Raw genomic sequence first — 72,089 nt, forward strand, 5'->3', positions numbered from 1 at the left:
CGTTCTGACCGGCCCCTTTGTTAGTGGGATATTTTTTCTCCTGAAGGTGCCGATACAGAGCCGCTAGAGCCGCAGTCGGTCAAACCGAGCTGATGGCGGTCTAACCAAGACTGAGACGGTCTGACCGGCCTCTCAACTACGGTCTGACCGGCCAGGTTGACAAGGGTCAGTTATTGGACTGTAATGGCTAGTTTTCTAGCCGTTACACAGTAACACGGTCTGATCGGCCACAACCCTACGGTCAGACCGATAGAGCACTGAGTTGGGGGATTTCACCCCAACGGCTAGTTTTGGTGTGTAGAGGTATAAATACCCCTCCACCAGCAGCAAGGGATCTCTCTTGGCCCTCATTTCATTTGCACACATCCCTTGCATTTCTCTCACACTCATTTGAGCTCTGTGTTCATCCATTTAGTGTGTTAGAGGGTGTTCTAGCCAAGAGGTTTGGCATTCCATTGCATTATCTTGAGCTCTTGCAAGAACTCACACCCTTGTGCAGTTAGTTTATCTAGTGAGGTGTTGGAGAGTGAGTTAAGCCAATCAAAGTGCATTTGATTCATTATTAGGGTTAGTGTGGCATTTGATCATCCTCAACAAGCATCCTAGTCTTGTTACTCTTGGAGGTTGTCACCTCCTAAACGACTTGGAGGAGTTTATCTGGTGACCACTCCAAAGAAGATTGTGGAGGAGGCCCGGTGTTGATTGTGAGTGGCTTGGTGTTCGCCATCTCCGGAGTGGAGGAAGAACAACCCTAGTGATCAAGACTTGGGTAGTCCTCTCCTTGGGCCGGCTCCCGCCTTGCCCACCCCTTGACGAAGGGGGCGTGCGATAGCTTCGTGGTTGAGCGGTGGAGTTGGACTCGCCTCAATGGGGATTAGAAAACCGGCAAGTTTTCGAACCTCGGTGAAAAATTCCTTGTCTCTTGACTCATTTACTTTATTGTATTTACTTTGAGCAAGTTTACATACTAGAGATTATTTGTGCCAATATCACCCTAGGCTTGCAAACCTCAACATAGGATAGCTTCTTGGTGCACTTAGTTGAGACTAGTTGTTTTTGAATTGTGCAAAACCGTTTTGATTTACGCTTCCGCATATAAATCTCATTTTAGCCAAAAGTTTTTAAAATCGCCTATTCACCCCCCTCTAGTTGGCCTCCTTGATCCTACAAACTCACATGTTTACTCAGGTCACAATGGGTAGACTCTCAAAGAACAGGGGCCACAATAGGATATGTCAACCTGATGATGGTCTGCTAGATGGCTCACATGGTGAGGATAAATATGGATGGTCCGGAACTCAAGGATAAGACGATGGACGAAAAAAGGGAATATGTCAACAAGTTGCATAAGAAAAAAAGGATTGACATGGTGACTTACTTAGGGCAAGCTATGCTCCTGCACACGGACAAACGAGGCTTGATGGTCCCATACCACCTAACGTAAGCAACGTTCTCTTTGTTTCGTTCATATATTATACCTGCACATGAGATATCATAATTCGTAGACCATGTTTGCCGCGATCACTATATACTATTCCTGGTATATCCGTCCGACCACATCGTCATAGTTCTTGATCCGGCCAACTACGACGAGAAGACATTTACGGAGTTTATTATCTTGCTTAATTTGTAAGTTGAGACAATCCGCCCTGCATACCACACACATTAGATGTTACTTTCAAGTTAGCTCAATCAAATATGTCATGTATTGTAGAGGACATGACTATTACAGAAGGCATGGCAGATTTGTAAAGGACCAAAAGAGGAAAAAACTTCTCGTAAAGGGACGTTTTCCAGTATGTAATCAACTATATGTTTGTTAAGTATGTGATACTAATAATACGCAGTGTCACAAGCAACCCAGTGGCACCAACCTATGTGAATATTACGTCTGCAAGATGCTCAGGGTCTCTGAGAGATACAGAACCGAGTTACAGATGTAAGTCACATAGCTCCTTACATATATCAAATAGTTCATTTAGTGGATTTTAACACATTATTTTTTCTTATTTTTTACAGCTCGCAAGTATCCCATATACCGCAAACCGGTTCGACCAGAAAACACTTCTTAACTTATGCCGAGACCTATGCCAGTTCATTCGTCGTGATATCTGCAACCATCTAGGGGAGTTCTATGACCCTTATAGTGAACTTGCTATGAACCCCAAATTCAAAAACTTAAGAGAGTGGGAGAGAGAACATGAACTGTAATACAAATTTCGTAGTACTGCAGAACTTGTAACATTATGAACAATTATGTACAAACAAAGTGTAAGAATATTTATCGATGTTTATAATATTCCTCGTATAGTTCATATGTAACTGTTATAGCATGTAATATTATGCTTACGATGATTCACAAGCACGAGCACGTATCTTTCCAAACAACTAGCACAAACAACATGCATAACGAGCGTGTATCATCCCGAACTGCTAGCATGTGCTAGGCTGAAGCACCGGATCGACTATTAGTTTAGGTTGGCCTAGCAGGTTTTCCTGTGCAGGCATCTTAACGACACCGCATGGGATATTCGATTATCCCATGCAGTTTTCTTAACAAAACCGCACAGGATAATTGATTATCCCGTGTGGTCCACATAATATGACTACACGGGATAATGGATTATCCCATGCGGTCAGCCAGCCCGCACAAGAAAATCCTTATTTTCCCATACCCCTTTATGCAGACGGGAAGGATCTCCACACGGCAAAATATATTTTGACCGCATGGAAAAATGAATATGCGGTAGTGGATGGCTTACTCAAATTTCCCTTTGTCCTTTTGGGGTTGAATTATTCACCATCCTACGCTATCACAGTAACTTCTTATGAGTTGGGGACCATAACAAAACCTAAACTTCACCATTTAGTTGTTTGGGTTTGTTATGTATCAAAATTGGTCTTTGTACTCGGGGTTTGATGATCCGGCTTTATGCATCACCTACAAGCTTAAATTGCTTAGGAATTGAAGAAACTGGCACAATGGAGTAAGACTCTCTCAAAACTTTCTGCTCTTGTTACAAGCAGTAATAGAGTTATTGATTTCTTGGATCTGATAGAGGAAATACGACTTCTCACGGTTCAGGAATGGAACTTTAGGGAAGTTATCAAAGCTCATCTGCTAAAGCTTTTGGAATACAGAAAACTCTACTGGAAGAAAAGATGCACAAAGAGATGGATGATGTTAGGAGAGGAGAATACTAATTTTTTTTAGTCGATTGCAACCGAGAGATTCAGAATTAATTCCATCTTTCACATTCAAGGTTGTTATGGCCAAGTTCTTTCCTTACATGAGTAGAAGACTAATCTTTTTTTTTTATCAAAGCTTCAAGAATAGAATGGGAATATCATCTTTTCCAACAATGGTTTTTGATTTGCATGAACTTTTCATAGCTTAGCACAATTTGGACAGTTTGATAGATCAGTTCTCCACCCAAGAGATTGACAGCCTGATTAAAATAATCCCAGCAGACAAGGCACCTGGGCCAGATGTATTTAATTGGTTCTTCTTGAAGAAATGTTGGCCAATCATTGCAGAAAACTACTAGAGGTTAGTAGCTCATTTCCATGCTGAATGCACTGAGTTGCAAAGCCTGAACAACTCTTTTATCACTCTGGTGTCAAAGAAGACATCTCCAGAAACTGTAAATGACTTCAGTCCTATCTCCCTGATGGGGTGCAACTTAAAGATTTTAACTAAGTTAATGGCTGATCGACCGCAAGGGGTAATTCTGAATTTAATCAGTGAAAATCAGTATGACTTTCTCAAGGGCAGAACAATACATGACTGTTTAGCTTGGTCCTTTGAGTATATCCACCCGTGTCAGTAGTCAAAGAGAGAAATCATCATATTGAAGCTTGACTTTGAGAAAGCTTTTAATACAATTGAACATTCTGCTATATTATTAGTAATGCAACACATAGGTTTCCCAAGAAAATGGCAAAATTGGGTTCAGGCAGTTTTTCCTTCAGCCGTTTTGTTAAATGATGTCCCAGGGAAATCATTCAGCTGCAAAAGGGGTGTTAGACAGGGAGACCCTTTTTCCCATTATTGTTTCTGCCAGGGGCTGAGCTGCTGCACAGAGTTGTCAATAAAGCTTCACAGTTAGGCCTCATATCTAAACCAATTAATGAGCAACACAGTGAGGGTTCCCAATTGTCCAATATGCTGATGACACTTTGGTTTTGAAAAATATTGCTATAGTATAAATTTATTGGGGCTTTGAAAAATGCATCCGGGTTTCCCATAAATATTCATGCTGGCAAAACTTTGTCCTATTGCTCAAGAAATAGTACTGAAGTTGTCGTCAAGCAATATCTAATATAAATCTATGGGTCATCACCTTTTGTTTAGTTTGACAAGAAGTTAGCCTAGGGTGTAAGTAATAGATGTTAGCTGCCAAATGGAATCTTTCGTTGATTTGATCTCTGGAAACATTCAACAATTCAAACTTATACTATAGCAATACTTTTCCAAGCTATATGTACAGACAAGCAAAATATATATCATATATCAAATTAATGCATAAGACGTGGCAACCACATTTTAATATAGTTGAAGTCAAATCGATCCATATCCTTCCGTCTATGTGATCTTTGTGTGAGAATTTTTTATAGCCACTACACAATGATCATGTCTTCCGTCTAAGCGGGTGACTTGGTCAACAAGGTTTAGATAAGTTTTAGGAGTTTTAGTTTTAGAATTTAAAAAATAATAAAAACTCATTGTGGGACCTGCAGGTAGAAATTTAACATTGTCAGCTTCTCCATCCGTTAACTACTATCGCTCCTCTCTAATCTTGTGATTTTTTTTTAATTTGCATGGTTAGCTCCAAAGAAAATGTTCGATTTAGTCGCCGAACAACGCCACCACTGCATACATGCATTGCCATTTCTAAGCGCCCACATAAACCTTCTCCAGCACATAGAGCGACCGTGTGAGCAAAAAATGGCGGAACTTTTGGTTAGCTCATCGACAGGCGCCATGGGTGCCGTTCTGATGAAGCTAGCCGCCATGTTGAGCGATGAATGCAAGGCGCTCAAGAATGTACGTGGAGACATCAAGGCCCTGAAACTAGAGCTCGAGGCTATGCATGGCTTCCTTGAGGTGATGGCCAATGTGGAGGAACTTGACCACCAAGCCAAGCTTAGGGTCAGGGATGTCCGGGAGCTGTCCTATGACATTGAGGACAACATAGACAAGTTCATGGTTCACATTCACCATGAATCCAGTCCCAAGGCTGAAGGTCTCAAGACTTATTGGGAAATGCAAGAGGCTAACAAATAGCATCAAGATTCGCCATCAGATAACTAAGGAGATCAAGAACATCAATTCCCAAGTTAAGGAAGCTAGCGAGCGATATGCAAGGTATAAGATTAACGAAGCCTCTTACATGACAAGAAAGCCAGTTGTCGACTCACGAGTGGTTGCCATCTTCAAAGATGTATCAGAGCTTGTTGGCATCGATGGCCCAAGAGATGAACTTATCAAGTGGCTAAAGGATGAGGAAGGTGAGTCACCTGGTCAGCTGAAAGTTGTCTCAATAGTTGGTTTTGGAGGGTTAGGAAAGACAACTCTAGCTAACCAGGTCTATAACTCGCTTGGAGCAAACTTTGATTGTCGAGCATTCGTGCCAATTTTACGAACTCCAGATATTACCAAGGTTTTGGGCTCGATATTATCTCAAACTACCAAGAAGGAGGATGCTATTGTAACAGCAATAACAGCAAGAGATCAACATGAAGTCATTAGCAAAATCCGAGATTTCCTCAAAGATAAGAGGTATGTAACTACAACTTAGTGTTTGCATATTGAACGTGCCATTCAGTTGTTGGTACCATCATGATTTTATTTCAAATGCGTGACTGTCCCCAAAGTAGTCCAGAGACACCACCACTATAGTGTTATCACGAGTATGAAGTTGATAATTGCATAGTAAAATCATGTCAACCTCGTTATTTCTAATCCAACAATCAAATGTATTTATAGTATCATGTCGACAACTGGTAATAGATTTTTTTTCTAAAACTCTAAATTAACTGTCGAGATTTTTCTACCGATAGTAATACTAGTAGAGAACAATATAGCAATGCTCATTATCCTAACTAAAGGAAGCATAACTTTTATCAGTAGGATAGTCCCACGAAAGAGTCAATGCGAAGTGACCATCCTTATGTTGGTATTATGAAATTTTTCTTCTCACCAACCATTTAATTAATGGTACGTAGTGAAACCATTGTAATTACGCTTTTGGAATCCTCCATGGATATTAAATATTGCATAATTTCACAAGGCAATGGGCATGTGTAAATTAATGAAATGGGTACGGTTACTACAAGTTTTGTATGTAGGGTGTTATAGAAGTCTAAATGAACATAGAAAAAGCATGAGCAGCATTTGGACCTGCAAAAGGCGTGCATATATGATTTATAATATTCCTAAATGTATATTGCAGGTATTTTATTGTAATTGATGATATATGGGATGCACAAACATGGGAGATTATAAAGTATGCATTTGTTACGAATAGTTCTGGGAGCAGAATAATCATCACAACACGTGTAACTGGGGTAGCTGAATCATGCAGCTCATCTCATGGTCTAGTCTATCAGATCAAACCACTTTCTGACATCGACTCAAAAAAGTTATTTTTCAAAAGAATTTTTTCATTTAAAGAGGAGTGTCCTGCAGACCTCATAGAAGCTTCTGATGAAATTCTGAAAAAATGTGGCGGTTTACCTCTGGCAATCATTTCTATATCCAGTTTATTGGCCACTAGAAGAACAGAAAAGGATCTCTGGGATCGGGTACGAAGATCTGTTGGTTTTGCCTTTGGAGAGAGTTCTGATCATTTATATACAATGAGAAGGATATTATCATTGAGCTATTTTGAGCTTCCATACCATCTAAGAAGTTGCCTATTGTACTTGGCTACATTTCCTGAAGATTATGAGATTGAAAGGACTCGTGTAGTGCACGGATGGATTATTGAGGGTTTCATTCACGGTGAAGATGGGCAAGATCTGATACAATTAGGAGACAAGTGTTTCCATGAACTTATCAACAGTAGCTTAGTACAGCCAGTAAGGATAGGATATGATGGTAAGGCAAAGGCTTGTCGAGTGCATGACACTATCCTGGATTTCCTCATTCACATGTCTACCGAAGATAACTTCTGTATGTTGTTAAGCTGTCATTCAAAGCTCCTACATTGCCAAGATATTAAAGTTCGTCGTCTCTCTGTTATGGCAGATGACAGTGATGGAGATGCGAACATATCTCCCAAACAGAATAATAATACATCTCATCTTCGATCACTCAGTGTTTTCATGTACCGCAAGCAACTGCTGTCGTGTGTGATGGAATTCAGTTCTCTGCGTCTGTTGGACTTGCAAGGTTGTCGCTTTCTTCAAAATCACCACCTCAAAAATATTGGGAGGCTTTCTCAGCTGAGATACTTGAATGTCTCCCGGACACCTATAACTGAACTTCCATCAGAAATTGGTGATTTGCAGTGCCTAGAGATCCTGAATGCAGAATACACTCGTATGGAAGTGCTTCCACAAGATGTTACACGCCTTAAACGGTTGGAGCGTCTGCATGTGAAAGACACGAAACTGCCAGATGGGATTGGAAACTTAAAGAACTTGCTAGACCTTAACCCTATTAATATCTTGACATACTCATTGAACTTTGTCGAAGAGCTTGGTGAACTAACAAATCTGAGGTGTCTGGGTATCGACTGGTTCACTTATCAAACAGAAGTCGATAAAGCATGCTACAATGAAAAGCTAATGTTGTCCCTTCGTAAACTGAGCAAGCTTCAGAAGCTGTCTATTACGATAACTTTTACAACACATGAGAGCATTCGAGTGCATGAATTTTTCCCAGTTCTAGATTGCATCCATAGGGTTGCAGTTTTCGTTCCAAAACTCTGCAAGGGTTTACGAGAATGGCTGAAGTCCCTCGTCAACCTGGAATCATTAAAAATCTGTCTTTACGAGCCGATGGAGCAGGAAGAATTCGAATTTATAGGAACCATACCTGGTCTGCTCGATTTGGAATTATCCATACAAGGAGGCCTCTCAAAGACCAGGCAAATCAGCATCGTCAGGCGAGGGTTTCAACAGTTGCAGAGATTTGGATTTAGATCTACTTATTATGGAGCGTTTGTGGTTCATGAAGGGGCTATGCCAATGCTGAAAGATCTTCAGCTCTACATCAACCAGTATGATTTCATTTCACCTTCAGGTGGTTTTGATTTCGGCATCCAGCACCTGTCCAGACTTGCTAGAATCGACGCCTATTTTATCAATAAATCTGATGATACGCATGGTGCTTTCAAGAGCATGGTCGAAGCACATCCCAACCGCCCCACGTTGACTATTAGATAATTAAGCATGAGATATTATTGCACATTGGCCATTGCTGACACGACAGATTAAGTAAGGAATGAAAGAGAGATCGGTATTTCAAGGTAAAATCTGCACCAAAGAATGCACGGGTTAGCATTAATTTCTTTGCAGGATCATGGCATTTGCTTTTCTTCTCTCAGACATTAGAAGTGCTGCAGCACCATTAGCGATGATACAAGCTCTGGGCTCTGCAACCCGAGTTATCAACAGATCTTCTCGATTGTAGTATTTATTGTTGAAGATCTGCTCATCCGGTCCAACAAAAAATATCTCGAGATACCAAATCGTTTTCTACCATTAAATTTTATTGAGTAGATTATGCATTGTTAGATCCAACGATCAGAAACGATTTGGTACCGTGAGGTATTGGTACCTCGAGATACTTTTTATTGGACTGAAGTAAATCTCAGCTCCTTAATTTTTCTCGTACTTTCAGAGTTCCACAAATTCAGCCAAATGAGAGAGACGGTTGCTGATTGAATTTGCTGACTATTGGTACGTTTCAGAGAGCTACGGCTTTGGTCACGGGTGTCGATGGGAGTCGTTACACGCCGCCGCCAAGGCGCGGTGGCAGTACGGGATTTGGATCGTCTGCCTTCGAGGGGTGAAAGCACAGCCATGCAGTCGACCAATCATCACCGTTCAGCAAAAATAGACGGCTCACGTGCATGATAGTATATATAGAGTATAGAGTGGCTGAATGAGCCAGTGTATCAGAACAAATGGAAGAAGGCTTGGGCTAGAAAATGGAGAAAATTCCTTGTGTGCACCTTTAAACTCAGCCAATCCCTTATATGTACCTCAAAAATGTCTAATCCCTTATGTGCCCTCAAAATTTTATTTTGAACCTTTGCATACCCCTCCCATCAGGTCTCCTTTAGTTTTGGTGTTAGTTTGCTTTGAAATGTCCACGAGGATATGAAAATAAGTGTAGAGTTGACAGATTTTTTGTTGTATGGAAACAAATCTATATTCATTAGTCAGTTCCTGCAACATAGCATGCAATGTCATGGCTTGCAAGAAAACTAGTATGAACTAGGCAAACTAGATGCAATATTTGATAGAAGGCATACAATTACAGACCTTTTTTAGTGCTGCTATAAAGGGATCGTTCTTCTAAAGAAATGGTGCAACCGTGGTGTGGGGAGAGGCCTCCTGGGCTGGGAACAGCCGCTGCCGCCGCCGCTGCCCGGGTTGGGAGAGGCAGCACTAGTGCTGGGGACTGTCGTCGCCGTCTCCCGTGCTGGGGACCACCGCCTGGGCTGGGGAGAGGACGCCAGCCGCTTGGGCTAGGGACCACTGCCGTCACCCGTGTTGGGGCCTTGGGGACTGCCGCCGCCGCCGCCGCCCATGCTAGGGACCGCTGTTGCCGCCGCTCGGGTTGGGGACAGGCTGCCCTAGCCGCCGCAAGTGCTGGGGACTGCCGCCACCGTCGCCCCGGCTGGGAGAGGCCGCCGCGGCCGCTGGGGAGAGAGCCGCCGCCGGCCTGATCTGTTGCCCCCACCTTTCAATGAAGACGAGATGAGAGACATGAGAGAGTTGAAGCTGGTTACTAGGGATGGAGAGGGCAATTCAGTCTTTTTTTTAATCGACAAGCTGACACCCACGTATTTGACGGAGACGTGACGGTAGGGGCATGCAGGGGTTTGAAATAAAATTTTAAGGGACTGGCATTCTTGAAGTACATATAAGAGATTGACTAAGTTTGAAGGTGCATACAAGGAATTTTTCCTAGAAAATGTCAGCTTATAAAGCATTTGCTCTGCTAAATCTGAAAGCCTCCAATTAATCAGTGTTAAACTGCTAATTCAACTGATTAAAAATGCATATAATCTCATCAAAATAAAATGCAAGACAACTCATGAGTTTTATATAACATGTTTCATTACAAAGTAGGGTGCCAAATCACATCATAGGGCAAAAGAAATTATGACTAGAGCATAGGATTGACAAGAGCAAAAGCATTGCCATAGCTAAAATATGTCTTCTTTGCCAAGTTCATTTGTATTTGGCCCCTGTAAAAGTGTAAAGTTGAATCAGAGTTAAAAAAAATATCTTGTTAACATTGCGGTCACTAAATATATACATTTAGCTTATTATTTTTTATTACCATCAACGGTTGAGTGAAGTATTTATGAACCCATATTGTCCAAAACACTGATGTTGGTAATAGAACTGCTCTCTTCTACGGGGAGGTCTAATGCGCGGCAGGCGCTCATGCGTCGCGCGCACGATCGGTTTGGCCTCCCCCCTCTCCCTCTCTCTCATACACACACATATATATATAGACATACATATATATACATGTATTTATACACATCAACTTTAATACACGTAAACTTTATACATGTAAACTTTATATACATAAACTTTGTACATGCAAACTTTATATGTATACACGCATACATGCATATAAAAATTATATATACACAAAAAATTATCGATATAAACTTACTGTATGAAAATCTTTATATATATCTATATCTATACTATTATAAAAAGCGGTAACGATTCTGGCTGGATTTTTGGTACGTCACCTGGGCCGACCCGCAGCGTGTGGGCCGAGCTGCTTCCACCGAGAGTGCGTCCACCTGCGTTGACCAGGCCACCGTCGTCCGCGTCCACCTGGGCCGACCAGCCGCGCGTGGCCTGCAGCTTCAGCAACTCAGCCATTTCTCCGTTCCGTGATATGGGCCACGCTTGTTTGAAAAAAAATATATCAAAAAGCCGTAGATGTGGGGTATCAAACCCTCGCATGCTAAGCAGGCGCTAAACCATCTAAGCTACGGTACAAGACGTACGACGTCTCCAACTTGATGATAAGGCTACATCCCAACTTGAATTCTTTCGGATTACGTTATACTCCTGCTACCTCCGTCTCATATTAAATTTATTTTTTAGTTGTTAGATATAATGTTTTGACTCTTCGTCTTATTTGAAATATTTTTACGATTAATATTTTTAAAACATGAATAATAGTTTATGCGTGACTATTTTTTAAAGTTTTTTTATAAATTCTTCAAATAAGACGAATGGTCAAAATATTAGACACATAAATCAAAAAATAAAATTATTATAGGACGAAGGTAATACATGATATCAGATAGATACACTAAACTGAAATTAATATATGATTGACTGAACAAAGACATACAGGTGCAGATAATCATCTAACAAATCCATTTTGAAGTAATCTCCCTTCAAATATGCAGCATCTTGCAAAAAAGAAAAAACCAGTGCAAATTGTTAATAGTGTTTTAGTTCCTGACATTTAAGTCGTTGTCTTCTCCTTTGTTTCTGCTTTCAAAATTTATTTATTTTTAATCTTAGATTTATAGTTGATTTTAGGATTTGTTTATCATTGTTTATTTAAGAGAAATTTACAAACGTGTTATTATAATTTTACAAAGTTAGAAATATGTCATTGGTATCTCAATGACATATGGGCCCGCATGAGTCAACGACATGTGGGTCATGATAGCATATCTCTCATTTTAAAAAATTATACTGACATCCTTACAATTTTCCCTTTATTGATATTTAAATACAACATCCCCTCATTCAATTCCTACCGCCTCTCGTAAGCTTCCAATTCTAACATTGTCTACGAGCAATCACGTCGGAAGTAAATGAAAAGACCAAGAGTGATTGTTTGGGTGTTTCATAAAAAATGCCAAACAATATATTTTTAAACGGAAAATAATTTATAAATAAAAATTTTATACGTCTTCTTAGCGATTTAAAAGCCAATCATTATATATATATATATATATATATATATATATATATATATATATATATATCAATCATAGCTAACTGCACCGAGTGCGTTAGTGTACAGGGAATTTTTCTTGCCTCGTCATATGACCAGTTGAGCAAATATTTTTGTTGACTAATATGAAGTTTGAACTTATCAAGATTGACCTAGCTAAATGCACACTCTCGATTCAAGATACCACTGAGAATTGATGATGGTGTCATTTGTAGCTTTACAAAACATAGTGGAACGACCAAACTTTTACGGATGGCATTGTTGATCATTTAGGATGAAGCCTTTGTGACTAAGGCCGCGTTCATTTCAACCCTAGTAAGTTAACTTACCCTGATGCAGAAAACGTAGTAATAGATTAGTACATAATTAAATAATTAATTAAGAATTAATTAGATCATACCATTATAAATTTGCCAGTTTTGAAATATGCCATTATAATTTGACTAATTATAAAGATGCCACTATAATTTTGTAACTATTTTAGATATATCATTTTTTGACCAAATTGCCCTTTGCACATGTCAAGGGCGTAGTAAACAGCATATGGGCAATATGGTCCAAATTTTTTTTAAAAATGCACCGAAAGGGAACGGAGTGGCATATTTCTAATTGTTCTGAAATTATAATGACATCCTTACAATTAGTCGAATTGTAATGGTATATTTCAAAACTAGCAAATTTATAATGGCATAAATCTAATTAACCCATTAATTAATTATTAATTATTAAAAAAATATAAAATAGATTAATATGATTTTTTAAAACAACTTTCCTATAGAATTTTTTTGCAAAAAATATACCGTTTACCAGTTCGGAAAGTGTGCGCGTGGAAAACGAGGGAGGTAAGGGCTAAGAGGCAATCGGTGGAGGCACTGGACAGCAGTATAGTGACGTAATGAACAAACCAAATCTTCCTTTTGGTGGAGAAACAGTTGTGTTCGGAGATGATTTCAGGCAAGTTCTTTCGGTTGTTCCAAAGGGGTCAAGGGGTCAAATAGTAGACGTTTCATTGCACATGTTTAACTTGAAAGTCCATGTGCATCTGGTGCACAATATGAGGGCACAAAGCGATCCGTGGTTCGCGGAATACCTACTACGGATCGGTAATGGCACTGAAGATGTCAATGATATTGGAGACATACATGATATATGCATGCCACATACTGGGGATGACAATGACATAGACAAACTAATCGAGAGTCCTTCTGTCCATTTTCATCCTTATATTTGGAACTGTTAAATTTCTGTATTAAAATATTTCAAGCTCGAATACAAAATCAAAAAGAGATTACATGCCCGCTATAATCTTTAAACAAGCATGAGTCAATCGAGTATTTTTACAAATTTTCAACTTTTGTTTTTAAGTTCATTGCAATGCATGGACATTTTGCTAGTAAATTTATAAATGTAAACTTTATATACACATAAAGTTTGCTATTGTTGGATCAGCCCACTACGGTTTTACTGCATAGATTGATGAACTGTACACGCACGCATGTCAGCCGCCGATTTTTTGCTGGACGGTGATGTTCGGTTGACTGCACGACCGTGCCTTCGGCCGTCGAAGGCAGACGATCCAAATCCGGCAGTACGTGCCGACAGAGGTGGGACTGGCCGTGCCGTGCCCAGCCCATCGTGCTTCGTGCCAAAATTAGTCGTGCCGGCCCGGCCCGATTTGCTCACCGTGCCATGCTGTGCCGGCACGCGAGGGTGATGACACGGCCCAAAAGCATATCGTGCCTGTTTGGGCCATGCCGGCCCAAGCACGGTTTAGTACAGGTTGTCTAGTTTACTGTCGTATTGTCATGTTATATTACGGTGGTCCATACGTCAAAGGCATTAAGCCACCAATGTCGTGTTGTGTCAAAGTACCGAACTAGAGGAATCGTCCTATCGACAAAGTGATTGCGTCTGTGTGAGTACGTGACAATGTCCGTGAGACAAACATGTCGAGTAGCACATGGGTATAGCGTTAACATGACCAATTCCCTAGAAATAAAATCGACCTATTGTGGAAGCATGGTCCAGGAAGAAATTTGGTTTGGCATGAATATTTCGTGCCTCTTTTGGGCCGTGCCGGCCCAAGCCCAGCCCAATGATCATGCCGTGTCGTGTCGTGCCGCCCAACGTGCTTGTATTCTAGGCCCAAACCTGACCCATGATCGTGCCGTGCCGGGCCCGGCCCAATTCTTGTTGGGCCGTGCCGTGCTTTCTGTCGTGCCAGGTCACCGTGCCTTGGGCCGGCTCACAAAAGCACGGCCCAATTCCCCAGCTCTACGTGCCGTCGGCGCTAGCAGCAGCAGCAGAGGCGATCAGGGGAGCGGTGTTGTGATGCCGCTGACAAGGGAATGTGGCACGGCTGCCGGTGCTGGCGAGACCAACTACCCAGACTGAGCGCTGCTTATGTGCATCATCTTGCAAGCGCAAAGGGCTGTTGGCGGCAATAGACCTCGCCCGCCTACGCCAAAGTACCGCGAGGATCGCGCAACGCTCTCTGCGATTTTCCAAGCAGAGTGCGCGCCCCGCGAGATACTGCGGGCATTGCCGAAACACGACGTGGCGAAGGCGCCGTGGGACGCCATCAAGACAATGCGTGCTGGAGTTGATCGTGTTCGGGAGGCGAAGATGCAGGGATTCCGGCAACAATTTGAATACGTACATGGGGTTCAGATGAGAGGAGATGCCAGAGGAATTCGCGTTGCGGCTCTCTGCCGTGGTTGCCGATATTCACGACATTGGTAGCGTCATGGAGGATTAATACGTGATCAAAAAACTACTCCAAGTCGTCCCCAAGCGCTATAAGAAGGTTGCCATACCAACCGAGCAATTGCTTGACCTCACCGCCATGCCCATGGAGGAGCTAGTTGGCAAGTTGTCTACGGTGGATAACTGGAGTGATGACGAGGAGGAAGGTGCCAGTGGGATAGTATACATCACTGAGCAGCAATGGCTGGCACACATGAAACGGAAGGAAGGGAATGGATTCAGTACCAACAACGCTTTTATGGTGAGTTTATTCCTATCCTTTCTTTTATACCATCAGGTATCGATACCTCGAGATACTAATATCCTCACTCGTGCTATCCAGCCCACGATCAATCTAGTATCTCGAGGTACCATGTAATCATGACCGTTCGATCTATCATCACCAACAGTCGGAATTTTAGTATCAACTTAATCGTGAGGTGGATAGCACGAGTGATAATTTTATTATCTCACGGTACTAATACCTCGTGGTATAGAAGGAAGAATCGGAGTAAAGTTTTATGGTACCTTTTACTTAGAGACCTAGTAATATAGTAGGTGCATCTTCCACAGTTGATTTTAATAGATATTTTCGTCATTTGCTTAAATAAAAAAGAACTATTTAGTCGATTATTTTCTTTTATTTACTAACTGGGCCGAGAGAGTAGGCCCATCATCTTCGGCTGAACCGCACGACATTTGCCGCTGAACCACAGGACAAAGAAAGAAAGAAATAAAAGAAATAAACAGAATGCACTGAACAGAGACAGACGTGGTTCCCGTCACCTCCAATCATCGGTTATTGTGTAGGGTATTTCAAATCTTAGATTCAACGAATCAAGTACATCGCTAGTAAACGCTGCAAATATAAACAAGAAAACAAAATTGTCCATCCAAGATCTTGCTTCATTTACCAACCAATATAAAACTTTTCATATGATGTGTCACCTTTAAAAACCATAAATAATACTCTACACGGAAAATGACCTTACACATTGCCAACAATATAATTTATGTTTTGTCACTCTAAAAAAATATTGATGCTACAACTGGGTTTAGAGATGGCAACGGGGACTCGTGACCCGAGACCCGATGGATATTTACTCCATTAGGGTATGGGTATTATCTAAATATATTACCCGTAGGTAAGTAATTGAGCAAATACTTTCACCCGATGGGTATGCGGGTATGGAAACGTTGTGATGATCCCTATACCCGTTTACCCATAAATAATAAATACCCGTAAATTTAAATGCATGTTATGGCCTAATATCATATTATCCTAGCCTAATTAACCAAACTATAGGTATTTAAACCATCCATACCTTTTCTAGCCACACACTATATGAATGTGTGATGTCCTAAGTATCTAACGTCTATACATACACTGTATGAAAAATGTGATATTTAGATTGTTTTGAACTTTTGCGGGTATATAGGTAACCCGATAGGTAAGGTTTAACCAAGCGGGTATGGATATGAGTAAATTTTCTTACTCGTGACAGATATATGTATTTTAATGATACGAAATTTTACTAGTAGGTATGAATATGATATAAGAATACCCGATAGGTATTTACCCATTGCCATCTCTAACTGGGTTACACATGGAACCCAACACCGAATCTCGGGTGGCTGCCCTCCCCTCACCCTCACTCCGTCGGCCTGGGCATGCATGCCCTCAGCGGGAAGAAGGATTGCGGGGTGGCTTTGCCCCAGGTAATGCAACCCCCCCCCCCCCCCACTCCTTCTCTTTTCTATCTATAGTGGTAGGCTGGCCACCCTCGTCCCCGCCCTGCTCGTGCGCTGTGCTGCGCAAACCAGGTGTTTGTGGGAATGTCTGCCAGGATACACAGAACATGCGCGCGTGCTGAGGTTGTGGCGATGATGTGAAACAATTGGTCGATCGTTAATTCTATGAGAGGAATTTATTATGAGCCATTCTCAAGTGTCATCCTTACATCATGGAGGGATACCATCAATCATATATTTTATCGACAGTGTAATCGTACTACTAGGATTCTTACAACATGGTTTATAGCTTCGCCAAACCTTGTGTTTTTGGCCGTGGTTCTTGACAACCATGCTTTTGCAGTAAATTGTCCTACCAACCAAAAATATGTTATGAGTAAATTAGACTGTGGTAACTAAGCTTGTCTCACTGATTCAAGCAGGCGCCCAAATGGTAAAACATCGGATTCATATTTTGTTCAATTAAGCTTACCAAGTGCTTCAACGAAGGTACTAACCGAACGCACCAATATCCTCTGCATACTGTCCATTTTACATCGGTTAGTGTGGACTTTCGACCTCACTTTCTTGTTCTGGTAACCAATGCCCAAACACCCTAATTTTCTGGTTTTGATGTTGCATATAGAAACTTATAGCCATACAATGGTTTTAGTGCCACGTGCTAAATTACATCTGACATGTTGCTTTAGAGCAAGTTCAATAGTATAGCCAACTGCTAGCTCCAATTCATATATAGTCAATCTAATAGCCAATTCATATAATAGTTACCTACAAAACATCAATACATGGTCCTACATATCATACACACATTTTGTTTTGGAGCCCGTGTGCAGCTAGCTACAAATTAGTAGCCCACCTCCCTTCTCTCTCCCCTCTTATCTCTTAAAATATTCTTATAACTGGCTTATAGCTGCTATTGTACCTGCTCTTATGGATCTATTCAAAATAAAACATGTCAATCAATAATAAATCAAATGCAGGAAACAGTTTTCCTCAAAATAAAACATGTCAATCAATAATAAATCAAATGCAGGAAACAGTTTTTCCTGCTTTAAATATGGAATATGCAAACATTACAAGAACTAACCATATGGTGCTTTCGTTTACTGAAATAACTGAAATAATTGCCATATCACAGAATACAAGCAAATAGCTGCCATATCACAGAATACAAGCAAATAACTGCCAAATCACAGAATACAAGAAAAATATATTGTTGTTTTGCCTTCCAATTACATAAAGATACTCATAAATGCTAAATCACACAAAACCTTCAACTGAAAGCAGCCAGACACGGGAAACCACAATCCATGAAGAGAAGTTGGGTTTGTTGTGTTGGTTGTGACCGTTATTCCTTCTTGATTTTTCTCTCATTTGAAATTAAAAGAGAAACAAAGAGAGTTCAGAATGCTGTTACCTAAACATCTGTCTGTCTGGGCCACTCATGGGCTGCCAGCTGGGGAATAAGTTTCTCTATGAAATCCTCAAGCTTCTTACTGAGACTGTTTAGTTTTAGCATAACAAGGTTTGGTCGGAGCTCACAGATACCCAATGAGTCTTCTTGTGTCTGGTTGCAAAGATTTGATGAACTCTCTGGCCATTTAACACTACCTTCAAGCACTAAGCTCTCAAGACAGCGAAGGCTTGGGGCAGTGAACACAGCTAATGGAATCTTGTCACCAGTCAATTTCAAATGCCCAAGGAGCTCAAGCTTCTGGAGAGAACGTTCCAGTGCTACCCCATGATTGGCATCATTAAATTCATGCAACTCCAAAGACCGAAGATTGGTCATCATGTCCAATGGACACATCAGTCCACCCCAATTTTCTGCAGGTTTTACGCCATGGAGTGTTTGAAGATTATTAAGGTCACCAACAGAGTTTGGCAGCTGAAGCTGATTGGCGATCACATGCCTCAATGTCTTAATCCTCCAGAATTTTGGTGCAATACTTTTGACTTTGCTGTTCCTTATGTCTAGGGTCTGCAAGTTTAGGAGCCTTCCTATGCTTGAGGGGAGATTCTGCAGATCGTGACAGGTAACTCCAAGGTACCGTAAGTGAATCATATCACCGATCTCATTGGGCAGCTCCGAAAGGCGTATTCCACCTATGGAGATGACCCGAAGGAACTTAGAGCCATACAGAAACTTTAATGGTTCTTTGTTTGGTATTTTCTTTGAATCATTCTTCAGGTCTAGTGTAGCGCAGGGACCATCTCCCTCTTCGACACGACATATAAAGGAACGCAGTTTGAGGAATTTGTTTCCAAAAGGAATATAGTTTCCACTGTCATTCTGAATGGAAAGGCGGCGCACTGCTGCTGGTGCAAGAACATCAGTGTTGTCATGAATCTCAATGAAGCTAGCTTCGCGAGCCTCAGATTGCAGGAACCTTAGAAGTCGATTATGAACCTGCACCAACGCAATCCTGTCACATTCATTCCAAGTTTTAACCTCAACCAGGCATCTTGAAACAAGCTCCTTGAGATATGCTTGACCTAGATCCTCCATACTCTTGCCCTTTTCTGGTTTGATGAAGCCTTCAGCTATCCACATGCGCATTATCTGATCCGCAGGATGAGTGATATTTGTTGGGTAAGCAGCAAAGTAGAGGAAGCATGATTTGAGATCATGCGGGAGGTCATCAAAACTTGTCGAGAAGATCCTCTCAATTGTCATTCTATTCGACAGTTTAGCTTCTGTGGTTGGCATCATCTGCTGCAGCAAGGCATCCCACTCAAAGGGCTTTTCTTTTGTCAAGAGAACACCAGATATCTTGTTACCTTGACTCTCTACCGCTTCTACTCCAGGCATAAGCTGTTGTAGCACTGAATCCCATTCAACAGGCATTTCTTTGGACCGCAAAAGGCCTGCCAAAACTACAATAGCTAGAGGATGACCCCCTGTTATCATAAAGATTTGTTCATTGTAACTGAGCTTATACCCTTTTGGCTTGGTGTACCTCTCACCATATACCCTGCGACAGAACAGTTCTGCACTTTGGCTTTCATTAAGCCTGCCTATCTGGACAGTACTTCCACTAATGTTTTTGAGATCTTCACCTACTTTTGTGTCGAGGGTTTGAGCATGCCTTGCTACTTCCTGGCTCTCTGGCTCTAAGATGAGCACTACTCTGCTGCCATTTCTGTTGTCTGGCAAGCTCGCCTTCACACAGTTAAGCACTCTTATAGAGTTTATGCCACCCAGGATCACCAGATACCTCTTATCATGCAGAAAAGAGCGGAGCTTCTTCGTGATATCATTGTCTTCCCCTTCTGGTACTTTACTCAATGCCGCCAATGCCCTTTCGTATACTTGCTTGAGGAGATCATTTGCACTAGAATTCGGTGGCATGTTGTACCAGATTAACACATCGAAATGATCTTTATGACGATCGTTGATTTCTCTCCAGATTTCTATCATGAGTGTGTTCTTCCCTATACCAGACTCCCCCAATATGGAAATGAATCTTTGCTGTGGAGTATGTTCATGAGAAAGGAGATTAGTCTTCAGAACCGTCACGTAAGCATCAAATCCCACCGGATTGCCCCCTGTGTTATCCCTGGAAATTTAGTTGCATGAAGGATTAATTGATTTTGGAATTTCCAAATTTCTCTATCCCTATCTAACATTATGTGCCTAGTCCGAATGTAGATATTACTCTGTCCAGTAGTCTAAGTTACTTTTGTGACATTGTTTTTGTTTATGAGCATGTCTAGATTATGGATACGATGCTTTGTTTCCAAATGCTTAATTTTAAGGATCTACAAAAATTCCTGAAGAAAGTAGATACCCCTATTCTTCACAATGATTCACACTGAGGCAGGTATTGATAATAAATTCACTAGATAATTGAATTTTATAGTTGCATACCATGCAGCAACTTCTGTGATAGAAGAGGTCCATGCTCCAGGTGTATGCTCGATCTTGAACTCCTTGTGATTCTCTGATATCTGGTCTAGTCTGCTCTTGATTCTTTTTATCTGACCTGATAAATCATGGCGAACAGAGATTTGCGTACCACAGCCTGTTATATATCTGCGCCAGATTCTCCATCCACGGTAACCCTGGGCTTCTAGATCTACCTGTTAGGTCATAGAAACCACTCATGTGTTAGTTTGTTACCCAATGGCTTATATCACTTATTTGGACTCAAAGCATCAAGTCATGTTGCTTGTTGCTAGAAATTCTGGCACAGAGATAGTATTCACAGGGAGTATATTCATAAACCTGCCATGTACGCATGCATATACATCAGTCATTTGCATCATCATTCACCATTACATCCTAGTATTTACTGAGCATTTTCCCCTCCCTGTCAGTTAACAATTTTCTGAGATGTTCTCCATCACTTCCACCATCTTACATTGCGAGGCTATCATTGGCATTGGCTGTATATTCATTTTTCTTTTCATTATGGTTTTGTCTGTTCATTAGCTAGGCAGAATAGTCACTGTTCTTACACTGAAATATGTTAACCATTTTTCTGTTCCACTTCCATTAAGCTCCACTCTGCCACTTCGGCTTGGCTCCAAGAAACAATATGGGTGTAAGGTGCGAAATCTATTATGGTTGGCCCTGTTTGACATTTATGTGGTCGTGGATCTAACCATAACTACATGATCGAGATGGCTGACACCGGCCTGACGCTGTTTTGTTTTCAGCCTACTTGAATTGGTGTAAATTATCGCCACAAAAAAGGGAGTAATTAATAGAGGCAAGATCCACTCGGTTAGCTGATTACAATTAACCAAACATATAGAACTGCAACTATCTTATTGATGGAACTCATTCTGTTGCAATTAATTAGACATTTATAATTTTGCGACAAGAGTAATCAATGTTACCAGATAGTTGCCTAATATGAAACAACGGCAGTATTACATTTGTGTCCTTTGGCTGGGCCCAAACTATCAAATGAATGAAGTTTGCAATTGTCTAACAAAATCGTTAGCTATTGTTGTAATTTGGTGGGATTTATCAAGGTTATTTCAAAACTTTGGTTATTAGGAGGTAGCTAGGATTTCTTTTTCTTGTCATTTTTCAAGGTTAGTTCAATACTTTGGTTATTAGGAGGTAGCTTGTTCTCTAGGTATATTTAACCACCATGTCTGCAAAGGACTGACTTAGGTCTGGTTCGCTTACCGTGACGGATTTAGCTAACGAGGTTAGAGGGGTCTGAACAAGTTAGATAATGTTTCAGCATTCCTTTCTTTGATCATTGTCATAAAATTTTAGAAAATAAAATTTTAGGAAGATCTTCGTAAAAGCTCTAATAGCTTTAACAGGATAGCGGGGGCTTGAGCCCCGCCACCCCCATGCTAGATCTGCCCCTATTCGCTTAATCCCTAGGATGGAGAGATTAAAGGAGACTTGAGGGACAATAATTCTACACCACACTAGTTATTCAATAAATCCTCTCTAAATCATATTCAATCCAACCATGGAGGGATTACCGAACTAGACCCGAATATATCTGGATAAATTAATTATTGAGTTCGTAGCTAAGGGTGACGCACTGAATCACCTTTCATCTAAAAAAGAAGCTTAATTAGGAAACTAGATGAATAGATCATCTATCTTATTTATGTATCCTTTATAATAAACTATTTTATTGTGTATAACGTAACAATAAAAATATTTCCTTGTAAATAACTTATAAAAATTGTATGGATATAACTAAAAGATTAAAATTCTAATTAAGACATACTAATTATAATTATATGAAGATGTGTTATGTTTTCTTATACAGGTGAGCTAAACAAGAAGTTTATGAGCTGACACGTGAAGTAAAGAATTTTTTATTACTAAGTTTACTTTACAAATATTTATAGAAGATATTTTTATTTTGAAAAAAATACAAAACTAACTGCCTAATGTCCAACTAGTGGACGCGATATAAAAAACATACACTAGCTGGGCGTGGTATATGACATGGAAAATGGCCATTCGGCCCATGGGGACGGCCATTGGGCGCCCCATTGTCACCCAGCTACATGGTGTTTTGAAGCCAGTCTTATACAAAAAGCCAGGTAGCCACCCCCTATACTAATTTGCTGCCTCCCTGCATCCGGTTTTTAAAAACTAGGGTTTGAGAGGCTTGACTCGCGGCAAAGGCCTCCTGATTTTTTCACCGTACACTGGCTAGTATTCGAAATGATGTTATATTTCTACCCATTGTCGCACACCGCAATAATATGTTGATTTATTTATTGTTCACTAAAATAGGGTGCAGTAAGTTAGGAACATATGTAGGTTTTTTTTAAGTAATATATTAGAATTTAGATGAGTACTTATGAATTTAATAATACAGTTAGGATAGAATATAGTAGATTATAGTTTATTTAAAACTCGATGACTATGATTGGTTTGATATTATATATTTTATAGGTAGAAAATGTGTACTCTCGAAAATATTATGAATAAAATTAGGATATGCGCTGCAAGTATCTCAAATGTTTTTTTTTTGGACCCACAGTTGCCATATGTAATATTTGTTGGATTTATTGAACATTCAATATCTGTAGATAAAATTTATGCATACAATACAAACACATTTGATCCTCATCCATGTGCAATTCATATATTTGCAGTAAGGGAGGTTTGACATGACTAGAAAATAAAATTGGGTAGTTCAAACTGCTACAGTGGTAAATTTACTTGGTCTAAGATAAAAGGATAGGTTTACGAAATACAATTTACGATTAATTGTAGGATAAAACCATGCCTGCCCTTCGCTTGGCTCGAGTAAACCACCCATTGGTTTGGTTCATGGTACTTCCCTATATTCATAAATACTTCACCTCTAACATGAGGTCTAAATTTTTGAACAACGTTAACCATTATCATTTTCTCCAATAACTAGTTTGAAAGTAAGCACTACTGTATTTCTGATGAGAAGAAAAGTTGCTATCATAATTTTATAAGCTTATTTCAATACAACTTTATTGTTAATTAAAAATGGTAACCGAATTTTGTTTTAATATTATATATATATAAGATGAGAGGGAACACCTGGCACTAAAAGATGGAGCTGACTTTACCTGCGTACATCTATTTAAACTTGTTATATGATTATTATGTATTGTCAGATAGAAATATTTGTTCTGTTTCACATACTGTTCTTTTGTCTGGAGATCACACAACAATATAAAGAAAAATTCGATCAGAAAATTTCTACAGATTAACTATAATTGTGTTTTTTCTCGGATACATGAGATTGGTAAAGTCCACCAAATAGCATTGGATCTGAACAATTAGATTGGTAGTAAGGCCAATCTCAAAGCTTGGTTTCATGTCACTGTTTCCAAGACTACTAGTCTGGGAAGCTAAATCATGAAACAACCAGACTCAATGGGATAGTTTTGTTGCACTGTTTTATAGGCTTATTATACCATTTAATTCTTGTGTTTTGTTGATATCAAATATGCTAGATAAACTTTGTAGCTGTTGTTGTGTTTGCATTCAGATTGTCCATGCAAACACATACCAAAATTAACTACTTGCAGAAGCACAGATCGACATTCAGAGAAGAAATCAACAACTTGCACATATCAAAATCAAGTGCTTACCATGAGGTGGGGGCTTGATGCGGTGGCCATGGCGGCAGAGATGGGGAAGCACTCACAGCGGGCGTCGGCAGAGTAGAAGCGGGCGTCCTAGAGTCGCAATGGTGGCTACGAACGTCGTCGTCGGCGGAAGCGGTCCCGGTGCAGGGGGCGAAGTAGGCAGTGTCAATGACATGGTTGGGGATGCGGCAGCAGCGGATATCATGGGCGGCGCTGCTGGGAGCGACGACACATGAGATGAAGAAGGAGGTGGCAAGGGCACTGACGCACGCAAGGTTGTCGTCTTCATCCCCAGGCGTCTTCCCACACGTCCTTTCCCTCCTTTGCCAGAAGTGCTCCACCTGGAGCTCTCAGGAGACACTCGATCCATGGAGCTAGATCTGTGGCGGAGGGCGAGATAGATTGGGAGGAGGCGAGCATGGACGGGAAGAAATCGAGAGGTGGCGGGAAGATTGCGGCGGAGCGCGCGCTCTGGAATAAGGCGGGCGGCCGCACGGGATCGCCCGATGAAACTTTGCTCTTCTCAACGCAAGTTTCACGTTGTTTCCAAGCTCTTGGTTACAGTGCGCAAATGTTTCGTGGGGATGAAACGTTCTCCTTCTCTCTCCTTTCCAAATCATGCAAAGATTTTTTTTTGCAGATGTGTCATCCTAATTACTATGTATGACACTCCCATGACATCCCCATTGAGACTGACCTAAGTGTCATCTAATGAAAATGCAACTGGACCCTAATTCCATGGAAGAACGATATAAATTAAAAGTTCTTGCTGTTTAATTTCAGTTTATAAAACGATTTAGTTTTTTTCTAGATTTATCGATGTGTATATATATTTGTATTCAAATTCATCAGTACTGATATTAATATAAGCAAAATCAAAGTATCTTATAATTTAAAACGGAGATAATATGTACTATTATTACCGCAAACTAATAAAACCATCGTTAGATGAGCACGTATAAAGAAAAATTCCTTGGATCGAAGCAACACATACCGTTGAGTACTCTACCTGGGACTGGGAAGAGCTACACAGCTCATAGGTTAGCTTAGCTAGTGCAGTATATCAGTGTGCAGGTGCACTGATGGGATGACCTCGTTGGCCTAAAATTAGGAGACGTTGGTCTAATAATTAAAAAATATTTCTGTATCTCAAAACAATAATTATGGGATTATTTTTAATTATTCCCTGTTATACAGGTGTCTCTCAATACTGACCGGTCTCATATGAGCACATACGAGTCTTACATCCACGGTTCACTGACTGGCTCTACACGTAGCCACGTATAGGTCTCACAACCGCCTTTCACTGAGTTTTGGGTCTACACCCCATCAGTGCGTACAGTAATTAATAAAGAGATACCACTTTTTTTTTAAGTATAAAGAGATACTACTTACTAGTACAAAGTTCAAAACCAAGAGATGTTAACCCAACCAAGAGACTACATCCAAAACGGAAACTGTTTTAAGTACAAGAAAATTCTCGTACAATTTTCTGCCGTCGTTGCTGCGATTGTTTGCCGCGCCGCTAGCATAGATTTACCAGCTGCCGTTTGATCGTACGTACGACGATCGTACGTATAGCAATACTCATCTACAACAACGAGCGTGGGACTAATCCCAAACAGACTGACCTTGTGGAAGAAGTCGTCGAGGGCGTCCTCGGCCTCGAAGGCGACGTCCCGCGTCTGGCGCACCCACACCCGGGTGAAGTCGTCGGAGGCCAGCCGCCGCTTCCGGTCGCCGTCGCGGATGAAGGCCTGCAGCCACTCCAGCCGGTCGCGGAGCAGCATGATGTCGTTCCCCACCTGCACCAGCACCGCCGCCTCCCGCGACGCCAGCTCCCCGAACTTCGACAGCACGGCCGTGATCGCCGTCTCCGCCATGGCTGCCTCCCGCGCGACGTACGTACGCGAGCTGAGCTAGCTAGCTGCTTGTGTTGCTCGACCAGTCTTTTTTGGTTCTTCTTCCTGCCTCAGATCGAGTTCTTCGTTGCCTCCCTTACTTAATTTGCATGCATGCCCTGTAGTGCTGCAGTGTAATTAATGAATGGAACCTTCTCCTAATGAGCTAGCTAGATAGACAGACTTTCCATCGGTCAAGCATTCGTCAGGTCCATTTTTATACGTCATGTTTTGGTGGGTAGTGGCCGACGCATGATTTCAACCTTGGGTATTCGAAATATGACGGTGCAAAAAAAAAATTTATACCTGAAATCACCTGGGCTGGGTTCGTTCATAGGGGTGGGTAAGTTAACTTACCCAGTACGGAAAACGTACTAATAGATTAGTACATGATTAATTAATTATTAATTATTAAAAAAATATAAAATAGATTAATATAATTTTTTAAAATAATTTTCTATAGAAAATTTTTACAAAAAATACACCGTTTAGCAGTTCGGGAAGCGTGCGCACGGAAAACGAAGGGGTTAAGTTAACTAGCAAAGGCAGCCGAACGCGGCCCTAATTGGCTTGTATAACATCGAATAATAAGTGAGATTGTATGATATATATCATATATAACACAAAATGTCAAATTGAACCTAAAATCTCGGCCCTAATTGGCTTGTATAACATCGAACAATAAGTGAGATTGTACGATATATATCATATATAACACAAAATGTCAAATTGAACCTAAAATCGTATTTCATTGAATTAATAACAGCAACTTATAGAAAGTAAAAACATGTGTAACACGTAAAGGATGAAAAAGGATTTAATGAGGAGAATTCTTACAATTTTGATGGCACACTTTGACTATTCATGTTGTTAAAACATTGGTAATATATGAAAAGGTACATTATAATTAAATACAATATTTTAGTAATGAATCCAGTAAGGTAATAACAAAAATAATAATAAATAATAAATATATAAGTTTTTTTAATAAGATGAATAGTTAAATGTGTACGAAAAGTTCAAAATATGGATAGAGTATCGTATTTTATGTAAGGACTTTTACCATCATTAAAATTATCTCAAGTTACCAAGAATTTTAGTATAAATTTTTGGTACCTCAAGATACCCCACTTTTTATACTAAAAAGTATGGTATTTTTTAAGGATGGTAAAAAAAAACTCTTTATATAATCTACACACCGGAAAACTAGAATGACGAGGTAGATATTAGCTAACTCCGTTCAAAAATACTTGTTTAGTTTTGCTGCCCGGACATGGATGAACTATGGTTGTTCTGATGTCAAAACATATCGATCTAAATGAAATATATTTCATTAAACTGTAACTATATTATCAAAATTATTAATTTGTCCACAGCTTTTTAACGGCAAATTTCACAAAGCTGCCAACACAGCGAATTAATTTATTTTAAAAAACAATTTTATTCCTTATGTGTGTTTGACATATTGTTGGGCCCAACTTATCAGACACACAAAGTTTGTTGTTGTTTGATAAAATAATTAATTATCTATTATTGTGGTTTCATGAAATATGTATCTAAAGTTGTAGCAAATAAACTAACAGTTTTGTCATAATAGTGGAAGTTTTATAAAATTTACTCCAAATGTAATTATACAACTTTAATACTAGCTAGCACTACTACAAAAGATGTTTTCATGCGGGCGACATAACTTTGCCTATACTAAAAATCAAGTTCCACCTTATATTTTTTTTATGTGTGAAAATAAATTCAGGAAAATATTTTGATTTTTAGTGAGCATCGATAACACAACTATATATCCTAATTGGTACTTTATGCAATTTTTTAGGTTAAATTGACAAGTATGTGGTCTGTAGATTTGGAACCAAGGACCTATATCTTCACACACATCATATTATTATTTCACTCTTAAGTACTTGTTCTATATAAATTTAAAATTTTACTATTTTTATTTTTATCGTGCTTGGAACATAAAATATTTATCCGCTTCTCTAAATAGTTTTAAATTAAAAGCCATGAACTAGACCTCACAAAGCTTTATAACTTTGAAATAGACATTATTTGAATCATAGATCTATAATTTTTAAATATAGCTATCGGTTCTTATAATGCATATTTTGAACCCTATATAACCTCAAATAGAAAACTTATCAACTTTTTGTAGAAAAATTATCTACAGAATGATGTGAAATTAAAAAATCATGAACTACAAAGTAGGTCTAGTATAAATATTATCTTCGTCTAAGTTTTTATGAAAAAGTTAGATATAAGTACATATTGTTCTAAAATTGATTTTCACTGGGAACGTATTAAGCGGCCACATGTAAAGATCAATATGCCCTATTTTTAGTTCGTCTGAATGGAAAATATGCGGGTGTCACCACAAATCATGCATTTTTAATTTTATTAGTGTAGGTAGTTATATTTTTTTTAGCAAATGGTTGGTCAAAGTAGGACATATTTGAGTTAACAAAAACTGAATAGTACCTAGTATCCTGAAAACTAAATTGCTAATACAATGAGCAATGACGGGCATATGAATATTTAATTACTACTCGGTCCTTTATAAGATATCTTAAAGCACCTCTCTTTATCGTAGACTCGCATCTGTTCATACTGATGGAGATCCAAGAACCACGATATTTCCGGGTGCAAAAGAAGCAGAAGATCTGGCAAATATTTCATATACCTATGTCGTGATGCAGAAATATAATGATGAATGAGGAATGTGCTAAAATGTTAATGACATCATCTATTAAAAAATACGGAGAGAGAGGGTAATAGAAGTACCAAAAACCGTAAAAAAAATCTCTGCTAAAAGAATTGCTGGCGCCGATTGTTAAGTTTGATTAGGAAGAGAGTTGGTCGTCGCTAATTAAGCAGTAAGCACTCTGCACTCCACAGGTTTCCATTTCTCTCCACCGATCGCTATGGCTATTTGCGAGTTATCCTTCCAGAATGGCATCTTCCACCTCCGGCTCGGGGGCCGCGGCGACAGCTACCGCACCGACCAGTTCATCGAGGAGCTGGAGCAGAAGCTCAAGGAGATCCGCGGGCGGGCCAGGCCGTCGAGCAAGGGCCTCGTCACCACCTTCGCGCCCGGCGGCGGCTCGTTCTGCGACGGCGTGACGGCGAAGGAAGACCCCGTCAGGCACCGCACGGCCGGGGTGGTCCACGCCCTGTTCGACATGCCGTTCCCGACCGCCGCCGCGGTCGCCGGCGACGTCAGGTCGTCCCTGGCGCTGGCGCTTGTGCTGGCGCACGACGACATGGCCGTCTGGAAGGGCGCCGGCTTCGAGCTGCCCGAGGTGAGGGAGGGCCACCCGCCGGCGCCGCCGTACCTGGCCGCGCTGCTGAGGGACAAGGCGCCGTACCCCATGATGAGGTCGAAGCTGGTGCTCCGGTCGGAGGCCATGGACGGCGCCACGTTCGGCGGCTACTGGTACATGACCGACTCCAGGTGCGACAGCAAGGACGATGTGACCGGCGAGGCCATGGGCATCGTGGCGACCTCCATCGGCAAGGTCCGCGACGGCGAGGCCTACATCGCCACCCGCAAGAGCTTCTTCCCGGAGTCGTGGAAGGCCGTCTCTGAATTCCTCGCCGTGAAGCCATGAAATGATATGTTCCTGGGGCATCAAAATCCTCTTGTGATTCCGGAATTCGTTTTGACAACTTTGTGAAATGTGGGAATATATCCATCTGGCTGTGTATGAATACTCTTTGCTGCGTTTCTGAATATTACGAACTTTTCTTCATAAAATAAAAGAATTTTGGAACTATATGTGCCCAATACATATGTGTTCGTCCAAAAATGTGCTGATACGAAGGGGAGAGAAGGCAGGGAGATTCTAGAGATTTTACGAACTCCTTGATTGATTTTAGAGATTTTACGTCTCAACCGACATATGAGAGATATGAGAGAACATGTACACCCGTATGATTGAATGTTATTTAAATAGTCATAAAAAATATAAAAAAATTAATAAAATAGATTAATATGAGTTATATCACTCCATAAACATGCAAGTACTTCTATAAGTTGTAACAAAAATAACAAAAATAATTAATTATTTTTGTTATTTTTGCTATAACTTATAGAAGTTGAATTTAAACTTGCATGTTGGTGGAGTTATATAACTCATATTAAACTATCTTATCAATTTTTTTATATTTATTATGACTATTTTGATGGCATACAAGCAACGGGTGTACATACACTCGTGTGCTAAAAAACTGCTTCCGAGAGAATATTTCGTGCATGTAACCTTTCAGCTTTATATAACAAGCCTGTCCTTGGCATTTTTTTCAACAAAAAAAGGACATGAGAGAATCGGCAATTTTTTAATTGATTACTTAGAATTTTTAAGTGCAAGTTTTACGATAGAGGTAGATGTCACCTATAATTTTATCTACGTAAACAACTCATTAATTCAAATGTGACACATACAATATATCACATCTAAACTAACTCTAATACGCTAATTTCAACCATCAATTAGTTATTCTACTGTTTTTTTCGATTTTTCTCTTAAAAATTGTGTAGAGGCTATCCCTTGTTTAAGGGATGACTCATTATCTCTCCTCTTTCCATCTCGTCATTTGATCTTACCTGACATCTTGAAGTTTGTATTAATAGGATTATAATATAATACTTGCTCTAAGGACACAACAGTTATGAGCGAATCAGTCATATTTAATTCATTAATTTTTAGAAATTTTAATTTGTCACAGTTATGTGAGTACCGGCCGGTGATCCGAGAAGTAATGGTGCATATATATATATATATATATATATATATATATATAACGTACTCACATGTACTAGCCTCATTGTTGTACTTGTCCTAAATTTAGCTTGTGAGCTTCTAGAAAAAATTATCTACTCCATTTTATATGAGTTAATCAACATCTTCAATCATGTCACTCAAAGAACATCTACAATGGCAATTAATTGCAGGCCCACAAGGTTAATTAGATTCATATCATTATAAATTTGCTAGTTTTGAAACATGCCATTATTATGCGACTAATTGTAAATATGTCATGATAATTTTAAAACTATCTCAGAATATGTCATTTTTGGACCAAATGGCCCTTAGCACATACCGATGGTGGAGTGAACAGCAGAGGGACAATATGGTCCAATTTTTTTAAAAATACACCGAAAGGTATAGAGTGGCATATTTCAAATAATTCTAAAATTATAATGGCATCTTTACAATTAACCGAATAATAATGATATATTTCAAAACTAGCAAATTTATAATGACATGGATCTAATTAACCCTATGTAAAAGTAGTAGTTCAGAAGATATGCTGAAGTAAAAGGGATAAACGATGAGAAGAGAGAAATATCGAATGTTGCCGCAAGATATAAGAGTGCGAAGGACAAAACGAGTTGGACTACATGAGGTTGGTCAAAGGGAAATTATATAGATTATAAACATATTTTGATATGTAGATTAATTGTTAGAGCCTAATACTATCTCAGCAATTGAATGTGAATTATATTAAGACAATATGTAGAAGATGGTAGGACATATCAGGCTCAACTCTGATGATGTTAGAAAAGATGGACATATATGAGAAAATTATGAGCAATGTTTATGATATATATTGGCGCCTATCTGATTCAGGGGAAGAGAATGCATGACTTTGGAAGTGAATCAACTTTAAAACTGATATTCAAAACAAACTAGTCTCTTTTATGAAATTTAAATTTTACCAACACTGTACTTTTGACAATGTTTATTTGCTCTAGCTTTCCTTTTTTTTTATAATGTATGTACTATATATTATTAACGAGGTCAATGGAATTAAATACTAAATTGTTGTGATTGGTTAAATAAAAAAAAGGTGGAACCCTTTAGTTGTTGGAGCATGTGATTTTATCGAATATATATATATATATATATATATATATATATATATATATATGGAAGTTGTTATATTTTACAATAAAGTCTGAATACCAGAAGATTTTAGATGAACGGAGTATATGTACCCGCTGTCGTTGGTCAAATTTTTAGATGAAGGCTGGATCCAATCGGACGACATGATTTTGAGTGAGATTTAAATAATAGTCTATTAAAATAGACTACAAGATTCCTTCAGATGAGCTGATCGCACCTAATATAAACATTTACTTGACGTAGATTTATTTTCCAGGAGTCAAGATGTCACTATATTTATTTGTAGGCCATAGATCATGGCCCATCCTGCGTAACTCACGGCTAGTTTTCACCTATAAAAAATAGATTCATGGCAAGTCGTACAAAAAATACCGGGGTTAGTTGAGCCAGGCGATGCCTGATAGACCCAACCAGCGATGAACGATGACCTGGTTGGCTGAATATATCGCTTTCGCCGGTTTGTGTAAACTAGTTTCTGAAAACAGTACGGCTGGAGAAAATGATAAATTACTTGTCATTCATCTATCAATAAGTTTTTCAAGTGATCATGACCTCATCCGTTGGCAAAATGTCAGCATTGCCCTACTACCTCCACCAAAAAGACCTCATTTTTTTTTGTTTCCGTGTCATTGTTTGACCATCAGTATTATTTAAAGAAAAATTTAAAAAATAGTCATGTCTAAAGTATTATTTATGTTTTATCATCTAATAAAAATAAAAATATTAACCACAGAAAATTCTAATAAAACGAAGAATCAAATATTGTAAAAAAATGGAAAAATAAACTTATTTCATGTATCCATATCAAGTAGTGCAATTATTGTTTCCAACGTGTATACGGTTAGTGAGCCATTTTTTAAAGATAGCAGTTGGTTATATTTATAGTCAACTGCACGTACATATATGTTGTTTTATAAAACCTATGGCTTGTTTGGTTCGTGCTAGAAATGCTCAGACCAGGCGAAATATACTCATTTAACACCCTATATAGCCCACTCTACGCAGCGAGTGGTCCCATGTTTACATATTATCTTACTTACATGCACTTTTCATAAAAGGGTAAATCCAAATATAACATGCTTAAGATGAAATTGGGTATATAAGATGCTCAAACATATCTAAACTTTTTATCTGGAACCAATCTCATCTAGCAAACACTTGGATCTTACCCTAACACAAATGAAATGGGGCAAAATATATACTAAGCTGAAGTATTACAACTCACGGAAGTAACCAAACAACCCCTTAAAGATGGAGGCCCCAGATCTATGGCAAGGATGACAACAAGACTTCAAGGAACCAAAGAATAAGCTAATTGCACAATACAAATTCTTTGGTTCAAGTAATTTAATTTTAACTCCCAGATTTTCTATGCCTATAATAATTTCATGAAATATGGACAAGTAAAATTACCGGATATGCATATCACACACATATACCCTCAAAGACGACTTCCAATACATGCTGAAGGTGACATAGACAAACCATAGAGCCCTATGCTTGCTAAACTCGTGCTTACTCTGTTTCATATTATAAAACATTTTTAAAGTAAGACTTATTTTTAATCAAGTTAATAGAAACTTTTTGGGAAAATATAGTAACATCAGAATAGCTTTGTTTCATTCAATAGGAAACTAAATATGCTTTTACAATGATATTTGTTTTATGTTAAAAAAATTTGCTAGGTTCTCTCCAAGAAATAAGAACACCTTACAATATGAAATAGTTTGTAGTATTAAAAATCTATCCACACATGCATTATATTCCAGGGGCCAAATTTTGAACCCTAACCAGGATGATCATGCACACACGCCCTTGAGGTGTACTTCTATCTCAAAATAATCCATAATTTCAACCTTTATCCTAAATAAATAACTTCTCAGTCCTTACATACCAAGTATTATCTACCTGAAAATCAATAAATTGTATCGCTCAAACCCACGCTACGTATCCACCAACTAATGCTAGTTCATCCTTGCTAATATTGTTTGGTATTTTAGGAAGTTTTTTCTGACGGAGGGAGTATGACTTATGAGTCATGATAGTAAGAATTTCACAGAAAATCATATTTGAACTTGCATGTTTGTGTAGTGATGTATCTTATATTAATATATCTTTACAAGTTTTTTAAAATTTTTTGATGACTATTTGGATAATATGCAATAGACGAGAGGATAGCGTTTTTCCTCTATTTTCAAAGAGCACCATTCCATTGTTGCCAGGGGAAAGGCCAAACTACTGTGCAGAACATCATCGTCCTCAATCAATCCTCACTTGTTGCTTCCGCCAACGATCAGACTGACAATGTCCTCCTTCTGTGAGTGGGTGAAGACCGACGACGTCTACCATGTGAAGCTCACCGGAGTCGACGGCCATCACTACCTTACCATGGAAGCTCTCCATGAGCTCAAGCTCAAGCTCGCTGAGATCCGTGAGCTCGCGTCGTCGCGGCCATGCCGAGGCCTCATCACCTCCTCCTCGTCCACGGAGACGGACGCGGGGGGCTCCTTCTGCGACGGCATCGACTACAAGAGCCTCCGGGCCAACATGGCCGCCCCGGTGGCCGAGCAGGCCAGGGCCCTCGCCGACGGCATGGCCGCCGTGGTGAAGGAGCTCCTCGCCATGCCGATGCTCACGGTGTGCGCGGCGACGGGCGGCGCGGCGTCGCTGGGCCTGGCGCTGGCGCTCGCGCACGACGACCTCGTCGTCCTCAGCGACGGCTACTACAAGTTGGGCAACGTGGAGGACGGCGTCGCCGTCCCGCCGCACGTCGCGGCGCTCGTCCGGGAGAAGACGGACCGGTGGTACACGCTGACGACGATCAAGTCGCGGCCGCGCTCCGGCAACTGGATGAGGAGGTGGTACTTCGCCGACGGCGAGGCGGCCACCCGGGAGGACGTCCTGCACGAGGCAGAGAGGCTCGTCGGCGAGTGGGCCGGCGAAGACGGGAAGGTGCACGTCGAGATCAGGAGGCAGCTGTACCGGGAGAGCTGGGAGGCCGTGTCCGCCATTGTTCCCGATGAATAAAAATCTCACCGGCGTGTCCTCAAATGATCCCTTCAATTCGTCTCAGTCTGAACGATGTTTACCGATTTGATTCTGTTTTAGTTCATTTTCGTTGTGTTTGAGTTGTGATATGGATGAAACATCGATGTGGTCTTGTCGATCGACAAGTGCTGTGACATACACCATTAATATTTGATCGATATTCATGCATGTAGTCGAACCGAATTTTATTACTATGTAATTTCCTTTTGCAATAAAATCGTGATGGATACTAACTGTTGGATATAGTAAAATTTAAGGCAAAAATCGTTGGCAATAATTGAGAACATGAAATCATACTTGTGCTGACATTTGAACGATTGATAATAATATGTTGAGATTTTGTTGGGTGCTTGCATTCCGACAGGTAAATATTCCATTCTCCATGATGAAAGCATTGAAAGTACTATGTGAAAGGTAATTAACTATTAAAAGAGTTACTTAGGTAGTACGATAAAACAATAATTTTACAAAAGGAAAAAATAAATTTGAAAATAGGTACTGCATTTGGTAATGTTTATATAAAGAGATTTTTTTTACCATCATTAAAAAAATACCTCAAAGTACCACTTTTTTAGTGTGTAAAAAGTATATCTCGAGCTACCAAAAATTTATACTAAATTTCTTGGTAACTTAAGGTACTTTTTAAGAAGGGTAAAAAAACCCTTATGTAAAACAAAAGTACCACGTCGGTACAGTTGAAGTGAAATAAATAACGTAATTACGTGATTTTCTCTAGTTTAAATTTACTTTTCAAGTACGCCATGATTTAGTGGTGTTCTATAGATTTGCAGTGTTCAAATCTTCAACAGAAAGAACGAGTGCCAGGACGGCCAACTACCCCACATCTTCTGAGCCAACGTCGATCTTCCTCCTTGTCAACAACCGGGATGAAGTATTTGGCTATGAAAATAATGATTACCATGCCTCCTTTCAACCCAACGCCGATTTACCTCCTCAACGTCCATGACGTATAAACCCTAATATGGAAAATCATGTATAAAGAAAAAAAATCATGATCAACGATACATTTTAGACGGACGATTCTTTTTCATTCGAAAAGGTATTGAGACTAAACACAATTGGCACTAAATGTCCTACGTAATTACTAAACTGCCCTAGATTGCACTATTTTTTAAATATCACCTCTCACTGGATCAACGACACGTTGCGTCACCTATCCATATCTCTACATACCTCGCAAACATTATATATTTGTAATGTTACAAACTAGAGTAGTATATATATGAAAATTTACCCCCAAAGGCTAATATTTAATTAATTATCATATATTTGTAATAGTATCAAATCACACACGATCTCATAACGTCAGTACCACCAAATAGGAGGAGCATATTTTTCACTATTTTTTGACCTTTTTCAGTGAACAATTTGGATACTCCAACAAATTAATCGTTGAAAATGAACCATTTGAGCAAGCCACACCCTCATTGCGACATTTCAACGTTGTACGTCCTCTCAGTGTGTCAAAATATTTATTTTAAATTACAATAATTTATTAAAGGATTTTTTTGAAAAAAAATATTATAGCTGTATTTTATTCATCTGAGCGGTCACCCGTCTGTCTTCCTTGCGTCGTCCACACAAAACAATTTTCCCTGAGATTCCGAAAGAGCAGATCTAGCTTGGTAGCTAATCAGTTCATCAGTTTGACTCAAATCACTCAACACAGCAATGGTTTTCTGCACGCTGCAACCCTCCCCAATCAAGGACATCCTCGTCCTCACCATGGCCAGCAGCGACGGCCATCAGTACCTGACCGACGACGCCATCACGGAGCTCATCGGCAGCCTCAGGACAGCCCGGGACACGCCGGGGCTCAGGGGCCTCGTCACGACATCCAGGCTCGGCTCCTTCTGCGACGGCCTCGACGACGGCGCCGGCGCCGGGCGGCTGCCGGATCGGGAGCAGGCGGCGCGGCTGGCGGCGCGCGTGGGCGAGGCGGTCCGGCTCCTGCTCGAGGTCCCGGCGCCCACCGCGGCGGCCGTGTCCGGCGACGCGACGTCGCTGGGCCTCGCGCTGGCGCTGGCGCACGACCACTGCGTCGTGTGGGAGGGCGCCGCGGTGGGGCTCCCCGAGGCGGCGCGCGGGCGGCCGCTGCCGGGCTACGTGGCGGCGCTGCTCCGCGACAAGATCGCCTACGCGCGCCTGCGGAAGCTGCTGATGCTGAGGGCGGAGGCGTGCACCGGCAGGGAGCTCGTCGGCACGTGGTACTCGGCGAACGACCCTGCCGTCGCCGACAGGGAGGTGGTGGCGGCGGAGGCGTGCGAGCTGCTCGAAGGGATCGACGTCGGCGACGGCAAGAACTACGCGGAGGCGAGGCAGGCGATGTGGCCGGAGAGCTGCGCCGCCGTTGGCATCGACATCACCCTGCCACGGCCGCCGTCTCGTGAGGAAATACTCCACAAGTATGTCCCCGCTCTGTTCATCCTCATATTAATTATTTTCGCATACTTATCTTTTTTTTTTCCTTCTTCTTACGCTGATAATCTGAAATTAAAATTTTTAATATTAAATTTAAAGTTAATTTCGGTAAGAACACAAATTACTTTTTCGTTGGTAGATATATCGTTTGATTTTTTCGATGAAAAAGCTAAACAATAACTCTATTGATGGTACCGTTTTAATTCATAACTTCATAATTATTTATTTATTTATTACCTTTTGAGCAAACATCGTGCCTTGACATTTTGTATTGCGAGAGAAGTTCACACGAACTAATGACTCAATGCCTTCAAAAATCTCTCATACAACTAAATTATATGCCAAAACAATTTAACTTAGTTTCGTTTCGTGAATGCACACAGAGCTGTACAACATATGTACATCTATTGTTATATTGTAATAATAATAATAATAATATATATATACATATATGATTTAATTTTCTCGGGAAAGATTCACATTAATAATTCTCTGGATGCAGAATGAGTTGTTGTGGACATTAATGATTACATTTACTGTCTAAATTATTAATTAATTGATGTGAATATGCATGTCAGTAGATAAAGCGTATAAAAGATCTTATTTAATATATTTGAAAAAATATCTCAAGTTACCATATATTTCAGTGTAAAAATGTTGTACATCAAGATACAATGTGCCTTTAGGTATTAAAATTTTACACTAAAACTTTTGATACCTAAGGTACTTTTCAGTGATGATAAAAAACCTCTATAAAAAACATCAGTGGCCAGGACTTATTATTCACTCTAGAACCTTAATTATGTGGCTACATGGGTAACTACCTCTAAAAGACAGAGCACCCTAAAAGATCTAAAAGTATTATTAATTGTGATCTTCCTGACTATTTTATACGGGCTCTTTTACATGTCGATTGAAATTACTTATAGGATTGAACCAAAAAACAAACTAATTGTGCTGACACAATTTGTTTCCTTCCATTCGTTAATTGACAGGGAGAAGGAAAGGGAGAAACACGGAGTATCTGACCTGCACCGGAACAACAAGAATGCGAAAAGCATGTAATTACACATAACTCATACAACTAATTTTGTTCCTTACTATATTATTTAATCTGATCATTTATATACACAATACGCCAAATAGATGATGGAGGTAAACACGTCGTCTTCTATTAATTGTTCAGTAGTTTTTATATAATGATAATTAATCCAAACTTATTTTAACCAAAGCATGCAAAAATAATTCAGAGAATATTTTAGACCAACATAATCTTATTGTTACCTGTTCAAATGAAATTAGGACTGATTCATTATAATTAGATAATGACCTTGATGTGAGGTTAAAAATATCTCTGTCACTTCAAAGTTAAGTTAAAATATAGCCCTATGTACTACTAATAAAAGAGAATCTACTCTGTGCCAATGAGCCACTGAGTTTATCACAATTTAACGATTTGCCATTAGTATTGGCATTTTCTATAGTATACTACTAATTTTGTTAAATTTTAGACAATATGCAATTATGCTGATTTTTTTCAAAAATACCCAAAAAGCCCTTAAATACATGCAAGGTTAGCGGCTAATTTATACCCTTAGGACAAAATTAGCTTTCTTTTATAGAAGTTTGTGTATATAATTCAATATTTTTTCAAAAAGTATATACTATATTTTATATAAAGGATAAATTATATTTTAAAAAAAAATTAAAATACAAAGTTTTTGAAAGTTATATACAAACTACCATGTCATGTAAACATGCTACACAGAAAATTTCATAATTTGTTAAAACTTCTATTGTATAAATCAATTGTTAACCAGCATCTATGGGTATATATATTATAGAATAATTGATAAATTAAATAACATATTATTCAAAGTGATAATGCTATGTAACTGGGACAAAGGCAACAGCGTAGAGTGGATTATCTCTAGTAAGAATTAATAATTGTATCCTTGTTAACATCGCAGGCAGATTAATATGTGCAAGACCAGCTAGATGGGCGGTAACAATATAATTAAGAGCCAAATGAATCCACGGATGGATGGAAAAAATGAAGACTAGATGACGGAAAGAACTGCACACTTTGGCAAGTTATGAACTTTTGAGTGCTTTTCATGTGTTGTTATGCGCCACATTTTTGGTATATTACACGTTGTACCAAGAAACTATAGATCAATTAATGCCACAGACTTTTGGTATAATACAAGTGCTCAACGTAAACATGCATCTACGTATTTTGAACGGTAAACTAATTAAGGAGATCGAATGCCCGTATCAAAGGAAAAGGCTACTCTCCAATATTGGGGTTACTGACTTTTTTGCTAATTATTCAAGCTTTTCCCTAATAAATTAAGATATAGGGCCTCTACCACACAGACATCGATCAATAGAATTAAACCCACCCTTGTATCATTAAAGTAGTCAGGCCATGCAGCTCGTTGGTGTAGAGATATTATAAGTACTAACCACTAGTACAGATAACCTAATAGGTGATGGCTGAAACAACCTATATTAGTTAAGATTATTAGTGATGGTTCTATAATCCATTTATACTTTTCATCGGTCCACTAAGTTATGGGTGGTTAAGATCATAAGTCTTGGCCGCTCTACCGTGGCAAGATAACCTGTTTTTAGACATAAAACATGAGTGGAAGTGTGTATGTACATATCTATAGGTTAGCTTTACGTGAGAGCGGCTAATATGGATATTTGATGGATGGTGTTACAAGGAAATCGAGAGAAAGTGGTGAAAAGGTGTCGAGAGTTTGTCTCCACAGTCACCAATGGTACCGACGTGCTTCCAATGGAATATACATAAATGACCTATTTTTGCATAATAAAATTTCCATGTATGCCTCTTAATTACCATTCTATATTCATATATCAAAGTACATGTTTTTATAACGTTGTTCAGATTTATTCTTGAAAATTTTAAGGAAAATTTGACGTCCAAATATCCTCAACGGAAAAAAAAATACTGCTTTATCCTCGATCGACAGCTGCCATTTTCTAACGAACCGAAAATAGTTCAAGTGTCCGAAGATTAGTTCTCGAATACCAACCAATAATGATATTATTATCTCTGGTGGTTTTTCTTACAAACAAATGGGGCTATCTAATTTATATATCTAGAATGGACAATGATATTCAAATTAATTACTGGATTTCTACAATCAGGCGCCACTAGTACACCCAAAAGTTTAACCAACTTGCAGCAATGAAACCATCTCCAGTGTAAGCAATAAATCGAACCGAAGCTAGTGTAAAGCGAACGTGTGAACGGACGCAAATGGAACATTTTCTTTGGGGCCAACCATAGGGATACGCATAGCCTATAATAGTGTACAACAAAAATTTCTACCATGTAAACTAGGAATCATGTAAGTAAAGGATCATATATCATTACCACACGACACGCTATGCAGTGGAGGAAGATGCTTAAAAGCCGAAGAAGTGTTGTCGATGTAGAGGGAGTAGCTGATCGCTATAGACCGACCTTCTCCTCCACATACATACACCTTACGGTGCAACTTTACCAATCAGCACCGTAATTTGACGGCGTCCCTATTGACCTGTATCGACACATCCCAGCAAGGAACATCATGTGCGGATGTGATAGCGTTCGAGTGTGGCTAGGCTTGGCATGGGAGGAGGACGGCTATGGTTTTCTCACGCAACAAACAAGCCTCCTTGCCCATGTTTATAAAAAACCTGAAACTACGCCTCCAAGACCGAGTTCTACTTAGATTCCTATCCGAACTACGTCTGTATTGGATCAACATCCAATTCGATCCCATATTTCAGCTCATTTAGTGTGCGACCCATAGATTTATGAATACTCGGTTGCAACCTAAAAACTTACTTTTAGTCCACATGCCAACAACGGCTTGGAGGAGAACATATTGACCCACCGAGCAAACATAAAGACCATATTTGCTGAACCTATAGTGTATCTTCGTATTAATCTCTTTGCCATACGATATTGATTAAGCTCAAAATTAGATATGTGTCATCTTTTCAATAGCTCAATCATTCACTCAATCATGTAATAGATTAATTATCTTGTGATCGACTCCTCAATCACCTTTGGCATGGCTATGCACTTCAGTAATCTATAACACCGAGAGGTCCAGATATATGTTTCATATGAGGGGCAAATTCTATCTTGATTATTCGCATCCCACTAGATGTTTCATGGTTTGCTCAAATAGTATTTTACAACTACACAGTCACGATTTATTGTTTAGTAATCCCTAAACAATCCACTACACATGTTAGAGAACCATGATAATCTATTGTTTAAGGATTATACATCAACATTCAACGAGAACACTGATGACACATCACATATACCTCTCGTAGTGCTTCATGTTCGATCTGTCCAACATCATATTCTCCAACATATGTCCACACGATCGATCTGATATCTCCATACTATGATCCATGAGACATAATCATCAATCAATACATGTGCTCATCATCTAATCATATTTGTTCTATATCTGATATCTAATTAGGCAACATTGATAGAAATAGTACCGTACAACATAAAAAGTCTTATAAACGAATCACATATTCATTAATCAAAATAATTTATTTTTAAAAAAAATAATACATGATAAATATGTAAGTATAACATTTAATATAATCATCTTTATGATGGCCTCCAGAGCATATGGGTAACACCAACCACACAAACTAAAATAAATCACGGCATTAGAGAGCCACGAAAGCAGTGAACCGATGGAGAAGCAGGCAATCTTAAATTTCCCTTTCTTTTCTACCTGCAGGCCCACACTGAGTTTTAGTTATTGTTTTAGTTTTAAAACTAAACCCTCCTAAATTTATTTTAAATATAAACCTTATTAACCATGTCATCCTGCATGGTGCCAGGCCAAACAACACACCACAGGCAGTGGATGTGGGAGCATTTCTTCTGCCCTGTCTATGTGGTTGCTGTGTAAAAAATGTTAGATCTGAAAATAGGTTTCTAAAGATTTATTTAAAAAATTAAAAATGCTCAATAAAATAATAAATTGTCCCAAAGTCATCTTTGTCACGGCACACAAATTCACTGAATGGAGCCAAACCATGAACTCATGTGAGTCGATCCCCATATTTTGTGGGTCCGGATCCTCTGTAGGAATGCAGAGGAGCACTGTTGATATGAGGAGAACAGTACATCAATGTCATGAACACACAAAACACGGTGGCAACGATACACTAAAAAATTGTTTACTAATGTAGCAATAACTATAGCGCTAAATCTCTATCATCCGTTTTAATCCAACGGTTAAGAGATATACCAAATGTAAATTACGGTAGCACCTTTGTATTTTGTTCTCCAATACAGAGAATCCCCGCCCATATTTTGTTGGTTGTTTTGAGTTTACCTTTAAAATACCGTGAGAGGTTTTGATTGAAGGTTTTGTAGTGACATGGTTAAAAATTTAATTAGCTTGAAAACAAAATCACCAATGGTCAAATTACTGAAAGATTAATTAGGCGAGCGCTATAACCCCTGACTAGAAATACAGTTCAACTAGCTAATTAGTGCCTCTCTAGCTGTGTCTCGAAACGATAATAGACTGAGTGGTGATGACCACATGGCCGGCATCTTGGCCTGTTTAGAGAGCTTTAGATTCTGAAAAACAACTGTTTATTAGTCAGTTTCTAAGAATCTGGGAAAACTCATAAACTCAACTTCTTCGACTTCTGAGTTCTTAGTTCATTTTACAGAATTTATAATGACAGATATTTATAAGCTATGAACCGTTTGAAAGACCTTCGGACAGAAGCAGCTGAGCTCAAAAAGGCCCACATGCGTGTCTGTACATATAGCTTCGTATGTGTAAATATTGCTATACTATAAGCTCACTATCTGATTAGAAATAAATTAAATCTTCACGTAATAATGCGCGTACGGAAATTGTTTCATGGTTAAACAATTCGACCCAATTGATCTCCTGGCACGTACTTAAACTATTTTATTTTCTTACTAGATGTTTCCAGAGATCAAATGAACGAAAGATTCCATTTGGCAGCCGACATCTATTGTGCCCTGCCTGTAGTTTAATTGACTTCAAGTAGCTAAACTTGTCAAACTAAACAAAAGGTGATGACCACATGTCCCATATATTTATACCGTGAGAGGTTTGTGTCAGATTTTTGTAGTGATATGATTAAAATTTTAACTAGCTTGAAATCCAGTTCAACTAGCTAATAACCGCCTCGCCAGCTGTGACTCGGAACTGTAACAGACTGACAGTGGTGATGCCCACATGGTTAAACGATTCGACCCAATTGATCTCCACGTACGTACGTAATTATTTTATTTTCTTAAATTTTTCCAGAGCTTAAATCAACAAAAGATTCCATTTGCCACCTGACATCTATTACACCCTGCCTACAGTTTAGAGGCTGTTTAGTTTTCAAAAGTTTTTGGATAGAGCGTTACGTCTGATGTTTAATCAGATGTTAAATGGATTTTTGACACGAATGAAAAAACGAATTTCATAGCTCGTGTGGAGAAACTGCGAGACGAATCTTTTGAGCAAAATTAATCCGTCATTAGCATATGTAGATTACTGTAGCACTTATGGCTAATTATGGACTAATTAGCCTCAGAGGATTTATCTCAAGATTTTCCCCCTAACTATGCAATTAATTTTTATTTTTATTTATGTTTAATGCTTTATTTAGATGTCCAAATATTTAATGTGATGTTTGTAAAAAAGGTTTTGGAAACTAAATGGGTTCTTAATTAAGGATGATGATCACATGTCCAATATATTTATATTATTGGTGCTGCGCCACTACAGTCCTTCAATACGGACCGCTAGGCAATGTCTGCCCACTGGACCATCTGGACTTTCTTTCTCTCAATCTCTCGGCTGTCTATTCTGTTTTCTTTTTTATTTCTCTGTTAAGTCTGCAATATTGACCGTTTTAGGCTTAAAATTCAGGTGGGGAAATCTCTCGTTATTCTAGCCTTAAATTGTTTTTTTATCAAGATGCTTATCGTTCTTACGTTCAAACATGGTATCCCTATCTTTTCGTTTGTGCTTATACTTATAAGCTAAAATTTAAATTTTTAACCTTAAAAATATGAGTGGAATTTGAGGTATTCTTTACCTAAGTTTATTTTCCAACATTAACTTTTACATCGCTCTAAATACATATATAAAAGTTTTATTCACAGACTATTTTCTATTTTTGCCATTGGGCTTTTTCCATGTTTAATATGACCTAATTCTATCTCTACCTTATCAATATAGTTATGCATACCTATTACTTAGACTTTATACTGCTTTGAAAAAAGTTTAGGATTTTGTTAATGTAAATTACGACACATTTTTTTTCTTTGGTGTGAAGTTTGCTAGAACTGACGAATAATTTCAAAGGAATGGAGTAAATGGATACCGTCTCAAGCACTACAAAAAATATCTTATATGAAGTGCTGAGACCTTGATGTAGTTGCTAGTATTTTTACTACCAATTAATAGAATTTGCTGAAGATGTATCGAACCAATGTAGGAGTCTATTAGCTGGGCATCAACAACAACTTGCGTAAACATTGACCTCATCTCTAATATGGTCAGGTCTATAACTAAAAGACATAATCGTCAAAGATCAAATAGACGGAAGATTCCATTATTGATTGGGAGCGATCTACCAAAACCCTGCCTACAGATTTGACTTCAACTATATTAAAATATGGTTGCCACTACTTGTACATTAATTTCATATATGATAGTATATTGCTTGATGACGACTTGCACATTTTTTTTCCTTTTTTAGGGACCTAGGGATTGCACCAACACTCGGACCAATGCTAAAGATTAAACTTGGTCCATAAAATTTAAGGCTTTGGGATGGGTCCTAGGCCGGGTTCGTTTCCTCCCCCTTTAATTAACTTACCCCTTGTTTTCACGCGCACGCTTCCCAAACTGTTAAACGGTATATTTTTTGCAAAATTTTCTATAGGAAAGTTATTTTAAAAAATTATATTAATTTATTTTATATTTTTAATAATTAATACTTAATTAATCATATGCTAATCTATTACTATGTTTTCGTACCGAGATAAGTTAGCTTACCTTGCTTCAATCCAAGGCGGCCCTAGTGGGTTTGCTTCCATCCAACAAATTCTGAGCTTGCTTAAAGTGAAAGGAAAAAGGAATCGAGCTCACCCAACAATTATTAACATGTCAAGACTTCTTGTTCAAAATGTCTGAAATTTTGATCCCCTGATTTTTTTTTTACTGCATTACATTCTTGTTCAACTGATCTGTAGGGTTCTATTCAGTTTGACCCTAATTAGTAATAGAAAAGGATGGAGGAATATTGATGCATGACCATATCAATTTATAGAAAGTTTTTTATGTTTTCTCGCTACAACTTGTATGAATGGAAAACTACTTTAGTTTTCATAAACCTTATTTTTACAAACCGAACGGTTTTCATGAAAATTCAAATCCTTTCTTGTTTTTACTCCACAATTAATGAATAGGACCTTACGGCCCATAAATGTATAATCCACGTATGTAGAAAAATCAATCAATAATTCATAATGCTTGTAAATTGGGAACAAGAGAAATAGATGATGAGAATGAGAATTTGACATTGGAGTGCAGAAGAACAACCGATAGCCTGTTTGATTTTCCAGTTGGTCTCTCTCTGCGTCTTGCAGTTTCATTATTTGAATTTGCTCCAAGGCCGTGGGCAGCAAAGGCCCAGCTGCGGCCCAGGCAAGGGCTTGCAATAATTCGAGCGGATAAGCAGCTGAATAGCTGATTGATAAACAATAGGTGAACGAAATTTTATTTGTACATAAGAAGATATGATTGATAAACACTTCGCCAACTTAAAAGAAAAAAAAGTGCAGATGATATTTTTACAAATAAAAAATAATATGTGAATAAAATAATTATACATGTGTTCTTAGCAATTTAAAATCAAAGTTGAAAAATAAATTACAATAAAAAATCCCAAAATCTACTCCAAACTTATGGTTAAAAGTTCAAATCTTGATTTATGGGCATAAGCACCATCAAAAAAATATTAGGTTCCGAATATAAACAAAACAAACAAAACGAGCCAAGGTACACGTGGTTTGATATCGACACAGGTGCCATTGCCAAGAACCCCATCAAGATATAGCTACCTTTAGCATCTTCATCTACTCTTTCGTCTCATCTAATTATCTTATTTAATTTTTCCATAAACTTTATCATCTAAACCAATCATAATATTCTTGTATTTAATTTTCTCTATCTTTAGTCTCCCCGAGAAACTTTAAGTGTAGCTATATTCTGAAACAGAGTATCGTAAAAGAGATCCCTCATACCGATTATTTGATTATTCATTTAGTGAAATGTTTCTTTACTGCACTTCTTTTTCATTTGTCAAGTGACAAGTACGCTGCAGCATACACAGAACAACGGAAATTTCAGAAGAAAAATATTGAAAAAACAACAGAAGAGTTCCATGCATGGAAGAAATTGAACTTCTTTTTCATTGTCCATGCAACATAGTCCTAGTTTATTGTCTTTCCTAATCTCTCTAATAGTGATCAGATGATAATCCTAATTAGGTTAGGAAACAACTTTATTTTTTAAAGGACTGGTATAGGTTAGGAAATAACGCTACATATTTGTAAGCAAGGATCAGACATCTCTTATTTGGAACTCCTTTCCGGATCCATCAAGGGCTGCATGTTGGAATAGTCCCACATTAGAAAATTAGGAGGAATGGCACCAACTTAAAAGGAGAGGGGTCCCTCGCCTCATGGGGTGTCATGCTCAGAAATTCCTCACACGAATTTCTGAACTTAATTGTGTATTAAAATCCCTGTACAGTACCAGCCAGGGTACACAAAAAGACAATATTGATTATATAACCATCGTTCTTAGAAATAACTGAAAATAACACTTATTCTAACGAAAGTGCAGCGGAAAGAAAAGTAGACTAGCTCCAGTCCACAGGCAAAGCTTCGATGGCAGACCAGCTCACTCCTGAGACTCACCTCCATCGGACTCAACTTCTAGCTCTGGAGAAAAAGGTTGGGCAAGGTTGAGTACAGACCACCGTACTCAATAAGTAACACGGAAAAGAGGGCAATAAATGAAGCATAGGGATCATCAAGGGCATGCTAGGGTTAGTTGCAATAAAGCAGCAGTTAAATAAATAACAGAGATTAAAATGAATAAATATAACTGAATCAATTAAAGGATAAGTAAATAACAGTTGTAAAATACCACAACACTGTCCAACGTTACACCATGTTGCAACAGGCCCAACCCCTACTCAACGTTACACCACGTTGCAGTAGTCCCAAGTGAAAACCAGTTTACTCAAGTTATTAAAGGTTCACTAATCACAGTGAAGCTAGGAGTTCGCCCGTAACCGTGGGCATGGCTATTCAAATAGTTTATACTCTGATCAGAGGTGTAATACTGTACCCACAAGACACGACAACACTACACTTGAACGTGCGCCGACATACCACCATGGTATACCGGAAAGTCGACCGGGATAGGACCCGTCACATAACCCTCCCTATTTAATCGCACCGCACTTCAGGTTTCACCCCCTCCTTTACACCAAGTCGGGCAGTCCCCTCTTGTGCCTTGATAGATTCGGAAGCAGCAGAGACTTTCGTTACACCACGATTGCCCGCCCATACTCCATCATGCCTACCCTTGCCTTGGTACGTCAAATAGTTCGAAGCCATGCTTCAAATCCCACCTTACCCATTTCGGCATGTGGTTAGCACTTAATTACTTCCAGGGTTTCCCGTGAACCGGTCCTTAATTGCCATGGGTGCGACTCTCAAAACCATGCACCCACAGCCCACCATTATCAATATTTTAGTTGACATTAACCCGAACCGGGTAATGAATCATTATTACCGCTATTCAAAACTAAGCATGATTAAATGTGATCCCATGAGCTACTTGTTCTAAGCACGGCTAAGCATTAACCTAGGCCTAATTCTAATCAAGTTTCCCTCGGTCTACCATGAATAAAGTTGGATAAACAATGGCATAATAATAAGGATTACCCGAAGAAAATAAATACAGTAAATACTTTAATTAAAACAATTCATATTTGAATAAAGAAAGCGGGGAATTTGTAATAATGGGTTCAATATGATCAAAGATGAGTGCCACTTGCCTTGCTCTGGCCCCTGGGAAACTTCGGCGACGATCTCGAAGTAAACCGGCTCTTCGGCGGGGTCCGAATCTAAGCGACAAAGCACAAAAATAAATAAAACAGCCTGGCGACGGCTCGCGGGGAGGAAAAAGAGAGAGAGGGAGTAGGGGAGAGCTTACCGGCGGCGACGGAAGGCGGTCGCAAGTAAGCGAGGACCCGGGGCAGGTGATGACGGCCGGTGGCGCGGTCGATCGGCGATGGCGGCGGAGATTGCTCGGCGGCGGTGAGGAGGTCGGGCGCAGTGACGGGAAGGAGGGAGAGGCGCGGGGGCGCTCGAGTGCCCACAGGCGGCGACGGAAGCCGGCGGAAGGTCGGCGAGGTCGAGACGACGGTGGCGACGCGGATACGTGGCGACGTCTGACGGCCGACGACGAGATCGGCGGGAGACGGCGGCGGGAGCTTCGGGCGGAGAGGGAAAAGTGGGCGACGGCGGGGATTTATAGCGCGGGGAGGCCGGCTAGGGCGGAGGCGGTGGTTGGAGACCGAGTCGGGCGCGGCGAGGACTCGGCGGCGGCGGTAGCGGCGCGGCGGTTGCGACGCGGCGGCGGCGCGGGCTCGGACTCAGCCAGCGCGTGCGCGGTCGCTGACAGGTGGGCCCCGCCTGTTAGTGGCGCGAGGAAGGAGGGAGGTGGCGGTAGACTTCGCGGGCGAGCACGGGCGAGCTGGGCCGGCTGCCAGCGGCCCAGGCGGAGGGGAGGCGCGCGCGGGCGAAGCCGGCTCGGCTGGGCCGGCCTGGAGGGAGAGGTGGGCCGGCTCGGCTGGGCCGGCTCGGGAAGGATTAGAGGAAAAAGAAAAAGGAAAAGAAAAGGAAGGGGAGGAAAATTGGACTTCGGCCCAATTTGAGAAGGAAGGGAAAAAGAAAGGAAAAAGGAGGGAAAAAGGAAAGCCCCACTTTTGCCGAGTTTTAAATTAATTTGTTTGGCCAAATTTTATACTTCTACAATTTGAGTATCCAGTTAGTCGATTTGCGAACCTCGATTTAGTTAAATTAATTTCTTTTAGAGGGATTCTTCGTGAGTTAATTAAGCCAATTGTTATTTACGGATTTCTTTTTACGATTTTAGGCTTAGGACAAAACTCCGGGTGTGACATGGGCTAGCTTTTGGGTATAGAAAGGCTTCCTCCCAATTGGACCAACGTCTCCCGATTTTAGGCCAACAAGTGTTAGCTTTGTCCAGTCACACTCCCTCACCACACACGCGAGGAAGAAGATGAACGGTAGCGTTTGCGGTGACGAACGCCGCGGAGCCAATTGCTCCTGTATCTTGGCTTTATTACTCACTGAAGATACGCACACCAGTCCTCTGAAAACTAGCTAACTAACTAATGCATGCAACACTCGCAATCACGACTCAATCAAACTAACAAAACGCAACACACGCACACACCCGCGACGCACGCGGCTCGCACACATCCATGACAAGCTTATCGCTAACACTGTAGATGTTGGAACTAAATAGGACCCACAATGATGGTGCCTATACTAGTAGGAATATATTTTACAAGTAATTAATCACCAGTTTTTCACATGAACTCAATCCATGAGCAAATACCACAGGTTCGGACGAGCCAAAGAACCCATCCTCTTCAATTGAACCTCTCTAGTTTTTCTTTAGGATGTATTTGGTTGGCTGAACATTCCTGGATAAGAGATGATCGTCTAGTTTTTTATACGTTTGGTTCGTGGGTGGAGCTGGATAGGGCAACCCAAAAAGATAATGTTCTATGAATATGCTAGATGAGTGTATCCGGCCGAGTTGGCTAGATGAACTCATCCAACTTCACTAACAGTGAGCATCAGTGATTGTTTAGTGATAATTACCATATTTTATCATTAATTAGTAATTAATAAGTTTAAATTAGTGTTAATTAGTGATGATAGCCATATTTTATTTTAATTTGGACTAATTAGGATAAGATGTATGTTAATTAATTCATATTATTATGTATTAGTAATTAAATATGCTCATTATATCCATCCTCATCCATCCAACCAAACAAAACATTGAATTATCTCATCCATCCAACCAAACATAAATTTAGATCACCATATCCCTAAAAATTATGAATAGTCATATCCTATCCTACCTTAACCACCAATTAAACGCACCTTAGTTGCACCTCCTCTCAAATCTATATCTTGTTACATATAGACATCATCACACATCACCAAGCACTTACCCTATGAGGCATAGCTCTACGAAACTAAACGGTAGACATAATGAGCTTAATCAAAGTTCGTAAAGAAGGAAACACAATTATAGTATAGATAGATATGGAGTGGTAGCACATGCATGGAATAACCCATGGACCCCCATCTTATTGTGCACCAAAGTGTCAAGTTTTACTTGTTTAAACCTATCTCATATATTGATTACAAAACATATTTCATACTCCTTAGTTACTCCCCATGGACCTTCAACATGGTTCTGACGAACCTGTTTTTTCAAATCTGAGATTAATTTATTGGTCGAGATTTAGGTTAGATGACCTAAACTAAGATTGTAGCCACCTTTGTTATCTTTCTAACGCCATCGGTTTTGCTCGATTAATATAAATGGTTTAGCCGAAAAGCTAAAAACTGTGTTGTTGCTCTGGTCAGAAACAGGAGCAACACATTTTGTTTTGTTTAAACTGAGACGGATAGAGGCCTCATATGGTTTTTTTCCCGAAATAAAAGTTGTAGCAAATGCTCCATCCAAAGTGCTACCATTTGCTACTTTTCATTAGATGTTTTACGAGTTATGTATAAACAATGAAGGTATCGGTATTAGTAGTTAATTACAGGCTGTCGGAATAAATAGATTTTTGCGTTTCATCGTCAAAAATATGTTAAGTATTCTAAGTACCAGTACTTAGTCAAGAATAGATGTTTTATATATAGGTTTGGTCTACTGAGTGTTACAAGGACTAAGTGTTACACCCGGAGTTTTTGTCCTAAGTCTAAATTCGTGAAAGAAACAATTGGCTTAATTAACTCAGAAAAAACCCCTCTAAAGGAATTAACCTAATTAAATCGAAGTCCGCAAAGCATTAACTGGATTTAAATTCAAATTACAGAATATAAAATTTCACTCAAAAAGTTAATTTAAAAATCGATAAAAAGTGAGGCTTTTCTTTTTTCTTTTTTTCCTCTCCTTTCCTCTCCTTTCTTCCTTTTTCGAATTGGGCCGCAGCCCAATTCTCCCCTTCATTTTCCTTTCTCCTTTTTCTTTCCCCCTTCCTTCCCATCGGGCCAGCCGATAGCCGCATCGGCCCACCTCTCCTCTTCCTCCGGTAGGCCCTCGTCCTCCTCGGCCTAGCCAGCTAGCCAGCCCAGCTCGCTTGCACTTGCACTCGCACCGAAATCTGACTTCCCTCCTCCTCTCTCCCGGTCCGAGCTGGCCCACCGCCACCGTGGCCGAGTGGGACTCCTGCCGCTACCGCCGCAATTGCCACCACCTCCTTCGCCCGTGGCCGATCCGGTCTCCAACCGCCGTCCGTGCCCTAGCCGCTACCCTCTATCCCTCGAGCGCTGCAGCATCAATTTGATATAAAATGGTGTCAGTCTCTGTTTGATCAGTACTTGCATCGGTAGCACTGCACGGACTAGCATCTGATACATGCACATGCATGTGGCGACGTGGCGGGAGAACTCGAGACGGTCGGCTGCTGTTGCACTGCTTGCTGCTGCGCTGTTTGCTGCTGCTGCACTGTTTGCTGTTGCGGCATTGATTGCTGCTGCTGATTTTCTTCCTCCTCCTGATCGAATGCTTCATCCACCCAGCCATCTGTACCTGAGAAATTATTTTGTGCAGCGTTTTCTTCAGGAACAGTATTCACTACTGAGAAAAGCATTATCGTAAGCGGCAAAATATGATTTTCGCAGACGGGACGGCCATCCGTCTATACACAAAGGACAGTGAAGATCACCAATCTTCACAAGCGGGACGGCCACCTGCCTATAAAGATAATTTTCACAGGCAGACGTTGGCTAGTCTGGTCAGCCTGTAAAAATAGGAAACTACTGTCTACGAAGTTAGGTAGAAATTTTTGATATTTAATAATATTTTGTCCGTTAATAGAAATTCTTGCAGGTAGATTATTATGTACATATATTGAAAGATTATCAAGCATTTAGTACTGAGAAATTTACATATATTGCATAACTCAAAAGTGTTGCCAAAATATATATGTTACAATATTTTTATACATTGTTACTTCAAATACATGTGGAACAACATGAAACCCTTCATCCTTTTAATTCACGCTTGTTTCGCCCTTTCTTTTTTCGCCTTTACTAACTATTCGCTTCCAATGACACAGGGTAAGTGCTTGTACATAGACATGTTGACCACTCTAATAAATCCGATGTCTAACCCTAGTCATCTCTTCCATCACAATATATTTTAGTCTCTCCAGATCAACATCACACTTTGACACATAAAGAACAGTCCTTGCAATTGCATGTTGAAGACCGGTCCCTGAAAGAAAGAGACCATTAAGTTGGCGCGGCAAAAGTGTGCAACACAAAGAAAAAGGAAAGATATTGGACTCACCTATGCCGATATCTTAATACCCTGTGCAGCTCTGATTTTTTTATGATGTTGGTATGTGGCCTGAAAAATCAAATGTCATTAGAGTGTGTGTCAGGTGGGAAATGTTCAAGATTTGCAGGATTACAAATGATAAAGTGAAAAATGACCAGTGCACTGGTATCAATAGATGGTTTACTTATTTGGTAAAAATGATTTTAAGGCAGCGAAAATAAACGAATGGTGCTGAGGCCAACACTCTTGTACATACTATTGGTTTACAAAAGGTAAAATCATTTGAAGGCAACGAACTGAACGGAATTGAAGTGACAAATATGACTTGAAAACATCCGAGACATCCCGTTTTCCTCTGCACATTTATATTAGTAAACAAAGCTAAACCTCTTCTGAACCAGGGCGACAAGTCTGCAAACAAAAAATTCATCCACATACCTTGGAGCTTATTGCAGATAGCCTTTGTCAGCTCTAGAGTCCCAGCATTAGGACTGTACGCTGTTAACTATCCTTAATCGCATTGATCCCACTCTAGACACAACAAGCAACAAGAGCAATCAATCTTTCAACTCGCTAAAAAATAAGTTCGTTCTGTTGCTTAAGATCAATAACACTGGTAAGTGCTAGCAAGTAATAATTTAAGAACATACACTTGAACAATCTAGTTTGGAAAGTTTCACAGAACTAAGTGCACTTCATTCAGAGTTTTAAGTTGAACTATATTTTTTTTGAAGTTTCACAGACTGACTGCATGAATTAGATATAATTAAGAGTGAAGCATACCAAAAACTGATAGGACAAATGTTAAGAAATCCCTTTTCATCCTTATATATAACTCATAACTTGGATTCATATACCATGATTTTTCCCCATATTGAGCCTAAATTCTCTCGAGGCAAAGAGAAGGCACCTACCTTGCCAATCACGGCCAGCGTGTCGAAGTCGGGATCTCTCCCCCAGCCCGACGCCGCTCCCGCCGCCTGCTCCCCTCAGCCCGACGCTGCCGCCGCCTCCTCCCCTCAGCCCGACGCCGCCGCTGCCTCCTCCTCCCCCCAGCTCGCACGCGGTGGAGGCCGGCGGCGGCGGCCCGAGGTTGAAGGTCAGCGCGTGTGGAGGATGGTGGCGGAGGACGACGGTCGGAGGGTGATGGCGCAGGCGGGCAGAGGCGGAGGACGGCGTGCGGCGACGAAAAAAATTGGCAGCCTGACGGCGCCAAAATTTTTATGGTTCCCGCCTGGACTTAGAAATTTTGGCGCCGCGGGTAGGGCCTTATATAGGGAAACTATCTTTGCAGGCGGACGGTCCACCTGTGAAGATCATTTTCACAGGCGGACCGCCTGCCTGCGAAGACCGTTTTTTACTATATTCGCAAGAGGTCTGTCCGCCTGCAAAGATGTAACCTCTACACGGCACAACTATCTTCACAAACGGTCTATCCGCCTGCGAAAATTGTTACACATGTGAATTATTTATTTCAAAATCTTTTTTAGTTTATTTTTGTAATGTGAAAATGTCTACAGTAGTTGTAATAAAAATAGTAATTGTACGTACAAATATACAAACCTTAATATTATTACTTTAAATTTTTTTACACACACATGCCAAATTAGGATATTAGGAAAATCTAACAAAATCATATCATCGACATATTACAAACTAATATAATTATTATTTGATTGCACCAAATAAAATTTTATTCTCTCATATTTATATGACAAGATCTAAATCTAGATCTAGAGCTAGGAGGTGGATGTGATAGCAAAATAAAAAAGATGAGAATTTATGTTACCATATTAAACCACTCCAACAAGAGACATCAAGTATTATACATATATCTAACATCAATATATCAAAAGAAAGTAAATTAAAAAACATGGAGCTTGAAATTGCGGTCTATAAGCTTGAAATTTACATACCTAATGTGAAAATAAGTAGATCTAAGCACCGTAGAAACATCCCCAGAAGATTTGAAGTTCAAAACCCTCCTATATTTAAGTCACTTTAGGAGAGAGAAACTTCGGGGAAAATGAACTTGGCTCGGGGAGGAAGAAAACTATGTAGGGGCATCTTTGCAGATGGGCCATATAAGCGGCGTCTGCGAAAATCGATCTTCACAGGCGAAAGACGCCTGCTGCCTGCGAAGATCAATCCTCGCAGGCGACGCTTATATGGCTTGGCTGCAAAGATCTATTTTCGCAGGCGGACCGCCACCTCCACCCCGGGTACATTTTTTGCCGGTGGGTTTTGGCTCTGAAGGTCATGCCCCCCTTGCAAAAATCGAACCCCTACGATGCTGAAAATGAGTTTTCTAGTAGTGATTAGTATGCAAACGAGACATATAATCATTGCTTTGTTCTCACCCTAAATAGCTAAGGCCACCTCCAACAATAGAGATAGCAAGCTATCTAAAAGACAACTTCTTCAATGGTCTAGCTCTTAGCAACTGACTTATAGTACAAATGACCCCACAATTTATTCTCACGTGACATTAAAATATGTCCAAGAGACTATCTCTTGATTAAGAGATAGCTTTTATCTCTCTTCTTTAAAAAATTGTATAGTATCTCTTATAAATAGCTTATAGATACCCATTTGAGGTGGCCTAGGTGGAAGGAGAGATGACGGTAACAAGGAAGTTTGCCACGCCTAGAAATTTACACCAAATTTCTGAACAATAGCATGTATTAAATCTCGATCTAGCAATCAGCCCGAGTACACACTATCACAAATTAATACACAGTTCCATGACATAAAAACAAATAAAAACAGTTATCTATCGAAATGCAGCGGAAAAGAAAAACAAGACTAGACCATCTAATCTTCAGCTTCAGCTGGCGATGACGGCTCCACACCACAGGCATTCTCGACGGCGGACTGAACCTCACTTCAACCTTGGGAACAACCTTCTAACTTCTGACTGAAACTCTGGCACTTGCTCTGGTGGGGAAAGATTAAGCAAGGCTGAGTACAAACCACCGTACTCAACAAGTAACACCCAAGAGAGGGAGAATAATGAATGCAATAGGGTATCAAGGGATAGGCTAAAGTTAAATTGCACAAAGCTGCAGTAATTTAGCAAAACAGTAAATAAAATAGACTGAAATAAAAGTAAAGTAAGCATTTAAAATAATCATCCACTGTTCAACGTTACACCACGTTGCAACAGGCCCAAACCACTATCGAACGTTACACCACGTAGCGACAGGGTCAACCCTCTGTCCAACGTTAAACCACGTTGCGACAGACCCAAACCACTGCCAACGTTACACCACGTTACGCAGGGTCAAACCAGTTCTAAGATTAATCAGGTTATTAATGGTTCAACTAATCCCAGTGAATCTGTCAGTTCGCCTAATAACCGCGGGCGCGGCTATTCGAATAGTTTTACTCTGCAGAGGTGTACAACTTTACCCACAAGGGCTCCTAAGCATGTTACCATGCCCCACCGTACCACCACGATACCTCAGTACGAAAACCATGATAAGACCTTTCACCTAACCCTCCCTAGACAATCGCACCGCACTTCAGGTTTCACCCCCTCCTTTACACCAAGTGGGGCAGTCCCCTCTTATACCTTGGTGAATCCGGAAGCAGCAGAGGCTTTCGTTACACCACGATTGCCCGTCCATACTCCATCACGCCCACCCTTGCCTTGGTACGTCGAATAGGGACAAACTAGATTACGAGTCTCACCGTTGCCTATTCTGGCTTGTGGTTAGTACGTGTAAGACTTTCAGGGTTTCCTGAAAACCTGTCCTTAATTGCCATGGGCACGACTCTCAAAACCATGCACCCACAGCCTACCATAACCAATATTTTAGTTGTATTAATCCTCAACGGTTAAAGGTCTATCAAAGTGTAACAGTAATTAAATGATAATTGGTGAGCTAGTTGAACTAAGCATGGCTAAGCATTGACTAACCCTAATTCTAGTCAAATTAACCCTGGGATGACAATAATAACAAGTGGGAATCAACGGATATATAAAGGTAAATGCCCAATAGGTAAATAAAGTAAATACCTTTGAATAAAATGCATGTTTGAATGTAAAGCGGGGAATTTTATAATCTTGGGATCACTATGATCAAAGAAGGGTGCCACTTGCCTTGCTTATTCCCACGAGGAACTTCGGCGACGACTTCGAGAACGAACGGCGTTGCGACGGGGTCAAAACCTACGACAAACAAGGCAAAACAAGCAAAAACAGACTATAAAACTACTGAAACAGAGAAAGAAACTATTTTTAATGGATTCTTGGTATTTTTCTGGATTTAATGAAACTTGAATGGACCTAAACGGAGACTAGATGAATTAGCTATGAATTTCAGAAGATTAACTATGTTTTTAAACTAAACATGAAACCTTAATGAATTTAATTGCGCAATAAATTGCACGGATGACGTCAGCAAGGAGAGAGAGGGAATGCTGACGGACGGGACCCACTGGTCAGTGGCACGATAGAGGGGAAGGGAGTATGACAAGTGGGCCCGGGGAGGAGAGGAGAGAGAGAAAGGAGGGTGTGGCTGACGGGTGGACCCCGTTGGGAAGGGAGAGAGAGAGGGCAGGGTGTTCGGCTGGCATGTGGGCCCCTCTAGCCGGCCACACAGAACAGAGAGGAGGGGGAGGACGACATTGGCCGGGCGGAGGAGGGCGGCGGCATCCGGCGCGGAGGACGGTGGAGGGCGGCGTCTCGGTGGCGAGCGACACGAACCGGTGGGTGGCGGCGGACGGCGACGACCCAGTGGGCGACGGCGCGAGAGTTGGAGACGACGCTAAGAGTGGCGGCGCCGAAGGGAGAACGGCGGTGGCTCGGGGAGGAGGACGACGACAGCGCGATGGGAGGGCGACGGCGCTCTGGCGTCGTGATGGTGAGGCGAGGAAAACGGCAGGCGGAGGGGCGACGGCGACGCATTGACGGCGATGGCGACGAAGTGGGGAACGGCGGCGTGGAGACACGGCCGAGAGGGAGAGGGATCGAGGCGGCGAGTCGGCCGGTGGCGCGGGTGCGCACGGGTCTGGGTGGAGGGAGCTCAGTGACGGCATCACGAGGGTGACGGTGATGGCGGAGGGTGGTGGACGGCGGTGACGTCTGGCAGGGAGTCGGCGTGCGACAGCCCCAGCCAGCGCGGCGACGACGTGCGACGCAGCGGCGAGGGTCGGGGAAAAGAGGAGAGGGGAGACTGGGGCGGCACTGAGCATGGCCGGGGAGAGGAGGAGGAGCGGCGCGCGACGACGGCTTGGCGGCGGCATCAGCCAAAGGGGAAGGAAAAAGAGGGAGAGGGGAAGGGGATGCTCACCAGCGGCGCGAAGGGCGGCAGCGAGTCATCGTCGAGTGGGAATGGGTGATGACGCGGCTCCACGACGGCGACCGGTGGTGAGGCGTGAGTTCGGCCGGCGGTGGCGAGGCAATGGGCACAGCGGCGGCTCGAGGAGAGGGGGATTTATAGGTGGCGGCTACCGCGCGTAGGGCGGGGAGGTCGTTGGCAGCGGGCGCGGGAAAGGGGACGGCGCCGGGAGAAGCGGGGAGGTGGTTGGCGGCGGCACGTGGATGCGTAGGAGGCGGCGCCCGGCAGTTGCAGCGCAGCCGTTGGGCCAGCACGGCGGCTCGACCGACGACGCGACGACACGGGCGGGCACAACCAGCGCGGCAAGGGGCAAGACAGCCGTGGCGAGTGGGCACAGAGCGGTGGTGAGACGCTGCCGGGGCGAGCAAAACACGACGGCGCGGCGGTTGCGCAAGACGCGGGCGACGGCGGGGCAGCGTGGGCAGTCGGCTCACAGTGCGGCGGGCGTGACCGAGATGGAGCAGTGCAGAGAGGCGAGCGCGAGCGCGGGATGAGGCGGCAGCCACGGCGAGGGCAAGACCAGCGCGGCGGCGAGGCGACATGGCGGCGTGACAAGCGCGTGCGGCGAGCGAACGCGGCACAACGCAGGTCGGTGCGGCAGCGAGCGGAGGACGAGGACGACCCCGACAGGTGGGCCCACATGTCTGTGTCTCGATGTGGAGGGAGATGGCCTGGACTTGGCGTGCGCGGGGTGAGGAGGTGGCGCGGCGGTTTGTGCCATGGCCTGTTTGGCCCAAGGGGGAAAGACAGAGAAGAAGGGGAGAGAGGGGCGAGTTGGGCCAGGAGAGCTAGCCTGCCGGGCCGCAGCCTTTGGGAAAGGGCTTGCGCAAGAGAGAGAGGTTGGCGGGGAGCAACTGGGCCGATGCTTGGGCCGCGGCGGTGAGGGGTGAAGGCAGAGCAGGGCGGCGGCGCACGGTGCGAGCACGATGCGACGAGGCAGTGGCCGATGGCAGCCACGGCGAGGCAGCGGCTGGTGGCTCGGCGCGGCATCTCGACGCGAGGGAGAGGCGGGCACCGGAGGATGAAGACACCTCCAAAGACGGCGGGGTCGCGTCGGCCACGGCGAGGCGGAGGGATGATGGCGACGGCCAAAGCGCACAATGGCGCGGCGACGGCGTTTGCTCCGGCAAGCGCGGGCGGAGGGGAAAAGAGGGGGAGATAGGGAGATGGAGGCGCTCACCGGCGGCGGTGTGGGCGAGGTTACGTTGGCGAGGTCAAGGCGTAGGTGGTGACACGGGAAGGCGGCGACGACGGGCGTCCGGCAGCGAGATCGGTCGACGGCGGCGAGAAAGCGGCGGCGCATGGGAAGGGAAGGGGAGAGGCGAACTCGGGCGCGACCGGCGCAGCGGGGTGCGGTCGCTGACAGGCGGGCCCCACCTGTCAGTGGCGCGAGGGAGGAGGGAGGATGGACTCCGCAGGCGAGCAGGCAAGCAGGGCCAAGGCGGTTGGCGGCCCATGCGAGGGGCACGCGCCGGGGGAAGAAGGCTGGCTCGGCTGGGCCGGCCTGGAGGGGCGGAGGGATGGGCCGGCTCGAGAAGGAAGAGGGGAAAAAGAAAAAGGAAAAAGGAAATGGAGTGAGGAGGAAAATTGCACTTCGGCCCAATTTGAGGAGGAAGGGAAAAAGAAAGGAAAATGAGGGAAAAAGGAAAAGAGAAAAAGGAAGGGAAAAAAGAAAGAAAAAGGAAGGAGGAAAAAAAAAGAAATTGCCTCCAATTTTGCCAATTTTTATTAAGTTTATTTGAGCAAATTTTATTCTCTGAAATTCAAATATAAATCCTGTTAATAATTTAAAATGCTTTCGGGACATTTTAGAACATTCCGAAAAGCTTCCAAATAGTTAAATTAATTTATATACTGCTTTTCTCCTGAACTTTAATTAAATAAATTATTTTTAATACATTATTTAATTATTTCTTGGGTAGGGTAAAACTCAAGGCGTGATAAATCTACCCCCTTAAACAGAATCTCGTCTCCGAGATTCGAAGGAGTTGTTAAAGAGGTGCAGATAAGTAGCCTAGAGTTGGCAGAAACGGCTCGGTTTTCTTCACTTCCAGTTGCACTGGTGTCGTTGCGGTCATTGCCATTCCTTGTGTTCACCATCTTCAGAGCAGAAGGAGAAAACAAAGGCAGAGGAGAAAACAAAGCAAAGAGCTTTTCTTGAATTATTCAACTGTAATTTTCTGATCTGGATTAAAACACTTAAAAGAGCACACGACTCCTGGTGGTACAACCATAACTCCACCACTAGTTATGGTGAACCGCTAACCCCAAAACAAACCTACATACACAAAAACTACCAAGCAACGACTAAAACACGATGCTAGGGTAACGTCTACGGCTTGAAACGGCTGCGACAACTGAAGAGGCAAAGCTTGACTCTTGAACGAGTTGTCTTCATCTTGAGAGCGACGCTTGGAGTAGCGAAGACTTGACTCTTCACCGCTAGCAGAACTTGAATCTTCGGTCTTGACACTTGATCGGCTGAAGTTGCTGACGACTGCTGCGACGAAGGCATGGGTACGTCGATAGGATACCAAACATCTAGAGAGACCAAGGTTTGAGAAGCAAGTATGCTTGACTAAATTTTCAAAACCAAAAGACTCGACACCTTTTTCTTTGAAACGACTCAAATTTTGCAAAACCTAATGCATATGACAGAAGGCTCCTAGGGTTTCCAATTGGCTCATCCTACGGTCAAGATTGGCTCTGATCCCAACTTGTAACGCCCAGAAATTTATACCAAATTTCTGAACAATAGCATGTATTAAATCTCGGTACAGGAATCAGCCCGAGTACACACTATGACAAACTAATACACAATTCCACAACTTAAAAACAAATAAAAACAGTTATCTATCGAAATGCAGCGGAAAAGAAAAACAAGACTAGACCATCTAATCTTCAGCTTCAGCTGGCGATGACGGCTCCACACCACAGGCATTCTCGACGGCGGACTGAACCTCACTTCAACCTTGGGAACAACCTTCTGACTTCTGACTGAAACTCTGGCACTTGCTCTAGTAGGGAAAAATTAAGCAAGGCTGAGTACAAACCACCGTACTCAACAAGTAACACCCAAGAGAGGGAGAATAATGAATGCAATAGGGTATCAAGGGATAGGCTAAGGTTAAATTGCACAAAGCTGCAGTAATTTAGCAAAACAGTAAATAAAATAGACTGAAATAAAAGTAAAGTAAGTATTTAAAATAATCATCCACTGTTCAACGTTACACCACGTGCAACAGGCCCAAACCACTGTCGAACGTTACACCACGTAGCGACAGGGTCAACCCTCTGTCCAACGTTAAACCACGTTGCGACAGACCCAAACCACTGCCAACGTTACACCATGTTGCGCAGGGTCAAACCAGTTCCAAGATTAATCATGTTATTAATGGTTCAACTAATCCCAGTGAATCTGTCAGTTCGCCTAGTAACTGCGGGAACGGCTATTCGAATAGTTTTACTCTCCAGAGGTGTACAACTTTACCCACAAGACAAAGCTCCCAAGCATGTTACCATACCCCAACATATCACCACGATACCTCAGTACGGAAACCATGATAAGACCTTTCACCTAACCCTCCCTAGACAATCGCACCGCACTTCAGGTTTCACCCTCTCCTTTACACCAAGTGGGGCAGTCCCCTCTTGTGCCTTGGTGAATCCAGAAGCAGCAGAGGCTTTCGTTACACCACGATTGCCCGTCGATACTCCATCACGCTCACCCTTGCCTTGGTACGTCGAATAGGGACATGCTAGATTACGAGTCACACTGTTGCTCATTCTGGCTTGTGATTAGTACATGTAAGACTTTCAGGGTGTCACGCCCAGAAATTTACACCAAATTTCTGAACAATAGCATGTATTAAATCTCGGTCCAGGCATCAGCCCGAGTACACACTATGACAAATTAATACACAGTTCCACGGCTTAAAAACAAATAAAAACAATTATCTATCGAAATGCAGCGGAAAAGGAAAACAAACTAAACCATCTAATCTTCAGCTTCAGCTGGCGAAGACGGCTCCACACCACAGGCACTCTCGACGGCGGACTGAACCTTACTTCAACCTTCGGAACAACCTTCTGACTCAGGCTCTGGCACTTGCTCTGGTGGGGGAAAAATTAAGCAAGGCTGAGTACAAACCACCGTACTCAACAAGTAACACCCAAGAGAGGAAGAATAATGAATGCAATAGGGTACAAGGAATAGGCTAAGGTTAAATTGCACAAAAGCTGCGGTAATTTAGCAAAACAGTAGATAAACTAAAAGACTGAAATAAAAGTAAAGTAACTTTTAAAAAAAAATCAACCACTGTCCAACGTTACACCACGTTGCAACAGGCCCAGACCGCTGTCGAACGTTACACCACGTAGCGACAGGGTCAACCCTCTGTCCAACGTTAAACCACGTTGCGACAGACCCAAACCACTGCCAACGTTACACCACATTGCGCAGGGTCAAACCAGTTCCAAGATTAATAAAATTATTAAAGAGGTTCAACTAATCCCAGTGAGTCTGTCAGTTCGCCCAATAACCGCGGGCACGGCTATTCGAATAGTTTTACTCTGCAGAGGTGTACAACTTTACCCACAAGACATGGCTGCCAAGCATGTTACCATGCCCCAACGTATCACCACGATACCTCAGTACGGAAACCATGATAAGACCTTTCACCTAACCCTCCCTAGACAATCGCACCACACTTCAGGTTTCACCCCCTCCTTTACACCAAGTCGGGCAGTCCCCTCTTGTGCCTTGGTAGATCCGGAAGCAGGAGAAGCTTTCGTTACACCACGATTGCCCGTCCATACTCCATCACGCCTACCCTTGCCTGGGTACGTCGAATAGGGACAAGCTAGATTACGAGTCTCACCGTTGCCCATTCTGGCTTGTGGTTAGTACGTGTAAGACCTTCAGGGTTTCCTGAGAACCGGTCCTTAACTGCCATGGGCACGACTCTCAAAACCATGCACCCACAGCCCACCATAAGCAATATTTTAGTTGTATTAATCCACCTCGGGAAATGAATAATGATAACAACCATTGAAGGTGTACCAAAGTGCAACAATAATTAAATAATAATTGGTGAGCTAGTTGAACTAAGCATGGCTAAGCATTGACTAACCCTAATTCTAGTCAAATTAACCCTGGGATGACAATAATGGTGAATGGGGATCAACGGGTATAGAGGTAATTGCCCAATAGATAAATAAAGTAAATACATTTGAATACAATGCATGTTTGAATGTAAAAGCGGGGAATTTTATAATCATAGGTTCAATATGATCAAAGAAGGGTGCCACTTGCCTTGCTTAGACCCACGAGGAACTTCGGCGACGACTTCGAGAACGAACGGCGCTGCGACGGGGTCAAAACCTACGACAAACAAGGCAAAACAAACAAAACAGGCTATAAAACTACTGAAACAGAGAAAGAAACTATTTTTAATGGATTCTTGGCATTTTTCTGGATTTAATGAAACTTGAATGGACCTAAACGGAGACTAGATGAATTACTTATGAATTTTAGAAGTTTTCTGGGTTTTTTAGCTAAACAGAAAAGTCCTAAATCAATTATTGCGCAATTAATGGGGCTGCTGACGTCAGCGAGGAGAGAGGAGCTGACGGCTGACAGGTGGGGACCACCTGTCGGTGAGAGAGAGGGGGAGGTGGGCGGCTGACACGCGGGCCCGGGGAGGAGAGAGAGGAAGGGGCTGGCGGGGTGGCGGCTGACGGGTGGGACCCGTCGGTCGGCGACCGTGAAACAGAGAGGAGGGGAGCCGGGTCTGGCCGGGAGAGGGAGAGGGGCGGCGACGTCCGACGGCGATGGACGGCGACCGGCAGAGGACGGCGCCCGGCGACGAGCGGCGCGAACCGGCGGGCGGCGGCGAACGGCGACGGCAGCCGGGAAGCGGGAACATCGGCGTGCGAGCAGCGGCGGCGGGAGCGGCGGCGACGGCGAGGGCCGAGGAGGAAAGGGGAGGTGGCGATGGCGATGACCGGCGGCACGAGGGCATCGACGTCGGCGACACCGACCGGCGACCGAAGCGCGACGACGGCGTCGGCGAGGAGGAGGCAGAGACCGCGGCGGGGTGGCGCGGCTCGGAGCGGCGGCGGAGCAGAGCGGAGGGAGAGGGTGGCTGAGCGGCGGCGGAGCGGAGCGGCCAAGTGGCAGCGATAGAGGAGAGGAGAGACGGCCTCGACGGCGGCGCGGGGACAGCGACGGCCGGCGACGGCTCGACAGCAGAGCGGCGGTTGGTGGTCAGCGGAGGCGAAGGTGGTGACGAGAACGGCGACGACGGGTCGGCGCGGACGAAGACGGCAGGTGGAGGGCGACGGCGGGCGCAGGCAGCGAAGGCTTGGTGGCCGTGCGACGATGGTGACGAAGGGCGGAGATGCAACGGCGAGCACCGGCAGCGCCCGACACCAAACGACGGCTCGCGGGATCGGGTGGCGGCGGAGGACGTCGGCCGACGGCGAGCGGCGGGGCGCACTTGCGGTCGCACGAAGAAACAGAGGAAGGGAGGAGAGCGGGCTCACCGGGGTGGCGCGGCGACGACGGCCGATGCGATGAGATCGGTCGGTGCCGGGCGACGGTGGCGCGACGGCGCTGCGGAGCGGCGGCGCAACCGGATGCGGCCAGAGGAGCTAGGCGGGAGCACGAGGGAGGAGTGGGGTGGAGTCGGCCAGGCAGCGACGCAGCTTGGCGGCTGAGCGGCGGACGCGACCGGAGCGGCGGCGCAACCGGAGCAGTGGCGCACGGTGACGATGGCGAACGGCACGGCAACAACGGCGTGACGGCGACGACGAGAAGGCGACAAGCGGGTGACGCGGCGGACGGGACAAAGGGGCGGCGACGAAGCTCGGCGACCACCGGTGGCGACGAGGGCCGGCGGAAGGTCGGCGAGGACGAGGCGGAGGTGGTGACGCGGGTGGGCGGCGACGTCCAACGGCCGACGGGGAAAACGGCGGCTGACGGCGACGGAGGGAAGCTTCGGCGGAGAGGGGGAAAGTGGCGGCGGGGCGGCGGCGCGAGGATTTTATAGATGGTGGCGCCGGCTAGGGCGGAGCGGCCGGTGGAGACCGAGTCGACGACGCGGCGAACTCGGCGGCGGGAGTTGCGTTGGCGGCGCGAGCGGAGGACTCGGGGCGGCGGCGGACTCGGCCGGCGCGGCGCGGCGCGGAGGCGGGGGCGCTGGCGAAACCTGGTCGCTGACAGGTGGGCCCCACCTGTCAGTGGCGCGAGGGGAGGAGGGAGGCGAGACGGACTCGCGGCGAGCGCGGGCGCGGACGCGCGAGCGAGCTGGGCCGGGCGGCGGCCCAGGCGGAGGCGCGCGCGGGCGGAGGAGGCTGGAGCGGGAGGCCGGCTCGGCTGGGCCGGCCGGGCGGGGAGAGGTGGGCCAGCTCGGCTGGGCCGGCCCGGGAAAGAGGAGAGGAAAAAGAAAAAGGAAAAAGAAAAGGAAGGGAGGAAAATTGGACTTCGGCCCAATTTGAGAAGGAAGGGAAAAAGAAAGGAAAAAGGAGGGAAAAAGGAAAACCCCACTTTTGCCGAGTTTTAAATTAATTTGTTTGGCCAAATTTTATACTTCTGCAATTTAAATTCAAATCCTGTTAGTCGATTTGCGAGCCTCGATTTAATTGAATTAATTCCTTTTAGAGGGATTTTTCCTGAGTTAATTAAGCCAATTGTTATTTACGGATTTCTTTTTACGATTTAGGCTTGGGATAAAACTCCGGGCGTGACAAATCCACCCCCCTTAACAGAATCTCGTCCCCGAGATTCGGAGGAGCTGTTAAAGAGGTGCAGACAAGCAGCCTAGAGTTGGCAGAACTTACCTGGAGCAAACTCGGGTGCGGCTTGAGCTTCCTTGGCTGAGACTTGATTGACTTGGGCTTGCACGAATCCTGGTTTGTTGCGTCTTGGCTGTGGACACTCCTTGGCGATGTGACCCGGTCTGTTGCAGTTGAAACAAACCCCTGGCTTCTGAGCTAGTGTTGTCTGGCTTGGCGGTGGCAGTGCTGATAAGGGCTGCAGTTGTCCTCCATTGTTGTCGTTGTCATGGGGGTTGTGGTTGCTTGGGTTAAAAGGTCGGTGTTGACGAACAATCAGTGTCGAAGACCCCTGTTGTTGTCCAAAGTGCAAACGTGGCTTCTGGTTCTTTCCTGTGTTGACTTGTTCCGTTTTTCTCTTGCGATCCATCTGGTTGCACTGGTCCTCCTGACAGATTGCTTTGTCTACTAACTTCTCAAAGTCTGCAAAATCCTTTGAGATCAACTGTTTGGTCAGGTCATCATCCAATCCTTCAAGAAACTTCTCTTGTCTTTCAGCATCGGTGCGCACATCTTCCGGGGCATAACGTGCTAGGCGGTTGAACTCATGGAGATACTCTGTAACTGTCATATCCCCTTGTTGTAGATCACGAAACTCTCGCTTCTTCTGTGCCACTATTCCATCCGGCACATGAGCTTTCCGAAAACTATTGCAGAACTCGTCCCAAGTGATATCTGTAGTGGCAGTCCGAGTAGCCAGAAGGTTATCCCACCAAACGGAGGCGGGTCCCATCAGTTGGTGAGTCGCGAAAGCGACCTTCTCTTGATCACTGCACTCCAAAAGATTCAGCTTCTTTTCGATTGCATGTAGCCAGTCATTTGCTTCCATCGGGTTGGTTGTGCTCGCAAACGTCGGTGGTCGAACTCGAAGAAACTCTGATAACCTTGATTGTGCTGGCAGTGGTCCTTGGTGTTGATTTTGCTGCTGATTCATCCAAAGCTGCATCACCTGTTGGTGTTGTTGTTGCATCTGTTGCATCATCATGGTCATCATCTGAGCCTGGTTGGCTAGAACTTGGGCAATCGTCGGGTCCTCTTGTTGCGGCGGTGGCGATCCATTGCGCGAACCTTCATGGTTTTCTTGACTTCCAGTTGCTCCATTGTTGTTGCGGTTACTGTTCCTTGTGTTCACCATCTTCAGAGCAGAAGGAGAGAACAAAGGCAGAGGAGAAAATCAAAGGGGCTTTTCTTGAATTACTCGAGTGAAATTTTCTGATCTGGATTAAAACACTTAAAAGAGCACTCAACTCCTGGTGGTACGACCATAACGCCTCCACTTGTTATGGTGAACCGCTAACCCCAAAACAAACCTACACACACAAAAACTACCAAGCAACGACTAAAAGACGATGCTAGGGTAACGTCTACGGCTCGAAACGGCTGCGACGACTGAAGAAGCAACGCTTGACTCTTGAACGACTCCATCTTCAACTTGAGAGCGACGCTTGGAGTAGCGAAGACCTGACTCTTCACCTCTGGAAGAACTTGACTCTTCGGTCTTGACACTTGATCAGCTGAAGTCGTTGTCGACTGCTGCGACGAAGGGACGGGCTCGTCGATGGGATGACACACATCTATAGAGAGAGGTCAAGGTTTGAGAAGCAAGTATGCTCACTAAATTTTCAAAACCAAAAAAAACTCGACTCTTTTTTTTTTCAAAACAACTCAAATTTTGCAAAACCTAATGCATATGACAGAAGAGCTCCTGGGGTTTCCATTTGGCTCATCCTACGGTCAAGATTGGCTCTGATACCAACTTGTCACGCCCAGAAATTTACACCAAATTTCTGAACAATAGCATGTATTAAATCTCGGTCCAGGCATCAGCCCGAGTACACACTATGACAAATTAATACACAGTTCCACGGCTTAAAAACAAATAAAAACAATTATCTATCGAAATGCAGCGGAAAAGGAAAACAAACTAAACCATCTAATCTTCAGCTTCAGCTGGCGAAGACGGCTCCACACCACAGGCACTCTCGACGGCGGACTGAACCTTACTTCAACCTTCGGAACAACCTTCTGACTCAGGCTCTGGCACTTGCTCTGGTGGGGGAAAAATTAAGCAAGGCTGAGTACAAACCACCGTACTCAACAAGTAACACCCAAGAGAGGAAGAATAATGAATGCAATAGGGTACAAGGAATAGGCTAAGGTTAAATTGCACAAAAGCTGCGGTAATTTAGCAAAACAGTAGATAAACTAAAAGACTGAAATAAAAGTAAAGTAACTTTTAAAAAAAAATCAACCACTGTCCAACGTTACACCACGTTGCAACAGGCCCAGACCGCTGTCGAACGTTACACCACGTAGCGACAGGGTCAACCCTCTGTCCAACGTTAAACCACGTTGCGACAGACCCAAACCACTGCCAACGTTACACCACATTGCGCAGGGTCAAACCAGTTCCAAGATTAATAAAATTATTAAAGAGGTTCAACTAATCCCAGTGAGTCTGTCAGTTCGCCCAATAACCGCGGGCACGGCTATTCGAATAGTTTTACTCTGCAGAGGTGTACAACTTTACCCACAAGACATGGCTGCCAACCATGTTACCATGCCCCAACGTATCACCACGATACCTCAGTACGGAAACCATGATAAGACCTTTCACCTAACCCTCCCTAGACAATCGCACCACACTTCAGGTTTCACCCCCTCCTTTACACCAAGTCGGGCAGTCCCCTCTTGTGCCTTGGTAGATCCGGAAGCAGGAGAAGCTTTCGTTACACCACGATTGCCCGTCCATACTCCATCACGCCTACCCTTGCCTGGGTACGTCGAATAGGGACAAGCTAGATTACGAGTCTCACCGTTGCCCATTCTGGCTTGTGGTTAGTACGTGTAAGACTTTCAGGGTTTCCTGAGAACCGGTCCTTAATTGTCATGGGCACGACTCTCAAAACCATGCACCCACAGCCTACCATAAGCAATATTTTAGTTGTATTAATCCTCAACGGGATATTAATAATGATTACAACCATTAAAGGTCTATCAAAGTAAAATAGTAATTAAATGATAATTGGTGAGCTAGTTGAACTAAGCATGGCTAAGCATTGACTAACCCTAATTCTAGTCAAATTAACCCTGGGATGACAATAATAAAAAGTGGGAATCAACGGATATATAAAGGTAAATGCCCAATAGGTAAATAAAGTAAATACCTTTGAATAAAATGCATGTTTGAATGTAAAGCGGGGAATTTTATAATCTTGGGATCACTATGGTTAAAGAAGGGTGCCACTTGCCTTGCTTAGACCCACGAGGAACTTCGGCGACGACTTCGGGAACGAACGGCGCTGCGACGGGGTCAAAACCTATGATAAACAAGGCAAAACAAGCAAAAACATGAAACCTTAATGAATTTAATTGCGCAATAAATTGCACGGATGACGTCAGCAAGGAGAGAGAGGGAATGCTGACGGACGGGACCCACTGGTCAGTGGGACGATAGAGGGGAAGGGAGTATGACAAGTGGGCCCGGGGAGGAGAGGAGAGACAGAAAGGAGGGGGTGGCTGACGGGTGGACCCCGTTGGGAAGGGAGAGAGAGGGTAGGGTGTTCGGCTGGCATGTGGGCCCCTCTAGCCGGCCACACAGAACAGAGAGGAGCAGGAGGACGGCTTCGACCGGGCGGAGGAGGGCGGCGGCATCCGGCGCGGAGGACGGTGGAGGGCGGCGTCTCGGTGGCGAGCGACGCGAACCGGTGGGTGGCGGCGGACGGTGACGACCCAGTGGGCGACGGCGCGAGAGCTGGCGACGACGCTAAGAGCTAGCGACGACGCTAAGAGCGGCGGCGCCGAAGGGAGAACGGTGGCGGCTCGGGGAGGACGATGACGACAGCGCGATGGGAGGGCGACGGCGCTCCGGCGTCGCGATGGCGAGGCGAGGAAAACGGCGGGCAGAGGGGCGACGGTGACGCAATAATGGCGATGGCGACGAAGTGGGGAACGGCAGCGTGGATACATGACCGAGAGGGAGAGGGATCGAGGCGGCGAGTCGGCCGATGGCGCGGGTGCGCACGGGTGTGGGTGGAGGGAGCTCAGCGACGGCGTCGCGAGGGTGACGGTGAGGGCGGAGGGTGGTGGCCGCGTGATGTCTGGCGGGGAGTCGGCGAGCGACGGCCCCAGGCAGCCCGCGTCGACGTGCGACGCGGTGGCGAGGGTCGGGGAGAAAGAGGGGAGGGGAGACCGGGGCGGCACCGAGCATGGCCGGGGAGAGGAGGAGGAGCGGCGCGCGACGACGGCTTGGCGGCGGCATCAGCCGAAGGGGAAGAAAAAAGAGGGAGAGGGGAAGGGGATGCTCACCGGCGGCGCGAAGGGCGGCATCAAGTCGGCGTTGAATGGGAATGGGTGATGACGCGGCTCCACGACGGCGACCAGTGGTGAGGCACGAGCTCGGCCGGCGGCGGCGAGGCAATGGGCGCAGCGGCGGCTCGAGGAGAGGGGGATTTATAGGTGGCGGCTACCGCGGGTAGGGCGGGGAGGTCGTTGGCAGCGGGCGCGGGAAAGGGGACGGCGCCAGGAGAAGTGGGGAGGTGGTTGGCGACGGCACGCGGATGCGGAGGAGGCGGCGCCCGGTAGTTGCGGCGCAGCCGTTTGGCCGGTGCGGGTGGAGCGGTGGCTCGACCGATGACGCGACGACACGGGCGGGCACAACCGGTGCGGTGAGGGGCAAGACAGCCATTGCGAGCGGGCACGGAACGGTGGTGAGGCGCTGCCGGGGCGAGCAAAACACGACGGCGCGGCGGTTGTGGAAGACGTGGGTGACGGCGGCGCAGCGTGGGCAGTCGGCTCATGGTGCGGCGGGCGTGACCGAGATGGAGCAGTGCAGAGAGGCGAGCGCGAGCGCGGGATGAGGCGGCAGCCACGGCTTGGGCAAGACCAGCGCGACGGCGAGGCGACATGGCGGCATGACAAGCGCGTGCGGCGAGCGAACGCGGCACGACGACGCAGGTGAGGCATGGCCGGCGCGGCGCGGCGAGGGCATGACACAGCTCGGTGCGGCGGCGAGCGGAGGATGGGGACGACCCCAACAAGTGGGGCCCACATGTCAGTGTCTCGATGTGGAGGGAGATGGCCTGGACTTGGCGTGCGCGGGGTGAGGAGGTGGCGCGGCGGTTTGGGCCGTGGGTTGTTTGTCCCAGGTGGCAAAGACAGAGAGGAAGGGGAGAGAGGGGCGAGTTTGGCCGGGAGAGCTAGCCTGCCGGGCAGTAGCCTTTGGGAAGGGGCTTGCGCAAGAGAGAGAGGTTGGCGGGGAGCAACTGGGCCGAGGCTTGGGCCGCGGCAGTGAGGGGTGAAGGTAGAGGAGGGCGGCGGCGCACGGTGCGAGCTCAACGTGACATGGGCGAGGTGGCGAGGCAGCGGCCGACGGCAGCCACGGCGAGGCGGTGGCTGGTGGCTTGGCGCGGCATCTCGATGCGAGGGAGAGGCAGGCACCGAAGGATGAAGACGCCTCCAAAGACGGCGGGGTCGCGTCGGCGACGACGAGGCGAAGGGATGACGACGACGGCCAAAGCGCGCAAGGGCGCGGCGACGGCTTCTGCTCCGGCGAGCGCGGGCGGAGGGGAAAAGAGGGGGAGATAGGGAGATGGAGGCGCTCA

The 72,089-nt window shown here is 43.1% G+C and overlaps 4 protein-coding genes and 1 pseudogene across 4 annotated transcripts; 4 read left to right on the plus strand and 1 right to left on the minus strand.

The window, feature by feature from the left end:
• Positions 1-4,948: 4,948 nt before the first annotated feature.
• On the plus strand, positions 4,949-8,394 carry LOC102717108 (annotated as a pseudogene).
• A 9,603-nt stretch (positions 8,395-17,997) lies between these two features.
• LOC102703813 (putative disease resistance RPP13-like protein 2) lies at positions 17,998-26,134 on the minus strand. Its single transcript, XM_006662840.2, has 3 exons — positions 25,882-26,134; positions 20,556-20,767; positions 17,998-20,244 (listed from the first exon to the last, which is right to left on the minus strand). The coding sequence occupies exons 1-3, from the start codon at positions 26,131-26,133 to the stop codon at positions 18,102-18,104; spliced, it is 2,607 nt and encodes an 868-aa protein (XP_006662903.1). The 5' UTR covers position 26,134; the 3' UTR covers positions 17,998-18,101.
• Positions 26,135-29,339: 3,205 nt separating this feature from the next.
• LOC102717387 lies at positions 29,340-29,768 on the plus strand. Its single transcript, XM_006663296.2, has one exon. The coding sequence runs from the start codon at positions 29,340-29,342 to the stop codon at positions 29,766-29,768; it is 429 nt and encodes a 142-aa protein (XP_006663359.2).
• A 4,602-nt stretch (positions 29,769-34,370) lies between these two features.
• On the plus strand, positions 34,371-35,330 carry LOC102703528. The gene has a single exon (XM_040528523.1). The coding sequence runs from the start codon at positions 34,371-34,373 to the stop codon at positions 35,091-35,093; it is 723 nt and encodes a 240-aa protein (XP_040384457.1). The 3' UTR covers positions 35,094-35,330.
• A 1,438-nt stretch (positions 35,331-36,768) lies between these two features.
• LOC102717662 (enoyl-CoA delta isomerase 2, peroxisomal-like) lies at positions 36,769-39,740 on the plus strand. The gene is made up of 3 exons (XM_040529181.1): positions 36,769-37,540; positions 38,552-38,617; positions 39,527-39,740. The coding sequence occupies exons 1-3, from the start codon at positions 36,807-36,809 to the stop codon at positions 39,552-39,554; spliced, it is 828 nt and encodes a 275-aa protein (XP_040385115.1). The 5' UTR covers positions 36,769-36,806; the 3' UTR covers positions 39,555-39,740.
• The last annotated feature ends 32,349 nt before the right edge of the window (positions 39,741-72,089 follow it).

Source organism: Oryza brachyantha, chromosome 11 (assembly GCF_000231095.2).
Source record: "Oryza brachyantha chromosome 11, ObraRS2, whole genome shotgun sequence".
In the NCBI taxonomy this organism is placed as follows: Eukaryota; Viridiplantae; Streptophyta; class Magnoliopsida; order Poales; family Poaceae; genus Oryza; species Oryza brachyantha.

Bases quoted from the DNA above. Each gene is read 5' to 3' on its own strand.
- LOC102703813 (XM_006662840.2), bottom strand. From the start codon at position 26,133: ATGGCGGAGACGGCGATCACGGCCGTGCTGTCGAAGTTCGGGGAGCTG. The intron at 20,768-25,881 runs GTCAGTCTGTTT...ATGACCTAACAG, and splicing joins TCGACGACTTCTTCCACAAG to GTAGATCTAGAAGCCCAGGG. The intron at 20,245-20,555 runs GTATGCAACTAT...CTAAATTTCCAG, and splicing joins ATCACAGAAGTTGCTGCATG to GGATAACACAGGGGGCAATC.
- LOC102717387 (XM_006663296.2), top strand. From the start codon at position 29,340: ATGCCGTTCCCGACCGCCGCCGCGGTCGCCGGCGACGTCAGGTCGTCC.
- LOC102703528 (XM_040528523.1), top strand. From the start codon at position 34,371: ATGTCCTCCTTCTGTGAGTGGGTGAAGACCGACGACGTCTACCATGTG.
- LOC102717662 (XM_040529181.1), top strand. From the start codon at position 36,807: ATGGTTTTCTGCACGCTGCAACCCTCCCCAATCAAGGACATCCTCGTC. The intron at 37,541-38,551 runs GTATGTCCCCGC...GTTAATTGACAG, and splicing joins CGTGAGGAAATACTCCACAA to GGAGAAGGAAAGGGAGAAAC. The intron at 38,618-39,526 runs GTAATTACACAT...TTAACATCGCAG, and splicing joins AACAAGAATGCGAAAAGCAT to GCAGATTAATATGTGCAAGA.